The sequence below is a fragment of the Macrosteles quadrilineatus genome, unplaced genomic scaffold (assembly GCF_028750875.1).
Source record: "Macrosteles quadrilineatus isolate MER2022 unplaced genomic scaffold, UCM_ALF_1.0 Scaffold_3__2_contigs__length_128488019, whole genome shotgun sequence".
Lineage (NCBI taxonomy): Eukaryota > Metazoa > Arthropoda > Insecta > Hemiptera > Cicadellidae > Macrosteles > Macrosteles quadrilineatus.
In genome coordinates, this window is record NW_026542596.1 from 35,719,939 (window position 1) to 35,791,269 (window position 71,331).

A 71,331-nucleotide genomic window follows, 5' to 3' on the forward strand; every position below is an offset into this window, starting at 1 on the left:
AAAAAGCTTAAAAATTGTATTGTTCTTATTTTTAACTCTAGTTCCCGATAACCCGGCATTTCACAAACTCGGCACCCTTCCAGTCCACATTACGCCAAGTTTGCGGGACTCTACTGTACAGTACTTGCAAAAAAGTTTTTTTTTGCAGTTTGACTTTCAAGGTGTCCACAAAACCTGTATTAAATTTTATCCACAAACAAACTATATGACCTTTAATTGATACTTTTTCCAGTCTCAAACCATAATTAACTACACAACTCCAATGTCAGCATTCCATCCTAGTACCCATGTTTGCCTTTCCTCACCACAAGAACGATCTTCTGGAATTAATTTATTTTACAAAATGTGAACACTGAACACCTTAGTGTTTTATTGTGTACTTCACTTTTTTGCACAATATGATATTAAAATTCAATAATGGTATTGTATGATCAATCAAAAAGACTAATTAAACTCATTACATAATAATTTTCACCTCACCAACAATCTGTAAGGACTTCTTAAATATTTCCCAAAACATTTCTAGCTGCTCCATTTCTCCAAAACCCTGTCAAATACAATTTCACAGTAAATACTCCAAAAAATATCTCTCTCAAACGGAAACTTAAAACATCTTTTCAAGTAAACATTTTCCAAAAATAAACTTACGACATCACGAGGGATTTTACCAACACCTGGCACCGTCTTCGAAGTAGACTTCTGAAACTTCCACTAGTCTGAGCCTCCGATCCGTCAGTTGAGTATCGTATCACAGTGTGTAGCGTATGTGTACCAGTAGATCTATCAGCTGATATCACGAAGGACTCCCAGCACGCGCCAGCTGAGCTCTCAAGGCCGTCGACTCTTGCTTCATCTGGCGCAGATCTGCAGAAATCCTCTCCAACTTAGACGCTGTATCTTTCGCCCTCTCCACTTCAATCTGTGAGGACGGGTTAACATGTTAAAAATTATTCAAGTAATAATGTTTCTCCGTGAGGCCTACTGCCACACAATGCGACTCGGTTACCATGACTTTTTTATACCAGACCTCGCAAGAAGTTGGCCACAATTAAGTGACTTTTAACTGTTAAGGTTGATTTTTAATGAATAAGGAGGACCTGTTGCTGTTTATTGAATATCTGAAAAGGAAGAGGAAACACAGATTTGGAGCGCATTCCCTGAAACATTGTTATTTCCACACCCTAAAAACATTGTGTAAGTTCGATATTTTAAATGGTATTTTCAACACACAATTTTTTTGTAATGTTTTAGGATGAGGAAACAAGCTAATGCCATCGAAGATGACGTGAATAAACTTGTGAGGTTTCGGATTAGTATAGCACTAAAATGTACTTAATCATGTACATCTCATAGAGATATTTCCACGTTTTTTTTTTGTCGATGATAGTATTTGCGTTCTGTACTAAACACCATGTTTTCCATATTTAATTGCTGTCAGAACAAAACTGAATAAGATACACAGTGAAACGGTGCAGGAACTGGGTGTGTGAGGGAGCAACTAGTGACATAGTGTGGCCGGTGTTGTAAGATGACATGGGGGAGAGTATTTGTCGCAGTGTCCAAAATTACTCCCGGAGAGGTGCATTTTTAATTGAGTCATATGGCGTTTGCATAGCAACTGAAAAATATTTTTTTAGGCAGAGTAATTAATTACATTGAGGGCATTGAGGCTCATTATAGCGAGGTTCAATTGTAATAGGAAGATGTGATCAGCAAGATAGTTATTTCATTCGCTCATTCAAACACTTCGGACGACGTTAGAAAAATAATAGGATATTTTCAGTAACCTAATACAAAGGTAATTAGGTTACACTTCATCCCTAATATTTTTCCTATTATGTTACATAACGCCCACTTCTAGTTGTACACCTCACCTGTTCTTCCAAGTCTCTGATCTCTCTCACTGTGGCGCCCGTCTCTTCGATCATCTCCACCACTTGGCGGCACTCGGAATGTAGCTGCATCAGGAGTTTGTAGATTTTACGAGACGCGTTGTCTTGTTTACAGTCCTGGAATTAAAATACGATTAGGAGCCTGGTACGAGTAATACTGATTAGTGATTATAATCCAAGAAACAGAGGTAGCAGGGTAGTAAAACTATTCCCAACCGTTTAGCACTTAGTAGTTTAAGCAAAAGATATCCAGATGTGGATTCTGTTGGTGTCTGTCTATGTATTTTTTCCAGCTGAACGCAAAAACTATCAAACCAACTGCACTGAAATTCTACACAAAGGTTAATCAAGAACCCACTTAAGATAGGCCTACAGTGTTCATAGCAAATTGAAAGTCTTTGCAAAGCACAAATAAAACAACCAGTTTCTAATAACAGGTGATGATAACCAAAACCTGACACCTTCGAAGGTTTCAGAAACTGGAATTCCACATTGAAAAACATTTGGGGATTACCACCGTGTGCTTAAACACCAATTTGAACTGTCAAGGAAAGGTCCAATGTTATAAAACTTTGTTTTGACTAAAATTTCTTCCATCTTAACACTTCTCCTCATTAGCCGAGGAAAATAGAGAGACATGATTCATTTTAGTAGTATTTAAGGAGTTTGAGTAATAGTCACAGTAGTGCACAAAACAAACTACTGTACACCACTTATACATCTTTACAAAAAGCATAAATTATATTTCAATCAATTTTCTAACAACGAATCTTAATTGTACTAAAGTTAAAACTAATGATACACTTCCTCACCCTGAATATAAGTTCATCTGCGTAAGTGAAGGATCTATCTACTCGGTCTGAGACAATATTAATATCTCTCTGCAACTGCTTGGTGTCTTCCACAATCTTATCTATCTCTTCTCTCTGCTTCTTTATGTTGCCGATGATTTCCAGGATTCTTCTTGTGTAAGCAGTTCTGAAAAAAAATCCCCTGACATTGCATCATGGTTTCACGGCTTCGCCATAATTTACACTAAAAGTTATTGCTTTAGATCCCTAAAATGGTAGTTGCTACAGTTTTTTTGGAGAGAAATATCAAATTGTGATCTTTTTGGGAATGCCTAAAACTCTTTATGTTGGTGGTAAAAACTCACTGTACTATACACAACAGCAACCCCTTTTTCATCGAATATGGCCAACTGCTTCGACCCAGGGGCATATGCTCGCAAAATCCCAGGTTAACACAAAGTGAACGTTGGGTTCTCCTTGTAAAAAACATTACATACACATCTTACATCCACACACATTTAATGATAGTATAACAATTGTTGATACTTTTATTCTCTAACCTCACTTTACGCATTATCCAAACAAAGAGTTTCAGGCTGTTGACGGTACATAAAAAATTCAAAACGCAATAAATTTGATATTTCACCCCTAGAAGGGGGCTTCCTTCTTGAGATGAAGGGGAGGAAGCCACATTGTAGTGGTAAAATATCTAATTAATCATATTGTGGATTTTTGTGTACTGATAACAGCCTTATGGTTTATCTAATGGAATTAATTTTTGGGTCAAGTTCGGGTTGGGTCCGACTGAGCCAAGCTTTTATTTTGGCGATCAAAGGAACCTTCTGCAAAGCTGGTGATCGAAAATTGACAATTTATGGCAATGGTAGATGTTGTTCACGGTTTTGGCACGATCATGGGAGACAATGTTGAGGCTGTAACCATGAAAGACATTCACAATTTCACCGTCTCCACAGAAAATGTTGACGATATCTACCTGTTCGTAGATTCGGTTCCCTCAAATCGTAGTGAATCAAGAACATCTTCTGTGGTTAGGGAAAAATCGTTTATGTCTTCTGCAGTCTCAGCCAAATTTAGACCATCATGCATTGTCACGGCAAAATCCGGAACCTCTTTTGCAGTTACGGCAAAATCGTGAACGTCTTCTGTGGTCACAGCAAAATTATGATCTTCTGTGATTCAATATCATGAACTCACAGGAACCCTAGGGCCAAAATTTGTTTACCTGACCCGGCCTGAAGTAAAAACTTCTGCAGACTCCTAGTAGATTTACCCACCTGGTGACTTGAGTGTTGGACAGCTTATCATAGTCTTGCTGCAGTCTGGCTTGTAACGCCTCCTTGACTGCCAACTCTTCCTTCATCTCCCTCAGTCTCTCTCTCGTCTGTCTGGCTGTCTCCAGTTGTCTGGCACTCTCTGACTGTAACATATTGATAAACTTGGTATTTCAGGTAAAATATAAGGGCATGTGTTTTAACTGTTGTATTCCATTTGAAGTGGCTAATCTGTGTTATAAATTTTAAACAGTTATAGCTCACCATTACACTGTATTTCCTTCAATACATTTTAAAATCAGACAGTAAATAAAATATACAATCTTTTAAAGAGATAAAATTTGTTGTTACCAAGCATAAATCGTGTGTTGGAAAAAAAAAATCAGTCTATAAACAAAACACACTTTTTATCGTGGCAGTAGCTAACCTAACATTTGAACATTTTTGCAGCGTTCAATGTGAATTTATCTGGTTCTTTTGTGTTCTACCATATGTGAGGCTTACTATGTTTCCCAATAATAATTTGTGAATGACTATAATCAAATGGCTAAAAATGGTGTAAGTGACGTGCATTACGATGCACTATTAAACTAGATACACGGGGTTTCCTTATTTTATTAAAGTCTCCAATCACAAGTGACATCCGAGTGTAGTGGTACAAATTTTAAACCAGTAGCAGTGGCATACTCCGAGCTAAACATTCTGTTGTCTCAAAGCTCTCTCCCCATTCACGTTATTTTAACAGTTAATTTGAAAATACTCTGATAACTCACGGCCTTGTCACTGAGCCGTCCTCGCGCCTCCCTATACCGCGCCACTAGAGGCGCTCGATGTTTCTCCCACTGAGTGCCCAGTCTCAGTAGAGTCCTCGCCTGCTCCTCCACCAGTTCCTGCAGCTTGCTCGTGTTGGCAGCACTGTCGGGTAGCAAGTCTAGCGTCGTCTGTCTTAGGTCAGCCTCACGCTTGCGCTTCGACAGCACTGCCTCTTGCTTCTGTCTCTCTGTGGCCACCTGAAATAGGAAACAACAGTGTTTTAAATTACTGGAAATCAAACTAACGAGTATAAACTTTAAGCTACCTTATAAGCGCTTGGCTTGACCTTGCGTGAGTGATTAAATTGGCTTGTTTTTTCATGGTGAAATAGTCTCTGGATAACTGAAGCTTTAATGATTTTATTACCATAGTTCATCAAATAACCATGGGTTAAACAAAGTACACTACTATGGTGCATGAGTCAGTAGACATTGAAGTGGTATGGCGAAAAATATCCTAAGTCTTTCGTCCAAAATGTGTATGTTTACAGTACTTGTATGGTAAAGCCGCACTAAACTTTATCTCAGCAAGTGAACAACCATACTCGTCTGGTTAACACTAATTTCCAGACTAGTAACACATAACGTACTATTGCAACCAACCCTTGACCAGTAGATCCTGGGACTTATCACACTACTACCATGTGACAATTGCCTTGTTTCAGAGGTTTACAGCCATTTATTTTGACATTAAAACAACAAATCGATTACCTGAGTAAGTTTGCTGGTTACAGTCTTAATGTCTACGGTAAGCTGGTCCATTCTCTCCCTCAATCTCTCTAGTTCTTCTTGCTCGTTAACTTCATTCTTCTCTTGTTCCTCTACCTCTGGTTCTTTATCCTCCTTCTCTGGAATCTTTTCCCATTTTTTACTTGGCTCCTGTAAATCAAAACTTTATTTAGTTTTATTCTGTTTGAATTTCAGAATAGGAATTTAAATAATACATTGTACTGTTCAAATCTCTCTAAGTAATGAAATCTCTTGTGCCACAGCGCACAACAGTTAGATGTGTAAAAAACAGGAGACAATAATTGTCCGACAATTATAGTCAGTGCAAGCGTTGACGTAATCTTTCAATTTCATTTTCATCAAAGGAACTGTGGTGTTTCAAAAACAACAATGAGGGGGATTTGTTGTATCGAGGAAAAGACACTAATCATTTGTTTAGAAGAGCTTAAATTTGCTATATAGAGGTTATAATAATGATAAATTCTTTATCTTGAGGTGACTTATTCTAGGTAGTGTTTGCAGGGGTGTCCAGAAAATTCAGTTATTTGATTTAGTCATTTAGTCATCAAGCCTCATTGCGATTTTCACCTACAATTTTAAATTGAAACAAATTTTGTGAGGAGATAATTTTGGTGTGATTAAAATTATATTGTTCCATGTGGAGGGAAGTAAAAAGAACAATGTCATGGTATGTCTTTTTTTTTAAAAAAAACTTGCATTTGCATTTTATGCAAATTCAGGGGGTTTTAACCTGGGGTTTCTATTAGATTTGAGAAAGGAATTTTAAATAATACATTGTACTGTGTAAATTTCCATCTTGAAACAGATTCCAATATATAAGGCTAAGTTAAATACAAGGGCAAAATGAAATTCAAGTTTTGAAATTTATTCTGAGAATATTTACCGCTATGGAAGGTAAAAAGAGACGGGGGGAACTAAAAATAAAGATAATGCTTTAAACTGAGCATTTCTTGGTACAAAAACTGCTTTAAACTTGAGGTCCTTGTTCTAAGAACTAACTAGGCTACTGGGTCTTTAAAAATATGATAAAAACATTAACAATCATTCATTCAAACACACATTTCTATTGACTCAAACATAAAACACATAAATTATGAAAATTAGGGGTGATATATGAAAAACACGAAGTTACATTTCCAAACCTACTGAGTAGGCTACTAAGCTAATTTTTTAATAGATTGACACTTGAGATTGGCAACCTAAATTGGAATGAACATGTGGACAAAATCATATCAAAAATTAATTCAGGTTTATGTGCCTTGAGAAAAATGGCAGATTTATGTAGTCAATCAACACTAAAACTAATATGCCATTCCTATATACATTCCCATATATCATTTGGCATCTGTCTTAATGGCTCCACCAAACAAGAAAATCTTGATAAAATTCAAAAATTACAAAAAAAAAGCAATTCGGATCATTAAAAATCTTCATCAAGAAGTATCCTGTAGAGAACATTTCAAAAATCTTCAAATTATTACAGTTTATGGACAATATATTGTTGATACAATTAATTATGGTTTACAAAACTTTGAATTCAAGCAAGCCATTAATAAACAATCCAATTCACCCATACAATACCAGAAATAAATCGGAAATCATACCCACTCATCACAGATTGCAACTCTACACAAAACAACCATCAAATGCAGGAGCAAAGTTTTTTTAGAACTTTACCTAAAGAAATAAAAAAAGAAAATAATGTTAATAAATTTGAAATTAAGTTAAAAAATTATATTACATCAAATCCTATTTATTCAATTGAGGAGTATAACCAGTTGTAAATATGTATTATACGCTATAAGCCCTGTTAGCTATAAGGAAATGACACTATTCCGTTGTATGATTACTCATGTACACATTATGAATAAAGATTGATTTTATTTGATTTGGCCCAGCTGGTCTTGGTCATTAATAAAGCTACAAGGCATCTCATTCCATTCAAGAATCATCTTCCATCCTAATAGGATGAATTCGCCCATCTTAACTTGTATTATAAATCTTTGCTCTTAGTTAGGCTATATAAAACAATCTGATAAAATTAGTTCAGACTTGGCTTACCTTGGTGTACAGAAGAGACGAGGCAATCTGCATCCATGAGTTGACTGGTGGAGAGGAAGAAGAGGCTGCATCGAGGGGAGTGGAGGGGGTAGCAGAGGAGACAGGAAGTCCGAGACAGGTCTGCGCGTGATGTGAGATGATGGAGGGGAGTAATAGGCTGGTGTGCGGAACTTGTTCGTGGAGGAACGGCAACCGGTGAACACAATATTCTCGCCATTCTGTAATCAAACGTACATTTCAAAACTCATTATTGAACATACAAATTCAAATATGTTCTTTTTCAATTAACCACAATTGAGTGATTATAATTAACAATGAAATAATTTACTAAAACATAAAACTTTCACAAATAGCCTATAACAAAAGATTTGTCTATGTGAACCGATTTCTTGTCAACAATTAAAAAAAATATTATTTACATGTATACTATAGGTACTATAGGCTATATTATATTTATATAGGCTATATAAAACCAGTGCTTGAATTGTGGCGGAATTGCATTCCGGTAGGTACCTCTCTTTTGGAAGGATAAACATATTAGCATAATTAGGTATGTAGGTACTAATCACAGTAAATAGGTTACAGTTCCGGAACCTCATCTTTTTACAAGCACTGTATATAAATATCACTAACAAACAAGTAGCCACACATTGAAAATTCTTAATAAATATCTATATATTCTACATTCAGGTTATCATATATGAATTCAGAAACCCTGTAGGGCCTATTAAGGTTTGTAAATTTTTATAAATCTTTTAAAACTGTGCATTTCTGTTTAAAAAACAAGCAATCAGCTTGTTGAAAACTTAATCGCTAGGCCTAAAGGGGACTTTTACGTAAGGTCAAAGAATAAATTGGGTATTGGAATTTTATCTTTAAATCAAGTATTGTAGTGTTTATGATGGACTGTGTACTTTAACTTCTAAGATCATGCATAAAAATTAAAGAAACTATAAATGTGCAAAGATTTGTCAATATCTCCAGTTCTATACAATGTTTAACCTCTATGAGAATCATAAAAAAGCATTTAAGGCATTTTTACAGTTATAAGGATAGCCTAGCAGAAATATCCGTACACAACAACAATTTTGAATTCTCTAATGTGCTGGTGAAAAACCAAGCATAACACTGAAATCCTTGTTTTAACATCCACCAATTCTCTCAATATATTACATTTAATGGCATGATGACCTCAATTAAGTTATTCAATATTTCCACATGTGGTTTCCAAGACAGACTCCAAGTACATTGATAAACTTGTATTCAGTAAATGTTCAAATTTCATAAAGAAAACATACCTTGAGGCGTACAGTCCCTCTTCTGGCCGGGGAGAGAGATTCCAGTCTCGAGAGGCACGGAGACGAAGGATGTTGAAGCCGAGGTAGACTCCGAGGGACAGTGAGGTATTGTCAGCTGCTGTCTCAAGGCTATGGAAAACCTCTGGCGCAAACTGGACGATGATTCTAAAAACACTCTTCAAGTTGAACAGTCAATTATAATATGCTTAGCCTTATTTAATTGTTAACTAACGCTAATTAATGCCTCCTTTGATATTTTTGAGGATAGCAGGCTTACCGGAATGGGAAAGAGTCCAGACAACAAACATAAAACTTAACACTATAGTCTATAGGCTACACAAAACATAAGAAATATTTCACTGTCACTAGACCTAAAGAAAACTTGCTTTTTCTTAGTTGTGGATGCTGTCAGTGACGGTGAAATATTCTTTTGTATATGTAGTGTAAAGGTTGTGTTTCTTCTGCCAGTGTGAACTCTCTCCCATTCAGGTAAGTCTGCTGTTCGTACAAAAATCCTAAAATCATAGGTCTGTGTAATTTATGTTACATCCTTTATAATTATAGATTTAAATTAAAATTTGTTTATTGTTTATTGAATCCAGGATTAAGGATATTAAGTAAAAAATGTGGTAGGGCTACAGTTCCGCAGAGAACCTACAATATATTATCGGAAGAAATGTTAGTTCGATATAAATATCGATTAAAATATTTAAATCAACATAAATATTGATTATCTGTTATAGGTGGCCCGATATTATTTTACAGTGTGCTTCTTGCGGCGTTTAGGTTAGATTAGTTTATTTCATGAATCTCATGGTAAAAGAAGATAGGTAGTAGTAGGCCTACGAATACAAATTGATGTAAAAGTAAATTTATCTCTTTAACAAATTACACATTATAGATTTTTTAAATGTTTATTTTATAAATTCTACCTTGTTTGTTATTACCATGACCTAAACTAAAGGGGGAAATCCTAAAAGTGTTAGGTACCCTACATTTATTGTGTCTTAAGAAAGGAAAAATGTGTAGGGAAAGAAAACTCTTATCAGGTAAGGAACTATCTATCAAGGAAGTAACCGCCTGTCAGAGAAAGAATAATCTGTAGGAAAAAGGACTAATAATCGAAAAAGGAAGTTAACCCACAATCTTTTAATAAGAGAATGCTTATGGATTGTTTTCTCAGTTCCAATAGTATTCAAAGTAGGATGATTTTTTATCCGTAACTGACTTATGCCTATCGTTTTTTTTTTTTTTTAGAATTACCTTCAGGTTGTGAAGACGTTTTGTCTGATTCTTTCGGCAACTTCTCAACCAGAAACATAAACACTTTTCTAACATCAGCTTCAGACGCATACAGAAATGTCTGATAACCAATCTCTCCAGTATATCCCAATTCCTGTTGAACAGTAAAAGAACGATAAGACAATAGTAGTGGGGAGATTAGTACCTATACAGAATTTAGTCTACTAAAAATAGCTTGAAAAGTGTTTACCTGGTTTAGTTAATCAATCATAGGCCTAATACATTTTGTCTTATCTCCTAAAAAATAATTTAAAATGTATATATTAACACAGATGCTGGTACATGCTAAATTTTAAAAGCATTGACAACTAACAAGCCAAAACATCAAAACAAATAAATAAACACTTTTAAGTGACACCATATGATGCAAATAAAAATGTTATAATAAACAAAACTATGTTAACATCTGTTTTGGGATAGATTTTGAAAAAAGTTCAAAAAATATAATTAGAAATTTTTTTTTAACAAGTATTTATTTACAATTTATTCTATACTAGAACAATAAGTAAATTTAATAACCATTTTAACATGGGTTAGTTACACTCCATCAAGTGCACTAACATACAAAAACTTTTATAAAGTTTTACTAAAAACGATTTGGAAGGTCTATTGGATTAACTCGTTTGAGCCTATATGTAGCTTCACTATTATCGAGGAGGTTAACTGCCAGGAAATTTGGATGGCTTTATAATTTTCTTTGATATTTTTCACTTCGTTTTTTTATTTCTTCTCTAACATATGGTAATTTTGTATCTTGATGAATTACATTATTTGTGACAAACCAAGGTGCTTGTAAAATCTTTCTCAGTGTTTTTGATTGAAATCTTTGAACTATTTCTGTGTTTGAGTTGGAAGTGGTTCCCCAGAGTTGGATACCGTAGGTCCAAATAGGTTTCAATATAATTTTGTATAAAAGTAATTTATTTTCAACAGATAATTTTGAATTTCGACCAATGAGCCAATTTAGTTTGTTTGTTTTTAAAATTAAATGAAGTCGTTTGTTCCAAAATGTGTGAATGCCATGTAAGCCGTCTGTCGAGATGCATACCAAGGTACTTAACTTCGTTGGATTGTGGAAGCATGACTTTATTCAATGTTACTGGGGGACAAGTTCTTGTAGACATAGTAAATGTAACTTGAACGGATTTTTTTTTCATTTACTTTAATTTTTCAATTCTGTAGCCACTGAGACAAATCGTCTAATGCAGCCTGAAGGTTTGATGATGCCAGAATAGAATCCTGATTTGATGATAAAAAAGCAGTGTCGTCTGCAAATGTTGCAACCGTAATACCCTGAGGTCATAAGTGAACAAAATATACAAAATAGGTCCAAGAACACTGCCTTGTGGTACACCTGATTCAATTTCATGCACATCTGTAACTATATCTTGATATTTAATTTGAAAAAAGCGTTTGGACAAATACGATTTCAACACTCCATAGTATGTATGGGGCAGCAAAGTTTTAATTTTGAACAATAATCCTGGGTGCCAGACTTTATCAAACGCCTGGGCTACGTCCAAAAAAGCAGATGAACAAAAACGTTTATTTTCAAGATCTTCCTTGATTACATTCACTATTCTATGCACTTGCTCAATGGTGGAATGCCTTCGGCGGAATCCAAACTGATGGGAAGGCAACAATTCTTTTTCATCAATTATAATTTGGAGTCTTTAAAAAAAAAGTTTTTCAAAAACTTTAGAAACCACGGGAAGAAGAGATATAGGCCGATACGAGGATGCTTGATTTAAAAGTTTACCAGGTTTCAGAATAACAACAATTTGTGAAACCTTCCACTGTATTGGTAAGTATTCAAGGCGTAAAACTGCATTGAAAAGTACTGTAAGGAAAACTATTCCTTTTCTAGGAAGCTCTTTCAACACTTTACCTGTTATCAGATCATAATCGGGGGCTTTTTTGCCATTTAAATCGTCTTTTATTACTTTAGCTACTTCAGATGGTGTGAACAATTTTATTGGTAAATCAAGTTGATTTGGAGAATCGAGGAATTCCAAAATTTCTTGTTCAACATTTGAATTAATATTATATGGCTTGAACACATCCTTGAAGTATGAAGCAAATACATCTGCTTTCTCGATATTGTTTTTTGCCCAAGAACCGTCTTCTTTTAGAATAGGTGGAATGCAAATTTGTGGACGTTTTAAGTTTTTTGTAACTTTCCAAAAGGAGTAGCCACTAGCTTCAGATGGAGAAAGGTTTGATGTGAAATCTTGAAATCTGTCATTGTTTAATTTAAACAGTAACCATTTTAGTTGTTGAGTGGTCCTGTTTAGATTTCTTTTATCCGTCTGGTCTCTAGAGTTTTGCCATATTCTACGGAGTCGGCGATTTTCGGCAATTTTCCTATTAATTTCAATTGGATAGCTTATTCCTGATTTTATATTAAGTTTATTCTGGTCTGGAGTTGCTCTCCAAGCGGAGTCTTGAACTGTTTTGTTGAAATATTCAACAGCAAGATTCAAATCTTCTTCGCTCTTCAAGACACAGAAATCTTTAAATTTTGATCCATTTATTCACGAAAATAATTCCAATCTGTATTTTTGTTGCATAAATGTGGTGGAATAGGTGTGAATATAACATTTGAAGCGATTGTTCAAATTACAGGTGAGTGGTCTGAGGAAAGGTCCAGAGATTGCTCGATTGTCACAAAATCTCGGGATACACCTTTTGTAACAAAAAAATCAAGAAGGTCTGGTATTTTTTGACGATCAGAGGGCCAATATGTCGGTTCACCTGTCGATAGAGTATCAAGGGTCCGTTCTTGGATTGACTGCAATAGTTGTCGACCCCTGGGAGTTGCCAGACGGGAGCCCCATGTAGGATGTTTGGCATTGTAGTCTCCTCCTGACAAAAATTTACAGCCTAAAGTGCAGAAGAAATCATTAAACTGTTGGCGTGTAATGTTGTGTCTAGGTGGGCAGTAAATAGAACTTATAGTAAGTGGGCCTGTCTCAAACTCCACTACAACAGATGAACTTTGGATGAAATCGAACTGATATTTTGGCAATTCGTGGTGCTTGATATGACTTTTAATCAAGATAGCACAAAATCCATGAGCTCTATTGCTAGGATGGTTAGTGTTGTAAAGACTGAAATTTGGAATTTTACAAAAGTTTAAATCAGTAAAGTGAGTTTCAGAAATAAGAATAATGTCCAACTTATGTTTTAAATCAAAACATGGCAGCTGGTTATCCTGTATACCATTGAAGAAATTAAATTTAGACATGTCACTCCAAGAATTTAAGGATTCCCTGGCACTGAGATACGGTCGGATACCAATCAATTTACCAACCAAATGTGATGGCTGTGGAAAAGAATTTAATACAGACCATGCCCTTATATGTCCTGTAGGTGGCCTAATTACAAAAAGACACAATGAAATTAGAGATACTTTAGGAAACATTATGGAACAGGCATGGGGGAATTGTATCAAAGAGCCCCTTTTAGCAGAGAATGGAAATGCAAACAGGCCTGCAATTAAAGCTGACTTGGCATGTAGAGGGGTGTGGGAGACACAGAGGAAAGCTTGATATCCGTGTCGTAGACACCGATGGTCCCTCATATGTCTCCAAACCTCATGACAATGTCATAAAAAATGCAGAAGAAGAAAAGAAAAGAAAGTATAAGCCTGTGAGAGCCCTAATGCCTCTTTCACTCCTTTGATAACATCAGTTTGCGGAATCCTAGGCAATGATTTTCAAACACTAATAAGAGCATTTTAAAAATAATTTTAAATTTCCAAGACATCGCCTCTGTCTGTATGAAAGATCTCCATTCTATATGAGTCTCAGACTTTACAACAGTCTACCTGCCAAATTCAGAGAAATTACCAATATTTCAAAATTCAATAGCGAGTTTAAGATGTATCTTTTACAAAAACAGTTTGAGTCTATTTCTGAATATTTGAATAACAGTTAAACATTTTTTTTATTACAGTAGGCCTACATTTATTTAGTTTATAGGAATGTTTTGTAAATCTAGTTTTAATAATGGACAATGTCACCTGTTTCATCAGCATTGCTGAAACTTGAAATGTATTGTGACAATAAAGGAATATTTCATTTCATTTCATTTAATTTCATTGGCTGAAAGATTGTCAGAAAAATGGGTTAAGCCTTACAGCCTAGTAGTTAATTGGATAAGAACGAGACTGACTTGCTCAATTTTAAGGGCAACAAGCATGTGTCTGAGAAGATCTCGAAAAAAATAGAGATCTGCTCGAGAATTCGAAGATGGAGCAGGCATCCAACATATATATTGAAAGAATCAAAATTTTTGTAATATCTGTAATTTAGATTTATTTGTCTTGTAATATTTTAAGTTATAATAAACATTTTATTGTTAGTTCCGTCCGGTGCACTGTAGAGTTTGTGTTTTGTTTACAATTATTTGTTTCTTGTTATTTCAGTCATTTAAAACCATGGTGTAAATAAATACTTGTTAAAAAAAACAAAAACTTTATATTTTTTAATTAACGTTTGATTACTTAAACATGTTTAAAACCCATAATAAAAATAAATAGAATTTCAGCAAAGCAAAATATGAAGTTGTTAGATCATATAATTCAATTAAAAAAACCCAACAACGTAAACATTGAATCATGTCTATAATTAGTCGATTTTATTGATATTATTTTTATGAGCTGACATTACATTTACAGTAGACTCCCTCTTATCCGGACACCTTTTAACCGGACTACACTCGGCAGAAATTACAACTCTTTAACCGGACAATTTGTATCAGCACATCGATTTAACCAAACTAGATCGGAAGGAAGTGGGCAGTACTGAAGCTACTGTTCTCGTGGGAAAGATTTGAGACCAGTGATCATGTCTCTAAATAAGATGCTCTCCTAAAATTAAGTCAAATACTGTATTACAGTATGCATTTAAACGGTCCGTTTAAACGAGTTTTTGGAGATCGGTTTAACCGGAAAACCCGTTATCCGGACTGGCCTCGGTCCCGAGAAGTGCAGATAAGAGGGAGTCTACTGTACACTCAGTTTAATTTAACATACAATTTAGGAAACTGTTCCACTTTTACCTTCTCAAAGATTTAAATGCAAATTCCTCAGCTCTATCATTGAAAATCTGTAATAAAACATGTTCTCAGTATTTTTTTGGTTAGTTAATACTTACGATGCAAGCTTCCGCTATCACAGTCCCCAGTTTATACCTCGAGGACATGGAAGGAGGCAGTTTTGAGGGAATGTCGAGTCCTGGTTGTATGACATTAATACACCGAGCTGCTGCTGCTACAACCATTTCAGCTGTGAACTGCCGTAGGCTTACCACGTCTTCTTCAAAGGTGCTGTGGGAGAGAAAATATGATTAATTTTACATAAGCTGTGTTTATATCGGAGTTATTATTTTTATTTATTTATTTATTTTTTTAAGAGGTTGGCGGCCTCTTTTAACCTTGCATTTGCCCATCCACATAGACTAGAGATCTGTGCGTGGAACGTATCCAGCAAAGCAAAGGGGTGAGCCGGTACAGTACAAAGGTGAACTGTACTGATAAAAGTTTTATGGCAGTGACCAGGATCTGAACCCACGACACTTCTGCCTTGGGCCCAAAGTCTGTGACGCTACCAACTGAGCCTCCAACTCACCTATAAGTTACACTACCGTAGTCTTTGTTTGACATAATGTCAATTATTTTAACAGTTTTTTTGGCTTTTACAACAGAAATTTTGTTTTCCACAAGAAATAGAAAAGATATGTTTACAAAAATATTGTTTCAAAAAAAACCTTTGAACTTGTAAAAAGGGTTTTAACTGAACCGCTTGAACATTTATTGCCTAAAAAGAATACAAATGAGCTGGAATATAAGTTAACACGTTCGCGGCGGCACGTCAAATGGCGGGCGTATCCCCAGTACGGCACAGCCCTCAGCGCCAAACAAACCCAATTGCCGCGTGTGATTGGCTTTCCAAATTCGGTCTGACGAATAGCAAATAACGTGCGAGGATGTCCTGCTTTACAACGAGAGTGGACGTAGTTTGCTGAACACCCACAGATAGCAGCACTGCTTGGAACGTAGCCGGTCCCATTGGAATTGTAGGCCTATTGCCAAATGGAGGGAAAAAGACAGGACAAAAAGTAGATTTTAAAATTGCCAAACGGGGATTTTACGGGAAAATTTACTACCAACCTACAGCACAACAAAATACAGTATACTATTGAGCAGTACTGTGCGAGGTTTCAAGTTTCTAGCTCTAATCCTGGCTTAAAAATAAAATCATTTCGTACCGCATTGCAGCTTGGGAGCGATCGCACCCACCAGGATGGCATTAGGGTTCCGTATGGGAGCGATCGCTCCCATGCCGCCGCGAACGTGTTAAGGAAGTTTGTTGTGGCATGCTATCCCCATTATTTTAGAAATAGCTTAACCCATTCCTGACTTTTGAGGAGTTATTTGTCAAGTATCATGCACTTGGCTTAAAATACCTACTTTGTATGGTCGCCATTTTGTAGAACAGTATTAACAGTTGTTAGAACTGAGTAGCTAAATAAGGGCCAATGTACAATGTTTTAGTAAAAAAACTCATTAAAAATGTAATGAAATAAATACCTAGCCTAACACTCTTTTGCTTAAATTGATAATAAAATTTCCTTTCATATAACAATAATTTTAAATAAAAACATATTTTATAGCAATTTTCAATACGTATATATGCATTTTATATAGGCCTAGGCCTATATATATAAAATTTCTTTTGAAAGTAACCTTGAAAAATAAAAAATAAAATTATCTATTTCTTGGTAGTTAAAATGTATAAATGGTAGGCCTATTCAATTTGTTACACAAAAAACTAAATTTGGTTTGTTTAGCCTATAAAATCCTTCATTTTATAGCTGTTTTTGTAAAACTACCGTAGGCAAAACGACAAAATAGGCCTAGGCCTAATACAATTGTTGCACCAAAATTTCACGTGTTGGCTACTAAGTTAAAATGTTGGGAGTATTTAAATAAATGTAAAATAATATTCTAAGCATAATTATTACCCTACTTTACATTGGGAAAAATTAGGTTAATCAATAATAATGCATAATAAGCTAATAATAACGCATAATAATGCATTAAGCGTGAGGCCCGTCCTTAATCTTTCGTAACCTGACATGCTAACCTACTTTTAACTTACATAATCTAACCTACCTTCAAAGGACTTAAGCTTATGTAGTCACAAATACACATAAAGCATGGCCTGCCCTCACCACATGTCTTTTCTCTGATAAAACCAATTTATAGAATCATACAGCAAGTTTGGTTAGTTTAGAAGAGTTCCATTTTTTACTTAACGCTTAAATTGTTTTGCTAGAGGTTTGAGGCAGCCCTCAAACCTCTAGTTTACTGCCGGACTCTATAAAAGCCACTGTCAAACACAACACATTTATTTACAAGCTTAAACAATATTTAATCAATAGGCCCTACTACACCACAGCAGAGTATATCGAGGAACACACTTTTCAACACCTTAGATAACGGGGCTCACTTCGAGAACCAAACAGATGAATCTTGACGATTCCCCAATCACCCGATTGCGGAGAAGACTTCAGAAGTAAGAAGTAAGTAAGTAAGGGTTCATAATAGCATCATGGTTGAATCTAAAGTGTAATAACTTGCTACTAATGTATTTTGAAGTTTGAAAATGGACTAATGCCCGAAACATGTCACTTCTTTTTATAAAATATACAGTAGAACCCCTCATATACGGCCTTGGTTTTACCGGTCCTCTGTTTATCCGGCCCCTTCCAGGAAGCCAATATCAAAATTTTTTTCTCACACCTTACAGACGTTTAGATACAAGCACTAGTCTTTGTGACTGCTTAAGTCATAAAATAAGTTGTTCTCATTATTTATCTGTTTGTTTATACATTTATTTGCTGAGTCACTATACTCAGTTGAGCTAGTAGGCCTAACCTCTGATCAGTTGGCTGATTATTTCCAAAGTGGGTTTAGTACAGTACAGTACTAGTACATTAATTTTTGTATTTCACAAAATGGTTAAGAATGTTGAGTAGAAATGCAAGTACCATTTAAGTCCTAATGATCTTTAAGTACAATTTATTGTCATTTTTACCTCCATTTAATATGTTTTGTTACCTGGAATCATAATATTTACGTAGCCTACATTCATTACTTACAGTAATGACTTTAACCAACAAATATTTTTTTCCTTTTTACAAACATGTTTATTTTTCTAAAAATGATCCCAGAACAGAATTAAATGATACTTTATATTGCATATATTGATTACCTATTATTATTAGGTACGAATTGTCATTTTCATAGTAAGTTGGTTTATCCGGCCAAATCGTTATCCGGCCAGGGGCTTGGTCCCGTGGTGGCCGGATATGAGGGGTTCTACTGTAATATTCAGGGTGCTCAGTTGTACTTATTTACTTAAATATTTAACTTGCTACTAAATACCGGTTAAGTTGATGGTGGGATGGACAGGGGAGTAAACTTATTCGGGGTATTTGTAAATCGAGTAACACATTTCCTTGAATATCTCGCTCATCAGATCGTCATTCCGGTTAGTTTGAGTAGCCTACCGGTACATGACGTATTTTGTTTGAGTAGCCTACCGGTACATACATAACATGTTTTGAATAAGTTAAAGGGCTGCACTTTACTTTAGGTCCTACACAAACAACCAAATGAAAATATCAATTATTCTATTGTTTCATTCGATATATCGTTTGGTTAGTTAGGTTAGGTTAACCTTACCTAACTAACCAAACGATATATCGATCAATATTTTCATTTGAATGAGTGTAGAACCTAAAGTAAAGTGCAGCCAGTTACGGTTGTTTATCATTTTTTTTCAGGATTTTTGGCGTGAAAGGAATACCATTTTCTGTATCAGCATTGAATTTAAAGTAGAAAGGGGAAAAAATTCAAAAATCAGATGCAGACCCTAAAATGCATATTTAACCTCAAAAACCTAACATAAGCATCGGCCTTCCAATTACTGTACTACCAATATTTAACTTATACAGCCTTTGTCTAATTGCAAAGTGAGGTTATGTTATGTAATCCAGTTGTCAGTTGTTGTAACAGTTTAGTCTTTTGTCAAAATGACTTCAAATACTAAGTTAACAAAATAACAAACCTACAGTTTGTGATCTTTCCATAAAAACTCCTCTTGGCAGTATGGTAAAGTGACAAAATAATGTCTAGCGTTATATTCAGAAATATTCTTTAACTTACCTTCTAAGTTACATACATGGATAGCCTACAAGTTACTAGGCTACTATTATATTTAATTAATACATTAATAGGTCTAATAGTACCACACTAGATGCTAATGAGTTTTAGAATAAATAAAGTGGATAATTAATTATTTGTAATTAAACTAGCAGCTGTAGTGTTTTTACTATTAGCTTGACAAGTCAAAATTAAGACAAATTAAAATGTTCCTGATCAGGGGCAGGGTAATGTTAACTTATAAATGTAAAGTTTTAATAAAATGCACTCACCAACCGATTTCCTTGAACGATTGAAGAATTATTTTATCGACTTCTTCCATTTTATGACAAAAGTGTGCTACTGCAATAACCCGTTTACATAACAAGTAATAAAGAATCAAATAAATATAAATAATTTAATCCCTATTCCCTAAAGTGACAGGACACTACCAACTAGTACCACTACTAGTACAGACAGACAGCCGGACAGTGTTTCCACACGACCAAAAAAATAATCCCGCTTACTGGGTCGAAAAATCCCGTTTTATCCCGCTTTTAAATTGTGAAAAATCCCGTTTTATCCCGCATGATTTTTTTGGTACAATACCTAGTATTATACTTGACGTATCATGTTTATAAAGTTGTTTAAACATCACTATTATATTTTGATACAGTTTTTAATCAATTTGAGTTAGTTTTTCTCTAAAATTAAGTAGAAAAAAATAAAAATAGTCGTCACAGCCGAAAATCCCGTTTCATCCCGCATCCCGTTTTAATCCCGCTCAAGGTCTAAAAATCCCGTTTTCGGGATAATAATCCCGCGAATGGAAACACTGAGCCGGAACGGTGACGACAGGGACAGACTAGACTAGACAGTAGACCAGACCTAGACCGACACCGACCAGACCAGAGTGACCAAGACGAGACAACTCGATTCGGATTCGATTACAAGGGGTTTTCTGTACATTTGGCACAATTTCGGCTATGTCAATCTGGGTAAATGTTTTTAACATGGGCCCTACCAAATAGTGATTATGCTGTTGCTGTCATAGTGTCCATAAATAAACGGTATCAGCATTCTGACACATACTTTCTCCCATAAGATTGTCAACAACCTTTCTCATGAGTAAGCGGTGAGAGTAAATATACGGAAATGGGATTTGTACAATTTTCTTCAGAATTTAAAGGACTATAACATACTAAATTTTTATCAAAATCGTTCTAGCCAATTTTGGGAAAATCCGATTTTCCGTTATTTTATGGTGATTTTTATGGGAAAATAACATAATTTACCATAACTTTTGAACCGTAATTTTTACAGAAATGGGATTCGTATCATTTTGTTTAGAATATAAAGGACTATAACATACTAAATTTTTATCAAAATCGTTCGGGCCATTTTTGAGAAAATCCTATTTTTCCAGTTTTTTATGGGGGTTTTATGGGAAAATAACATAATTTACCATAACTTTTGAACCGTAATTTTTACAGAAATGGGATTTGTACCATTTTGTTCAGAATTTTATCAAAATCGTTATTCGGGCCATTTTTGAGAAAATCCGAAAAAAATGAAAAAAACGCCTGGAGATACCACGGATTAGAACCTACATACCAAATTTCATTGAAATCGGACCACAGGTGTAGTCCCTAGCTCTGTACACATCCAGACACACAGACACACACACACACACACACACACACACACACACACACACACACAGACATCACTTCAAAAACCACTTTTTTGGGTCCAGGGGGACCCAAAACGAATATATCCACTCAAACTCCAAAATTTTGACGAAAACAATACTTTCTCCATATACTATGGTATAGGGGGAGAAAGTAAAAATGGATTGAACCATAGATAAAACCTATTTTTACCCCATAAAACATATGTTTTATCTATGATTGAACCTATATACTTAAATTAACATAACAATTTATCGATAATAAGATAAAACAATACACCCACCGCAGCAAACCTGCAGACTGAGACAATTTCCATTTGCCTTATTGGATTTATACTATAATGTCAACTTAAAAATATAACATTAATTCCCTATTTAAATATAATTAGTTTAATCAACAAGTACTTAGGTTTGCTGCATCAGGGAGGGTAAAAGCGCATCAGGTCCCGCGTCCAGGTCTTACCATGAGTACTACGGGAATAGGTAGCTTATTCCCTATATAGGAAATTCGTTAAAAACCACGAAAAACACATCATTAAAACTGTATTTTACCCGGTAATTGATTTCTAAGAATTTTACGTTTCTAAAATGTAAAATTCATGTAATTTAATGTTTGTGAATAATTAGTCGAATTTGACTCGGATAATGCAATTCTGTTGTCCATTTGTCAAAATAAATGCGTTATTGGGCATCAATTAAATTTTTGTAAAAATATGACATGGCAGCATGAATGGGATTATCACAAAAGTGGAAAACTCTGTTTGGTATTGGCAGTTTGGGAAAATATAATTTTAAGTTTTCTTTTTCACTAAACCATTTTTTTTTACTATTAATAATTATCAACTAGTTTACATGTTGCTCAAATTCGAGCAATTGCAAAATATTACCTAGAAGTTATTTTAAAACGAATAACAGTCATATTTACAAGGAGTTTAAAAGAGTCAACTCAAAGATTACCGGTGTGTAACTCAGACCATGTTAACTTCGTTATTGATAAACCTAAAGCATTCCGGCCGGTTTTCTCCTTCTCGAAATGCCTCGCTCTACAGGCAACACAGGTCATTGATAGAGGGTCAATTGAGAACGAAAAGTCGTTTTGGGGTAGTGTTACCCAAGTAGCAAAAATCGTTGGCAAATCGTTGGCCCAACGTTTCTGTCGATCGTGTTTTGGCACTCAGTCTTACGGTTGGCCAACCAACCAATTTTTGCGGAAGGGCCAACCATCCCATTGGGCATAAACATAAAAAACACACAATAATAAAGATTTTGTATGAAAAGAATAATAATTATGAGTTGAGTAAATTGATTAAATCGTTCATAAAAACTTATTTTGGAAATAAAATGACATAAAATTTTTTTTGGCCGAGACGGGTCTTGAACCCGGTACCTTCGACATGTGAGCCTCACGCCTTACCTCTGAGCTAACTGTGCTTGTTGATTAAGAGTGTTTTCAAGTGGTAAAAGAGTAGCCGACAGGTGCAATGGTCACAATTAATACTTGAAATATTTTTGATGCTACAGTATAATATGATTCTGTTAATCTGTTTAGGCCTCAAGTAGTTGAATTGTTTTTCTGGTAGTTGGAGAGGATACTAGTATTTGAATATAGATTATTTAATTACCATTAGATTAGTAGGCTACTGTTATAATTGATTGTTATATAACTAATTAATCTTTTCTCTATAACTATTAAAAACTTGCTTGAATAAGTTAAAGAATATTTAAAAAAAATGAATGATAATAATTATTATATGTTAAGCAGGTGTTCCCCACTGTATCTAGTATCACAACATCATCTGACTACATTCATTATTGATCCAAATGTTTACAATATTTGTCTTATATTCTGCTGCCATAACATTTATGTACTTTTAAATAAATCAATTTGATAAAATTCGTTTTAGAATGTTTTATACTTAAACCCAACGAATGCCCAACGAAGGCCCAACGATTCTTTCCTTTGTAGGGCCAACGAATACCAGTTTCCGTTGGGCCAACGTTGGCAAATCGTTAAAATTTCTGCCAACCATTTCCCAACCGTGCCGACCATTTCCCAACGTTGGGCCAACGATGTGTGCTACTTGGGTAGGGCGCATTTGTAATCTAATAGTTGAGATTGTCCAGGGTCAGGTGCTGACTGTGATGATTACGCCTCTTGTCTATGTTTCGTTGTCGTCGCGTCGGAGGCATTTAAAAGAAAAATAAAACAACAAATAAACAAATTATAGCTACACAAAACAACTATAAATGCACAAATTTCAGTTACAATCATGCTAACTCGATCCGTCATAGCGACACAAAACAACGATAAATACAAATTTAATATAAATTTAAGATACAACCATACTAACACACCGTCTTGGGGGTTATGTTTACACAAACTCAAACAGTAAATATAAATGTACTCAGTGCGTTTCATTGAATTGAAATAGTTATTTTCCTACAGTTACCTAACAATGTACATGTTCTCTCACTGATTTGAGAAAGCAAAGTGGCCAATTCACTCATCAGTGAGACAATGTTAACATTGTCTCACTCTAATTACTTTGTCTCACTCCAGATTTGCAGCGTGAAGGCACGAAATAGTCTTGACTTTACATCTCGCGAGTATAGAAGCATGTACGGTTATGCATATAAGAATTTATTACTTATAGTAGGGCCTACTATAGCTCCGAAAGTGAAGTATTATTTCAATTTGTTCTAATTATCTAACTTTTAAGCAATTCTACATTTTGTAAAAATGAAGATGTTATGTAATAGTTATTTGTGCAACTAGTGAGAAAAGTGAGCAATTGACTCACTCGAGAGGAATGGTTTCTCGAGTGAGGCAATTGTACTTTGAACTCGAGTTGCACATATTATACTTTTCCTACAGTTACCATAAAACAAATAAATTTGTGAAGAAACATAACCTAGTTTTACACGGAAGTGAATTTTTAATGTAACATTTAATGTGAAGTGACAAATACAACAGTACAACTCTGAACTCAGCTGACCAGCTGATTTACAGCCAGTGCTGCCAACGTACTTCGCGCGCATACGACGTTGCCTGCATGTTACGCGCTCACTATTTCGTGCCCTCACGTTGCAAATCTGGAGTGAGACAAAGTAATTAGAGTGAGACAACATTGTCTCACTGATGAGCGAATTGGCCACTTTGCTTTCTCAAATCAGTGAGAGAACATGTACATTGTTAGGTAACTGTAGGAAAAATAAATAACAGCAATTAAATTATACAGCTGATCAAAATGTAAACAATTATGTTCTTCATAAGGATAACATGGGAACTTTCAAAGCCACTGGGGCAGAGCCCAAGGGGCTTTTTCGAAAATGTAAGGCCAGTTTGCAAATCTACGCGACACGCTCTTTCCAATGAGACGTCAATGGATAAAATCGGTTAAGAAATGGCGAAGGAGTTCAACCGACAAAGTTTCATGTAGCGTATTAATTATATAGATTGAGATGGGGATGCCACCTATGCGCGACGCGCGTATTCTAACCCAAATATGAGTGAAGGATGAGTATAGAATGGAGTGTGTTACTTATGTAGCTTTGTTACTGATTAAGATTAGCTGTTTTATTAGTCAGAACCATCTATTTAAGCCCCGATAATAAAGGACTGCAGGGTCCATCCATCAATTTAATCAACAAATATTCTTCGTTGAAATAGCTAAAGTATCAAGTCATATGCAAACAAAGCAGCAAACACAGCGAATGAAAGTAGCGAATAACATTGTCTCACTCTCACTCTAATTACTTTGTCTCACTCCAGATTTGCATCGTGAAGGCACGAAATAGTGAGCGCGTAACATGCAGTCAACGTCGTATGCGCGCGAAATACGTTGGCAGCACTGGCTGTAAATCAGCTGGTCAGCTGTTGTACTGTTGTATTTGTCACTTCGCATTAAATGTTATGTTAAAAGTTCACTTCTGTGTAAAAATAGGTTATGTTTCTTCACCAATTTATTTGTTTTATGGTAACTGTAGGAAAAGTATAATGTGCAACTCGAGTTCAAAGTACAATTGCCTCACTCGAGAAACCATTCCTCACTCGCCTACGGCTCGTGAGTAAGGATTTCTCTCGAGTGAGTCAATTGCTCACTTTTCTCACTAGTTGCACAAATAACTATTACATAACATCTTCATTTTTACAAAATGTAGAATTGCTTAAAAGTTAGATAATTAGAACAAATTGAAATAATACTTCACTTTCGGAGCTATAGTAGGCCCTACTATAAGTAATAAATTCTTATAATATGCATAACCGTACATGCTTCTATACTCGCGAGATGTAAAGTCAATCAGCCACATATACGTTATTTTACTAATAATTTTACTTTATTTAAACTGTAAAAACTTTCTGTATTATAAAGTTGATCCATTTTCATGGAATTCCAACATTTTATTATCAATGCTATTTTGAAATTATAGCGTTTATTTGGTATAAATAGTACCATAGTACTGTTCAAAATAAACACAAAACCACTTTATTCTACGCTCGTCGCTCGTCCAACGTCAACGTGTCAAAACGAAAACACTCAAGCACTAACAGCAGTCAGCTGTGCCGGTATTTATCTATTTAGTAGCAGCAGCTGTTGTATTATAGTAAATTAACAACAGAAAAAGCAAAGTTTTTGAGGTTGAGTTTTTGATGTTTTGTCTTGTCAAGTTGTATGGTTATCAACAATATTCTCTTATTTCCGATGACAACAACATAACCTTTGGTAGTCACTAGTCAGTCAGCCCTACGTGGCTACTAACTTGTTTATCCTTTCTGAGATTCAAGAAAACTGGTCCATCTTAAAGATTTCAACCAATTTAAGTGTTCAGAACTATAAACAATGGAATACATATACTTTTTGCTCGTGTATTGTATAGCATTTATTGGGGTTTTGTTTGCAGCTGTAAGTATAATAAAACCAACACAACCTTATTATTTTTATGGATATTTATTAGCCTATACCTGGGATGCATAAATTTTATATCCTAGCCTAAGTTAGGCCTAGTCCTATTAGCTACAAACGATGTTCCAAATAAAAAACATGCCTGATGCTTCAACATATTTCTCTAGAAATCATAGTTTTCATAATCTCTCTCAAAAACACTCATAATGTTTTTTCCTCTACTCTATAATGAAATACCCCCGCCGCAGCAAACCTGCCGACTAAGCGAATTTCCATTTGTCTGAATTGATTTTCAGTTAAATATATTTTAATAACATTAGGTTTAACGAGTACCTAGGTTTGCTGCTACAAGGAAACTAATAAAGTGTGTTTTTGAGTAAAATATTGATAGCTTAGTACAAAATAAATAAATTTGCCAAGTTTGATCAAAATATATCCATAAACAAGCAAACTACAACATTTGACTATATTCTCCATAAGAATAACATGGGAATTTTAAATTTACAATTTTTTTAATTTTCTCCGTTACTAATAATCGAACAAAAATACTTTTATATACTAAAAAATTTGTTTTTTTAAGCTCTTTAAAAAGGTCTAAAGAGAAATCGGGAAATTTTGTGTTTTGAGGGTCAAAAGTGAGAAAAACCAATTTTTACCCCATAAAACCCCCCGTAAAGCCCCGTTCCCATGGTCCGATCGTGCTGGTTCGCGAACTCATTCAAGTTTATCCCGCTTTACACCTTTAAACCAAATTTAATCAAAATCGGACAAAAATTACCCAAGTTATCGCGTTCACGGACGTATATATATATATATCTATATATATATATATATATAAGTCTATATATATATACATATATAAAAATTTGAACGAATGGTGTTTTTGGCCTCTGGGGACATCAAAATGAAAAAGTAAATCGGTCCCGGGTCTAGGTCTTACCGTGCCACCTACGGTAATAGCTACTTCCCTATAGGGAAATTCGCTAAAAGTTCAGAAAACCTTAGAAATCCTTGCCATGGGGTTTTGCTCACGTTGATGCCATTTTGTAGGCTACATTAATGTACAGTGTAATGGAATAACGTTTTTAGCGATAGTGGTACAAACCCATATAGTGCTCCCCTAGTAATCTAAATGTCGCCGGTTCGATCTTGAGGAAAGTTTGTAGCTTTTTGAGGATTCGAAACTGGGCCCAGTTGTCCTTGATCATTAGACTTTTAATAAATGGTTCTGACTAATGAAACAGCTGGCCATAGTAAGTAAGTAACAAAGCTACACAAGACATCACACTCCAGTCTACACTCATCCTTCACTCATATTTTGGTGGCGTCCTCATCTCAAATGATAACTTAGTCACCGATTTGAGTATTTATGTTGCAGCTCTGTGTAGTCCTAATGAAGACTACCACACCACACCCAGTTGTAAAGCGAACGGAAAAAGAAAAGTCATTCCTAAACACCAAAGAAGGTTTGAGGATATTATTCCCATCACTGGACGAGCCTTTTTCAGTCCTCTTATCTGTTATTGTTCCGGCATATGATGAGGAAAAAAGATGTAAGTGATTGTTAATTGAAACCAAGTCTTCCAATCTAAGAAAGTATTTTTTAAGAGCCTAGGCCTACTGGTGTTTTGAATCATAACTGCATCAAACATACTTAGGCCTGACTAAGCCTATTTCATATTATTATCAAATTTCCACAAAATAAATTTTTATAACTTATATCTTGGTTTTACTATACATTTGTTACAATATAACCTAGGAAATACTATTCCGGATATAGAATAATCCATAGGATCATCAAACATTCCGATTTGATAACAATTTAAAATGGTAAATTAAATACAGCTGATAAAAGTAACTATCATCATTTATTTATAGATAACACCAGTTAGGGTACCTATATAAGTTTGTTGGGTTGTTATTAAAAACACTTGTATGTTGGATTATCGTTTAAAACACACGTATGTTGATTGCTTATAGGCTGTAGTAGTACTCAAAATCATCCATGATGATGGCCTTTGCACATATTTTTCAGTACCACCGATGTTAGATGAATGTTTTGAGTTTCTTGAAACAAGAAAAAAGACCTTGCCAAGATTCACTTACGAGGTGATTGTTGTAAGTGATGGCAGTCGGGACAAGACAGTAGAAGTTGCGCAGGAGTACACTCGGAAGTATGGAGCAAACCAGTGTCGTGTCTTGAACCTCCAGACGAACCGGGGCAAAGGTGGAGCAGTAAGACTGGTATGTTACGTCTGGCTTAATTTACGATATGCTATGTGTTTCTCAGCATTGAAGTGAATGTGACGAATTCATGTATGATGATGCTATATAGGCCTATATAAATTATAAATTGTTTTGATCTTGCAGCTTACTGATAAATAATAGCCCATTTGGGTTTAGGCCTACTCTTCTATTGAAAAAAATGTAGATCTCAGGCCTACCTGCTATTATTAGGCAGTTCATTCAATTGCAGAAGCAACTAGTTTCAGCTCCTATATGGAGCCATCATCAGGCGCAAGTGAGACCAGTGAGTCTGGACTAACTTTGCCGGGATCTAGTGTTGTCAGTTATGAACTGATCAGTAACCATAAATATATTGGGAACTTCTGTGTCTTGTTTTCAAATGTTTACTTTTGTGTGTTTTAAATTTGACGATGTTCAAGTGAAGATAACAAAAATGTCCTTGTACCACCTGATGATAGCTCCATGTACGAGCCAAAACTAGTTGCCCCTGCAATTGAATGAACTGCCTAATAGCAGGTATTTAAACTTTGTTTAGTATTACTTGGTAATCTAGAGGCTAACATCTACAATTTTTGTTCTAGATTGATTAGGTACTTATTAAGCTTAAAAAGTAGGCCTACCTATTAAGCTTAATAAGTAACATATTAAGCCTAAGTTAAAATGTGGTGTCACCCAAAATAGTTAAAATAACAAAATATCAGATTAATTAATATTTAGTAAGGGCTAGGTATTGTACAGCTATACAATACAAGTTATTCCAGGGTATGCAGTCAGCCAGGGGTGCGATGCTTCTGTTTGCCGATGCTGACGGAGCTACGAAGTTCTCTGATCTCGTCAAACTGGAAGACAGCCTCAAAAGTCTTGTAAAAGGTAAAATCATAGATAAAACATACTCCCTTAGTAGATTTGTCATCCTAATGGAACAGCTGAAGCCAGTTTTATTGTTATTTCTGTACGTCCAACTGTAGAGGTTGTGTTTTGTTTCCAATTTGTTTCTTGTTATTTCAGTCATTTAAACCTAATTTAACCAAATAAAACGACATAATCATAAACAATAATTGGTCTCCTAGTTATATAACCAAATAGTAAAGCACAAATCATGAAAATAACCCTAAAATGATAGTAACAAAATTTTGTCTACCCCAGCGATCAGTGTGGACCAGGGTTGCCACCAGCCATGAAAACCTTGAAAAGCTTGAATTATGCATGAATTCTTGTGACCATGAAAAAAGGCATGGATTATGCATGGATTTCTCCAATGGACCATGAATTTTTAAAATCAGGAACAATTATTCAACCAGTACCATTAAATTGTCCAAATAAAAAATATTTCATATTTAAAAACAGTCCATAGAAACAAACACTATGAAAATACTGTGTGGAGATGATTATTTAACTCCACGATCAGAAACAATTGCTTAGTTCATTTCAAGTCATCCAAAGATGCCAATGTCAGCTGAGACTTCCCGAGGACTGTATATGGTTCGAAAAATTATTTGTAGGCCTCCCCGCGTATGAAAAAGAGGTATGGGGACTTGAAACACAAAAACAGAAGTTTAATACCATGCACTGAATTAAAACGGGGTACGCAATAAAACCGAATTTCCTACTCTGACGCCTGATTTGTATAGCTTTTTGGATAAAATCATCATATCTTAGTATGTTGTGGAATAAATAGACCAGAATGTACATTTTATGACAATTATGTAGGGGGATAAAACAGGACTTTTTTGGCTGGGTGAGTGGGATTTTTGTTTTATTCTGGTGGAAAGACTGAATTAGACCTAGACTTGATATATTTTACAATTCTTCACCAATATATCATATAGAATATAGCTGGACCTGTTTTGTTTTAAACTTTGTTTTGAATGTTTATAAATCACTCTAAAAAAGTTGTATATTAGGTATGAAAGGTTATTCAAAAGTGACACACAAAGAAACTGCCTCTTTAACACCAGTTTATGAAATCAGCAAAACTCAATTGTGTTGAAATTGTATAAGCGCATCGACCATGATTTTTTTTAAACTACCAATGAAAACCATGAATTCTGCATGAATTTTATCATCCCACTATGGTGGCAACCCTGTGGACGTACATGAACTAGACATAAAAAACTAGCTTCAAAATTTACAATGGGATGAGGCGTATACTTGTGTTGCTTAGTCTATGGTAAAACCAACAATTTTCTTATGGTTTTATCAAACTACGTACCGTACCATTACCGCTGGATTACAACCAAATCATGCTAGGCCTAGTATTTCAAATCACCCAATACGAAATGCATGTAGTTAATACCCATGATCAGATTTGTCTCATATATTTTTATTTGGTCATACCTAATGCCCTATACCAAATTTTATAAAATAAGGGGTGGAGGTGGGACTATAGTATTATTGAGCACAGAGTACAGCAGAACCTCTTAAATCCAAACTAATTGGGACCGGGGGTAGCTTGGACTATTGAATAGTTCAGATTACATAACTTGTTGTTGTTTTTTTATATAACAATAGCTCAAATGTGGCTAAAATGGATCATAATTGTTACAGGAAAAGTAAAAAATGATTTATAAAGTAAAATACAGTGTTGGTTTTATACAGTAGTAAACATAGTAAATAAACAGTACTGTACATTACAATAGAAACAATTACGGTGCATATATCAATAAATACAGTATACAATAAAGAACTACTGTACTGTGTATAGATTACACCAATGAGACGTTCGGTTCTGATTAGTGGACGTTCGGATTATGGGGGTTCGTATTAAAGAGGTTATACTGTAATGTGTTATCACTGTACCATTGTTGGGTTTAGGAGATTACCTGACGGAGGCTGAGAGGATATCCAACACACTGGCCGTGGTGTGCGGCTCACGAGCTCATCTCGAGAAAGACGCAATTGCCTCACGTTCGTTGATCCGCACCATTCTAATGCACGGGTATGACATTCTTTTTTTTGTAGCCTATGTACTATACATTTTTTAACATCTTATTTGTACTACATTTTGTTGGGTAAAAATAATCAAATTAAATCTCTTCAATCATTATGGAATATATATCCGGAGGTAAAAGGTATAGCTAGTGTCTTGGATTGAAAATACAAATTAATTAATGTATAACTTTTACCATGGTTCTCTTTGTGTTTTAAAAAAGTGCAATCAGAAAATTAAAATGGAGCTATGAATTTCAGTTGAAAATAGGAATTATTTCCACTCTAAACAAAATACATTGACCTAAAGTAAAACCCTCCCCTTGTAGCATAAAATTAGCTCAGGAAAACTGACTGATCGGAATATCTGACTCCACTTTTCAAATACGTAATGTGAATAGTTTATTGTTTTCAACATTCTATTTAATAAACATTGTCAAGTAAATTTTATTCTAGAAGATCAATTCAGACACTTTAATTTGGTCAAATAGGGAGTCGCTAATTCCTGATATTTTTGGGTCAGGGACTGGCCAACAGTAGGCCAGAGAGATCGGTTCGGCAAGAAATAATTTTTTAAGCTTGGGTCGGTTTATTTATATTAGAATTATGTTAGCGGCTGGACTTTTGAGCTGAGTTGAGCTTTCATTTTCACGATCGCAGAAAGCATCTGTGAAGATGGGTGATTGAAAATTTTCAATTTCGTTGTGATCGCTTGTGATTTTCACAATTTTTCTATGAGTTAATCAGGATTTCCCACTTAACACATATCTTCACGATTAAACCGTTACTGCTGAAGATGTGTCACTGTTCTGCAGGGAACATTCACTATTTACCAGCGAATAAGGGAGATACAATAATATTCAATATTGTCAATCAGTTTTGGCCAAAAGTGTTAATTTACAATGATTAAATCTTATTAATTATGTTTAAAAATATTATTGTAATCTCATCCTGAAAAAAATGTAATGACCTTGTCACTTAGAAAATTTATAAACACTAAAACACAATTTTAGTTAATTAAAAATTATGTAATTTTCTGAGGGTAACAAAGATTTAAGTAGCTAAATATTGTATCTTGTTTTCTTTAACCAGTAAATTTGTAGGCCTATCTAATTATTTTAAATTGCCTTCTACGGCAAAATTTCACATTTCACCCCACCAATCACCGTGCTAAAACTAACATTGGCGACATACATAAACAGTGTATCTGATGTACGTACCTGAAGTAGTGACTTAAGGAACTACTTAGCTCATCCCAAGAGTTCCCTCGCGCCCAAACAGCCTTAAATCTGTTTTTCAGCCGTATGACAGAACATGATTTACAGGTTTCACCTGCTGGTGTGGACGCTGGCAGTTCGTAGTGTACATGATACGCAGTGCGGGTTCAAGCTACTCACCAGAGAGGCAGCTAGAGTCCTGTTCTCGAACTTGCATGTGGAGCGATGGTAAGTACCATAACATGTCTTTCATCAGTAGTCATACTATCTTGATGATCAGCTGTAGCATATTTTTTATTAATAATGAACATAGGTGAATGACCTGTTTATAGGGTTTGCTAGTCTGAAATTCAATTTTCTCCCTTAATCTGAGTCATTGTGATATGATAGATATTGTAGGCTATAATTAAAAAAACAAGTTGTCCTTTCTGTTTGACGTGGTTAAAAACATTGCCAGATTTAAGGTACTTGTGACCTAGGCCAAATTAATTGAGAGGCCCTCAACCCTGTGGTGGAATTTCCTCTGAAAGTGGTGGAAACATAAAAATCTCCCACAGTCTCATCATCGTCACCAGCGATCGTGGATGAAATTTTGAACATCTCCCGTGGGCCACAATCACGGGTAAATCATCATTGTCCACCACGATCGTGGAATAGTCGTGAACATTTTCCACGTGCCGCAATCAGGGGGACATCATCATCGACACTTGCGACCGCAGCGAAATTATGAACATCTCCTGTGGGCCGCAATCACGGTGATATCATCATCAACAACCGCAGCTGCGGCAAAATTGTGAACATCTCTCGCGAGCCGCAATCACGGGGACATCATCATCGACACCCGTGACCGCAATGAAATCATAAACATCCCTTTGGGCCGCAAACGCGGGGACATAATCATTGACTCTTGCGACTACGGCAATCGGGGATATCTCCCACAGGCCACAATTGCGGGACATAATCATTGTCACTCATGATCGCGGAGAAATCCCAAACATTTACCTTAAATCAAGGGAATATCGTCACTGACACCCACCACTGCGGCAAAATCATGAACATCTCCCACGGGCCACAATCATGGGGCATCATTATCGAAATTCCAGATGTGCTTTTGGACGGCTTGAGTGAGTTGTACCATGGATAAAACATACTCCCTTAGTAGATTTCTCATCCTTATGGAACAGCTGAAGACAATTTTATTGTTAGTTCTGTACGCAGAAGTTGTGTTTTGTTAACAATTATTATTGTTTCTTACTATTTCAGTCATTTGAAACCTCGTTTAGCCAAATAATAGGATCTAATCATAAACAATAACTTGTCCCCTAATTATATAACCAAACAGTTAAGCACAAATCAAGAAATTAGCCCTAAAATAATTTAAACAAAATTTTGTCGACACTAGCGCCCAGTGTCACCGTTCATGAACTAGACACAAAAAACTACCTTCAAAATTTACAATGGGATGAGAAGTCTACTTGTGTTGGTTAGTCTATGGACAAATTAACTTATTTAAATAATAGTAACCACAAATACTAGTGACTCAGTGACTGTGTGTAATTTTGTATTGGGAAATTGTATTAATAAGCTCAATATTTTTCTATGGAATGATTAATTGTTAGCACAGCAGTTTAATTTGAGCTATTCCAGACAGCTGATTTATAAAAAAAAACTTATAGGGCATTTGATGTTGAACTTCTCTACTTGGCAGAAGAACTGAGTATACCTGTCAGCGAAGTTTGTGTCAACTGGACAGAAATTGATGGTATGTTTTAGCATTGAATATACACAGATAGTATACTATCTTCTTTGTAGTCAATAGTAATATGTAAGTTGCAATTTTCATCAGTTAAGTTTTTTTTTTAGTTTGCGGGTTTTCAAAAATTATAATTTTACTAATAAATAGCTGATGGTAAACATATACAATATAATCCTTTAAATAGCAATTAATATTAATAATTTATTCCTAAACATCCATTATAACTATCTATAATGTTTTATCACGTCTTGTATGGTTGCCAGTAGAAAAGCAGTATTAGCTTTGAGTCATAAATTTAGGTTAGTGAGCATTTATCATTAGGCCATCCTGACTATGATCAAATTTGTAACCTCTTCTGCGATGGCAAAGACATCATCATCGTCTCTCACAATCGTGAAGTTTTCAACATTTTCTAATTTTTATTGTTAACTTATCGTCTTTCCTTGTCTATTTTGTTATTTTTGTTATTGCTATTGTTATTGTTATTCAAGATTGTTATTATATAGTATCTATTACTTGTTACTTGTTAATTGTTGTTCATTAATTAGGTTCTTGCTGTTACCACTTACTGTTGCATGTTTTTTGCCATCTTTCAATATTGTATACATTCTTGTAAACTGGTGTAAACCGTTGGGAAATAAATAAATAAACATTGTCCCCCATGATCGCAGAAAATTTGAGCGCATCTCAAGCTATTGGGAAAACATTATCAATGTCTTTCAAAATCTCGGCAAAATTAAGAGCATTTCTTGCAATCGCTAAGGCTTCATCAACTCCCGCGATTATAGCAAAATGAATCAATAAATCAAAACCAACATTTTCCATCAATTTTCAGTTTTGGTTTTTACTAAAAACTGGTAAAACTAACCATATTTACCAGATGTAGCTAAATCCTACGGGTTTGTGAATTTGCATTGTTTGAAAATTCAAATTCAATTTATTCATCATAAACATTCACTATACAGTGGCTGAGGATCAGGAATGAATATGTTACATTTCAATATAAATCATGCATTAACAAAATGAAAATGAATAAATGAATTAAAAAAAATATATATATATATATATATAGAACTAGGAATGCCTGACGACTGCTGCCTGTCTACAGCCTAAGAAAATTTTAACCATCCGTTTCATTTCCAGGGTCCAAAATAGTTCCTGTCTGGAGTTGGCTGCAGATGGGACAAGATTTGTTCCTCATCTGGCTCAGATATACGATCGGAGCGTGGAAAATCCACAGGCACAAATGATCATCAGTTGGTGGCGAGATCTCAGCTGTGATCCACAAACTGCGTAGCTAGTGATGGCGATATTGACTATTCGTCTCCACTCGTCAACTTGGGGTAAAAATGATTACGGAAGGGTGACAAAGTTTCAATAAAATAGTATGTTAAAAAAAGACAGGTCATGACATCGGAATAAGTCAGGCTTTAAAATCGAACCGGTTCTTCCAAAGAAATTTTGCAGAAAGCAGGCAAAACTGTAGTGGGTGTAGATATATACTTAATCTACTGAGTTATCGATGGTTTATTTAAATGATAATCATTCAACTTAGAGGGTATCATTAAAATTCTAGAACTTAGTTTCAATTTAAAATTATAAGCTATGATTGAGTAAAAATATATTTGCATGGCAATTGTTCCCAATTGTTTAAGACAAGTTCTGGTAGAATTGGACATAATGAGGTTAATATTTACTTTCATTATGTCAAATTATTTGTACTATTCTTCTTTCCCAAAAATTGCTTCAGTCTATATTTAGAAAATTACATAAGATAACATATTTTGTACGAATATGTTTTAATAGACTTTTATTAGTTAATTTAGGGTAAAATCAAATGAACATTGAATATGCTTTAAAATTTGGGTATGGTTGCTTGGTTTACATAACATTTTGCAGGGTTTTAAAAAAATTTAATTTGATTTTGAGTTAAATAAAAATATAAATTAAATTTGTAGGCTAAGAACTTATCTAACATTAATATAATAGAGCTTTTACTGTAATCTTAAAGAATTAATCTTATTGGGTTTTTTTCTAAAATAACTTATCCCATTATTTTATGTTGTATGAACCATGCTTTATTTTGTAGTTTTTATGGAACGTTTCTCCTTTGAAAGTTCCATGTTTATTTATTTAGTTGCCAAAATGGGTAGTGTTCTCTTATCATGACGCAAAAATCAATGAATCATATTAGGTTGATTCTGCGATAAATAAGCATCAAGTGCTTTGATTGATTATGGAACTTAAAAAAAATTGATCAACCGATTGAAGTGAAAGGAAAATGTATTTCAGTTTAAAACTAAGAGTAACCTTATCTTCATGAACTACACACACAAAGAACATTTTTTTATGTTCTCACTTTGTTGATCAAATTTGGACTTAGATTCTGCTTTTAGAGGGATAAGCTTTGTTGTCCTATTTATCTTGTTCATTTTGTTATTTTTAACTTGGTATCAGTATAACTTTAGCCAAAGAGAAGTAAGATACAAAGGATACATGCATATGGGAGAGCCAATATATTTTGGGGCTGGTATTTTGGGGCTGAAATGTACTTTTAACTAGCTAGGAGGAGCCCAAAAGGTGATAGCGATATAGCATTGTTGTACAGCAGTTGTAACGCGCAGGGTCTTACACCCCCAAGGGGGGTTTAATACGTGAAGGGGAGGGGGGAAAGGAGAGCGGGAGGGGTCGAATATAAATCTCTCTAGACACCAGTGACTGGTGATAGGTACCACTTAAGTGTACTATTGAATGTATCCTCTGTTTCTTACTTCTCTGTGCTCATCAAACAAATAAAAAAAGTGTGATTGGATACCAGGTTTTTCAAAATAAAAAAGTTCATTCATATATTAGATAATTAAAATCGTTAGACTAAAGGGTATAGAATGAAAACTTACTATTTAATGGTAATTAATTCTATTTCACCCTGAAAGTAGGACAATTATTATTGTTGCTGTACAAATAATAAAAAAAGAATAGTGCAACCAAGATGAATAATTAATTGTGTTAGGATAAATTACAAGAACAAATTGTCAATTGAACCTCAGTATTCAATGAAGAAATTTGTACAGCTTTTTTAGCTTTAATGTCTTATTTAACAAAATAATATATTTTATCTTAGATTAAAAGTGATTTAAAACATAGATTTCACAAGATGCATTCCAATTTGTTTACAAGGCTATAAAGAAAGTAGATTATTTTTTGCATAAATGTTTCTACAGCCTCAAAGACTGAATTTTTTAAATTTAATTAGCATCTGCTTTCTGGTTTGCCCCTGTATTGTACTTGGTAGTTAATTTTAATTATATTTTGTCATTCAAAATGAGTTTAATTGTTTGAAGGTTAGTTATACTATGTATTTATGGTTTTCTTACTGATATCAATTACATTTTGTTTCAAGGATTGGTTATTTTACTTTTTACCCTCCAGGATGTTTTATTTACGGTTAAAACCTGTAATCATCGGTTAAACTTGTCAAATGTTCATTCAACTAATCTTTAAATAATATAAATATTCTTAGGCTAAAGTTTAATTTTTTATCAAGGACATTGTTTATAGTTATTGTTTGTATGTTAGTCCAGTTTCAGAAAACTGACCCATAATTTTCCCATTAGCTTTTTAGCATTGGGTGAGAGTAACTATGATATTACATTGGGAAAATCACAAAAATTGCAGTATCTTTTGAAGTATAATTTTTTACAGCGTCACTTCCGGTACGGCCATCTGTGTCTGCCATTTGTCGTCTACAACAATGTGTACCATACAAGTACTGCTCCCCTGTGTACAAAATAAATTTAGGGCTATCATCATTTTGTTAATCATTCCAATTTGAAGTTCAGATAACAGCATTTTTGGTGAACTCTACGTAGTTTAACAAATTAACCCTGTATTTCGTTTTGAAATAACGTCCCTAATACTTTCCAATTGCTCGAATTCCACCAAAAGGTGCACTAGTACTTTATAAATTGTGTATTATATTCTTCAATTAGATTTGTATTGACTCGACCTTTGAAGGGCTGTAGGTCGTAGGATGGTTTGTGTGAAGTTTGGTGCAGATCCGTCAAAAGGGCTCCGCCCCAGTGGCTCTGGAGTTTCCCATGTTAACCTTATGAGTACCCTTATTTAAATGGAATTAAAGAATCTTAAAAGCTGTTTCAACTAAACAATTTGATTTTGTGATGATCAATAGCATTAAAAGGTTACAAAATGAACCAACAGGGTGCAGCACTATTAATTGTCTAAATTTACGACAACAGTTGCTAATTTCAACCAAGCAGCTGTGATACAAAATTAGAACCGTCAAAGTAGGGTTGTTTACAGTTATGTTAATGTTTTTAATTTAATAAATAATTTTTGATAGTGTGTGAATAAGGAGTTTTATTTTTTAATTGCGTAATTCATTAACTTATCGACTTTCTTTTTTCCAAAATGTTTATAAAAACCTATTAAATTTGTATGGTTTATTTTTCCAAAAATTAATGTCTGGGAAACGAAAGTAGCCAGTTAATATTTTAAGTTAATACTTTTTACTAAAAGTTTATCTACATACAGTAGATCTATAGAATGGTGGCTAGTAATATATATAAGAGATACTGCAGTGAAATCAATTTGTTGACTAACCTTGACTGAATATTTGTTCGGTAATGATTTGTTTGCAAAACACTTCAAAGTGTAAAATCAATATGCTTTAGTAAGTCACTCTTTTAAGTGGTTCCTTGTGCTTCTGAAAATTTGAGGATTATCTTCAATAATAAGTATTGGTTTAGCAATGTTTTTTTTTTTACTTGTAAGCTGATGAATCATATTACTGATCTCATCTTTTTAAAATAACTGGATACAGTGATTCAAAATATAGAAGCATCCTCAAAGTAATGTTTGAATTCATTAATCTTATACACTTTTAGTACAAGTTAGGGGTTGTGAAGCGAGCTGGTCTAGTGATAGAGCTCAGGGCTTCGGAGCCCGAGGTCCCATTTTCAAATCCCGCCAATACCCAATGGATTCTATGTGATAATTCCGTGATCTTCTAGGCCTATTCTAAAGTAATGTGTAAAACAGTTCCTCACTAGAATCTAGCGCCCTAGGATTTGAAGATGGCACATAAAAAAAGTAAAGTTATTGATAAAAATGAACGTGATTTGTTGTATATCTCTATCAAATTGATGTTTTTTAATTTGTTTTCTATCTTTTTTTTTTAAAGAGGTTGGCGGCCTCTTTTAACCTTGCATTTACCCGTCCACATAGACTAAGCGCCCGTGCGTGGAACGTTTACAGCAAAGAAAGGAGTGAGCCGGTACAGTACAAAGGTGAACTGTACTGATAAATATTAGTGGCAGTGACCAGGATCCGAACCCACGACATCGCTGCCTTGGGCCCGAAGTCCGCGACGCTGCCGACTGAGCCACCGACTCACATCTAACTTGCTATTTCATCTCCTTTGTCGAGTTAGAAGGTAAAAGCATTGACTTGGATACTCAAGAAGACTTTTCTGAAGCTGGTTTTGATGTGTCTTTCATGTCTGTAATGCGAGAGTGGATTTAAGTCAAATTAATGTTTCTTCGTTACTTTAGGTTATATTTTACAGTGTGCTTATTCTTTGCAGTTCCAGGAGTGTAGCAGAAGTTCATAAATAGATAGGTAGTTGTGTTTGATAGAATAAAAATTAAAGCTATTACATATGACAGTGGCAGTCAGTAAACTATTTCATTGAGGAGAAGAGCATTATGTGAGCTTTTTAACACTGTAATGACCTTGGGGAACGAGCTCCTCTAGTGGTAGAGTAGGGTTAATTAGAAACTAAAGTAGTTTTAATTTTACTGAGGTCTGTTATTCTGTATGTGAGTGTTTTTAGGATGATCAAAAGTATCCTTCATAACTTGTATTGATTGAAAGTGATTTTCCGGTACTTGATCCAATTATTCCCTTCCTCGGCTTTGCCTCGCACATGAAATTTTCTGTTCAACTTTGCCTCACACATGAAACTTGAGCACGCACTGGAAACTTCAACATTTTGTATTTAAGATTAAATTAGTAGATACTATCTACTCTAGTCTCTTTATATATCTACTCTTTTAATTTATGGTACTAGTAATGAAGTATACAATTTAGTCAAAAATAGGAAATAAACAGAAAAAGGATAGATAATGTGATTTATTTTTCATGGATACAAAAAATAACAATACTGTAATAGCACTTACGGAATGATCAACAACATTTCATGCAAGAGTCTAACAACTTAACATTACAAACTGTAAGTAAAAATATTAATTCATTCTTTGATTGAGGCTTACATATCACAATATGTCATTGTCAAAATACATTGTTTAATTGTTCCACAGTACTAAAGGTGGCTTATTTTCACCCTTAGATTACTGTCAATGATTACATATTCATAAATTACTACAGTTTTTTTAGTAATTTCATTCTTTTTTTTAAGTACATGAACGACTTTTATAATTCAATCAATTGTAAGTATAAGAGCTACCGTAAAATGGTAACATCAACATGCATCAAATCAATAAATGCTTATCAAAATAATTAGTGTTTAAGTAAAACCATTGAAAAACTTCATTGCAGCTCTAAAATCATGCAATGGTTTGAATGTTTGTTACCGTATATCAATTAAATGAAATATTGACTAGAAAACTAAATTTGTACCTTTTTTACAGTTTTAGGGGCTTTTTATCCATATTTTAAGTTTCATAGTTCTTGATGCAGAGTACAAGAGAACATTAAACTTTTACCCTAATTATCTCAATGAACTTAATGTTGACACATACTGTTATACTGTTATAAACAGTATGTAAACGCTGAGTATACATTCAATAACCTTAGAAAATGGTTACTTCTAGCTGAAGGTAAGTTGAACACGTAGCAAATTGGCATGAATACACTTGCCCAGTGAAATATGAATACAATATGATAATGTGTCAATGTTGGCTCCACTGCTAATTGTCGTAGGATCCGAGGAAGGCTCCGCAACTTGGACAGTAGTGGTTGGTAGCCTTGCAAGTGTCTGTACAGTAGGGGATGATTGCACACGGGCAGAATCTGCAACAAGTGAAAATAAAAATTACAACTGTTTTAGTGTTCCTTGGCTAAGTCATAATTTTTGTGGAAGAGTGTAATGTTATGCCATAGAGAAGTACGGTACAAAGGAAACATGCTTATGGGACAAACGTGAGCGTGTATGTTGTGCCGGAATTATACTTGTGACGAACAAGGAAGAGCCCAAGAGGCGAGCACTGTGCGGAAATTCCTATCATACAGGACACAGAGTCTTCCTCCGCCATGAGCGTTGTAGTACATGATAGGGTGGGGGTGGTGTTTGGGTTTGCCCTAGACACCAACAACTAGTGCTAGACACCACTAAATTTAAATTAAGTTAAATTTTTCCTATGTACCTTACTTGTTTATGGTTATGCCAAACAGTATTTGCAAATGTGCCAAAGCACAGTAAATAATAGAGTACAAAAATTTCAGTCACAAGAAGTTTTTGATAGACAAAAAACTCTAAAAAAAACTATTAATTTTTAGAAAAATCTTTGTACATTTTCACCCCAAATTATGAGAGTTGTCCTAAACTGAGGTATCCAATGAGCTCAAGTCGCAGCCAAAAGAGATAGATCAAATTTAAAATCAGTGTCATGTTCTTTACTTTCCTGTATATTCTACCAACCCGATTTATTTATTTATTTCATACGGCCTACACAGTTTTTACAAATATCGTCATACAAATCCAAGATGGCCTATATCTACAATAACATTAGTTCCGATTCAAACTCCTATGCGATTATTCGTCTCGTATAGTAATGCATAACAATGAACAGGAAAATCTCAATGTATGAATTTTGTTATTGTAATGTATGTTACTGTATATAGTAATAACAATATAATAATAATACTACTTATAATATACTTCTATAATCATAGTGGCTGTGACCGCTAAGTGCCTTGTGCAGAATCGCTCTCTCCCCTTCTCTCGAAAATGGCTTCCGATGTAAAAACGTGTTGAAATTACTTACTTACTTACTGCTGTGGCCACTGGTACCCTAGATGGTACTTGGCCTCCCCAACACACTGCCTCCATAGGCCTCTGCTTCTTGACTCTTTCGTTGAAATTACAGAAAATAAAGTGAATTCTATTAACTAAATGAAATCCTTATCATTGCTACCTCGTCGTCCAAGATAGTATAGTTATGTTAAAATATATCTTTATGGTCTAAATGTGACAACCAGTATTAAAATCCATTGCCAGTGTGACAGGTTGCTGAATGAAACTACAAAATTCGCAACGAATAAATAATTTATTATAATAAAAATAGTGTAGCCTCGACTTGCTGAATGAACAAATAATTTATAAACACAAAGTACTAGCTGGTGAGAAAGAGAAAATACAATTCCGAATTAAGTTAAGTTATAGATTACAATGCTAAAGATGAAGATTGTCATGATTAATTTTATTTTAGAAAAGGGGGGACATAGCCTCCCTATGGGGAGAGGCAACGCGCAAATTTAGGCGACCGATCAAAACGAATTTAGAATTTAGACTAACTTCAACTGAGTGTTCTCCGTCCGTAGCCAAGTTGGCCGTGGAGGGACACCGGCCAATCAACGTTGCGGTTATGACTTGTGATGTCAGTTCAACACTGGATAGTGCTGCTGCCTAACGATCACTCAGGGCGTTAGACAAACTGTAGTTGCGCAGTTACTGAGTTCAGCGAGGGATTTGCTGAGCCGAGCTCAGCAGATCATTCCAGCCATGTATGTGACACTTCTGGGAACGTTGGCCTGGCCTAGTGGCCTGGCGTTGAGTCATGGTCCCCGTAATATTCCATGGTGAGGCAACTGGGCTGACGCAGAAGTTTGGAGGTTAAAACAGTTCAATATTACAGACTCTCCTTTTGTATTTGAAATACCGGTAAAGCAAAGCTTTTGTGACAGTATTGATAGGGTTTCTTGAGGGTATAGCAAAAACCTCCCCAGCTGATATGTAACGGGTCTGGGAATTTTTGGGGCCGTCACACCAGTAAAAGTATTAATGAATGTAGATAAGTGGATGTAAAAATGTACATAAGTGGCTTAGGGGGTTCTTCTAACCGGGATTTGAACTTAGTACTAATTCATCCCAACAATGTTTTTTAGAAAAAGTTCACAGTATAGTACCTATTTGATTAACTGTGTATTTGGATACTTACACAAGGCACAATATAAGAGCGAAGAGATGTGTTTTTGTAGTGGCTTCTTTCTCCACACGGGACGAGACAGTTGCATGGCACGAAGGGCAAGTCACCGTGCCACTCTGGGGTCCCATAGGCATCACCATGACAGCTAAAACATGTACAATTCACATTCAAAATCATTGTCTTTAACCCTTTGACTGCAGTACAGGGTCTTTTTAATCACTTAATTCCATGTGACTTTGATTTTTGACATTTCTGATGGACTAAGTGGACACAAATACAGTAAAACTGATACAATGCAGGGAAGTGTTCAATATATTATGCGCAAGTCAATACAATCCATCCATACTTTCCACATTTTATTGTTGTTTTTGGTTGTTTGTAGAACCTTATCAAGTTAGATGAAAGCAATCTTTCATGATAGGTGAATAAAGTTAACTACCAACAATGCCCAGAAGTGAATACTAAAGTAGAATTAGATAGTTTCTATACTGCTGAAAAAACAGCTGTTTTCAATACGGTATGCATTAATTGTGGGTCTAAGCAAGGCCCCCACTGGTCTAAGTAGCTCTTTTCTTCCTAGGGAGTAAAATCTTTTTTAAGCTGGGTTTTCCTAGGCGCGGAAGCGGAGAGAGGAACGCCGAGAGAGGAAAAAAGATTAACATGGTGTTCCGCTCCGCTTCTAGGAAAACAGTAACATTAAATTACCTAATACAAGTGAAATCCGCTCTCCACTTCTGCGCCTAGGAAAACCCGGCTTAACTCCCTAGACAATAAAGATCTATTTTACTCCCTAGAGAGTAAATACCCCCGCCGCAGCAAACCTGCAGACTAAGCGAATTTCCATTTGACTGATTGGATTTACACTGAAATGTCTACTTACAAATATAACATTTATTCTTGATTTAAATAGAATTAGTTTAACAAGTACTTAGGTTTGCTGCATCAGGGAGGGTAAAACAGTTTTTTTTTTTGTAAAATGTGAATAGTTAGTAAGAAATAAAAACATTTTCCAAATTTGATCAAGATATGTTCACAAACAAGCAAACTACAACAGTTTACTTATTCTCCATAAGAATAACATGGGAATTTTAAATTTACAATTTATTGGAATTTTCTCCATAACCATTAGGCGCATAATAACGCTTCAATATACTAAATTATTTGTTTTTTTAAGCTCTACAAAATGGTTTGGAAAGAAATTGCTAAATTTTATGTTTTTTGGGTCAAAAATGGGAAAAACCTATTTTTACCCCATAAAACCCCCCGTAAACCCCCGTTCCCATGGTCCGATCATGCTGGATCGCGAACTCGTTCGAATAAACGTACGTTTACACGTTTGTACCAAATTTCATCAAAATCGGATCATTTTTGTTCGAGTTATCGTGCTGACGGACACATATATATATATATATATATATATATATAAATATATATATATATATATATGAATTTGAACGGATGGTGTTTTTGGCCTCTAGGGACCTCAAAACGAAAAAAAAAATCGGTCCCGCGTCCAGGTCTTACCATGAGTACTACGGTAATAGCTTATTCCCTATATGGGAAATTCGCTAAAATCAGCTGGAGTTGAGAACTCCAATAGGTAGTACTTTATAACTTAAATTTTGTAAATAAGTGACTTCCAATTCATACTCTATTTCACCACAACCATTCGTAAGAAGATTGTCCATTCACCAACTTAACATGTTTTGTAAGTAATGCTAACAAAAAAATACTGGTGAAACCAACTAAAGTATACCGTAAAATTATGGAAAACAAGCAAAATATAACTGTGCAAGCAGAATACATACTTGGTTGAGTGGAGTACACAATATTTGTCCCTTGTGGGCTGAAACCATAGGGAGGAGGTGCGTTTTTGTTTGCCATCTTTCTGAACATGCACAATCAATTGGTTAACATTAAACATGCATAAGTACTATTACATCACCAAAACCTGTAGCATGTTAATGCACAAATAATTAAAAATGATACAACAACCCAGAATATCAGGTTTACAACACGTACAAGTGCTTGTTTAATATTTAAATACTGATACAGTATTCTTAACAAACTTTCTAATGATGGCACTTATTATATTCTGATACAACCAATGGTAGTACTGTACAAGAAAACTTGCACTAAATATTGATGGAATGTTTTTTTTTGTTATGATAAATATTTGTTCTTCCTTATAACTTTTAAGCTTTTGTGAAATGGAACCACCTGAAGGTACTGAACTATGTTCTAAGATGCAATAATATTTCATCAACATCAAGGTTTAAATCTAACCAATCACGACTAAAATATGGTGTATGTATATTTAAAATATGGCTGAACTTTACACATTTTAACATTTAATTAACTTAAAATATGTTTACATAGACAACAAACTTATTTTGTTAATTAATTTTCTATAGAAATAAAGTCCCAGGAACCAAAATATACTTTATTATTCAGGGAAATATTCATTATATCTCATGAAGGACTTTTTAAATGGTTTATAATAATTATCCATTTCTTATAAAGAGGCAACACCTCTTAACAAATCCATAGCTATTTTTTTAATAGTATAAAGTATAATTAAGTTCTAAAATGCGTTTCTTTATAATGTGTGATATTTATTAGATTAACTACATTTTAACCCCATAGGGTCATTCACTAGTAGAAAGTAGGTCAGACAAACAATGATGGTTGTTTGGCCTTGGTGAGGCAACAGCCCTGATCACATTTTTACTACTAACTAGCATAGATAAAAAGGAGTGCTGCAGCCGAGGCATCAAAGTGAGGCGGGGACATTAAAACTGACATTAGGGGTTTTAACTAATTTTATGTTGCATTTTTAATGAAGATAATTTGTTTAACTAAATCTGGAAAGGTGAATATATTGTTCCAAGATAAGTGAAGAATCAAAGGATGAGTGATTGAATGTCAGAAGCCTTATACCGGTACTGAACAAATCAGCTGATTCTAGTCGAAATCAGCTGATCCGAATCCGAACTTAGTCAGAATTACTTTAATTTGTAATAGTGTAAACATTTTCATTTTATAACTAAGAAATGATGTCCAGACTAAGAAATTTACATCTCATTTTTTTTAATGCAAAAACGACCATTCAATCATGACACTCAATGTACATTTTATTTATTGTTCATCAGTAATGTGTAATCAAAGGACAAGTTTAAGAAAATACAGGGTTTAAAATAGTTTTGTTAAACTACAGTTCACAAAAAATGCTGTTATCTGCACTTCAAATTGGAATAAATAATTAACAAAATGATGATAGTCCTAAATTTACTTTGTACACAGGGGAGCAGTATTTTGTATAGTACACATTGTTGTAGACGACAAATGGCAGACACAGATGGCCGTGCCGGAAGTGACGTAAGCACAAATGGTCAAATTAAACTGCGAAGGCGTGACAGAAATCAGCAACCATGTGTGGTGGAATAAATACAACAGTTGCATGAAAGAAAGACGCTTGGGTAGCGTCTGGGAGGGACGGGTTCGGTCCCCAGCGTGTCCACGAACATGTATGTGTTCTGTGTTTGTTCTTAGAATGATTATAAAAATTCAACAGTGTTAAAACAAAAATAAAAGGTTTTTTGTTCAAAAACTTTATGAACATGTAGTATATGTACCTTTTTATATTTGACAGTACCAGTAATAACATAAATTAGGTATTGCTGTTTATAAACCTATATACTTTGAAGGCAAATTATAGATTTTATACATACAAGTAGCAATATATGAACATGTATACAGCGTTCAGGAGCACTTCCATATTGCTAAGGTTAAAAAAATAAAGTACTGTGATAGTTATGCTAAATTATGAGGTATAATTTTATTCGGTTTCCAGAACTGGATCACATATCTCTGGTACTACGAACACAACTTGTAATTGTAACTAACTTGTAATCTCTTCGCCACTTTCCAACGAAATTGCTAAATTTATTGAGAACTCGATGACTCACTAAAATGGTTTGCTTCTTGATGTAGCATTGAATACTTAATGTTTATTTAAATAACGCGAAAAAGGCACATTGGTGTCAAACGACGAATCTAAGCCTTGAGTTTTATTTCTCTATGGTCCGCAGACAGCACAATTTTTATTTCAGCTTCCCAGCCAATATCCAGTGCCGCCTAGATAATTTTGGCTTAGGCCAGTGACGTAATCACTTGGAACGTGTCACGAGATCAAGGTCTTAGTGGTAGTTTGAGTTTGGAAGGTTTCGTCATCATCTGCTATGTATTCTCTGCAACTCTCGTGCTTTTTACAAGCATTCATTAAGTTTAAAACTAAAACCCTACTTAATAGTAGTTTTACTCAACATTGAATCAAACATTTTAATTATGATGTTTATTTAGTATTGAGTTTATTTTGAATCAACCTTGAAAAATCAAGACAATTTTCAGTTTAGATTTATCGTTTTTTTTATTTTGACATTTTAACAATGACTGTTTCAAGGAGTTGTAGTTGCAATTGCAATATTACTGTTTCCTAAGTAACTCTCCCAAGTCTTCAGAATATTTTTTTAGCTTTCTGAAGTAAAAGAAAAACAGCTTCTTACGGTAGACTAAGTGCTATATGTATTTATTGTTCTTGATAGCGATAGCTAATTATCAACTATCTACAGTTTACTATAATTATGACATATAGACATACGATAGTAATCTGAAAGAGTAAATAACTGCTCATCAAAAACTAAAAAGTCTTTGCTCATTATATTTCATTTATATTCAACAATCAATTTGTGTTTAACTATTCGCCCAGGGATTTGAATCAACGATATTACAAAAATATTCACTGACAATCTTGTTTGTAAACCATTATTGTTAATGACGTTTCGTCAGCAGCAAACAATACTAAATGTCGTTCGTCTCAAATAATACAAACCCTTTTTAGCGAATTTCCCTACTACATTACCGTAGGTGGCACGGTAAGACCTAGGCCCGGGACCGATTTATTTTTTTAATTTTGATTTCCCTAGAGGCCATAAAAACACCATTAGTTAAAATTTGTATACATGTATGTATATATTACACTAATCTATTATATTTTACTAAAACGTGTTTTTTACCCTCCCTATAGCAGCAAACCTAGGTACACTCATTAAACCTAATGTTATTTTTTTATTTAAGTGAAAATCAAATCAGGCAATTGGAAATGCGCTTAGTCTGCAGGTTTGCTGCAGCGGGGGTATTTTATTCATTGTTCGTCTTTTCGAGTCGGGGCCGTCATTTGAGTTTTGTCGTACGTTACCCGTACATTGGTGGCAAGACGGGTTTATTTAGGTTATGTTTACAAACTACGTCAACGCCACGTGCTTGCATAGAAACACTCGCCAGTCGCGACTATAAAAATAACTCTTTTACAACACACAAACACACACACGCACTTCGATATCAGAAAACTTAACATTGTGATAGAAACACTGAAAGATGTCAACAATAAACAAAACAATCAAATTGATAATGTGTTGTTAGATAATTGTTTTAATTTTAAATCCATACTAAAACGATTAAACACGCCTATAAAATTTTATTAGTGGTTTTGAGGGTTTGTCTAATCTTTATCTCCAGAAGAGAGCACACTTTGTACACTTACCAAAAGGGAGACTACAATCAATTTGGGGAAAGGATCGAAAAAGTAATCAAATAAGTCGATTCGGTCAATTTGATACATTATATTTGTTCACCTTCACCTATGCGTTACTCCATTCAAAGTGCAGTGCCTGTCATTTTATTCGTTTGCCCTGTAAATGTTTGGTATCAATAGACGCCAGAAGTACAGTCGGTTTGATCCTAAAAATTTCAGTACAGTTCACCACACTACGATGTTTTTAGCCGTTTTACAAACGTTTATTGGAGGCCGAAAGCTACGTATTGCTGTCTATGCCAGCTGTCATCGCCATTTGGGGACCGAGCAGGGTTTTACATCCCTAAGGCCGAAAATCAGCTGCCCGCTTACTTTCTTATAACATTAATGCACACAATCAGTATCCATTGCATTGCAATAGACTTGTTTTATTGTCACCGCTGCCTAGCAACTTATTACTACTTGTGCTGGTTCCTCAAATTATTTTTTTCACATAACCTTATTATTGTGGTCAAATAGTGGTATAGTGTGGTGAAAAATAGCGTTCGTACCACGGACCGATATGGTTTAACAGCTCTTGATAGATTTTTATCTGTTCGCCTTTAAACACTAAAATACCTTCTAATTCTAGGCTAAAGAGCACATAATAGAAAACTTTTTTAAAATATGCATATTTCTATTCTGTGATCTCCGACTTAAGACTGCTCGTTCTTAAATGCTTGAATGCACCAAGCGCATTTATTCGTGGAACCCCCCCCCCTTTCATACTCTTATCAGTACTGACAAAGATAGGTGAGCATTGAGCAAACATAGAAAATATTTGCTATGAGGTCCCTTAGGTTGAACATTCAATTACAATTTATACTAGCTTCAAATACAGATATTGAAACGAGCAATGGTCAACGTCAGCCTTAACGAAGGTCACAGGTTCGATTCCAAGGGAAGGTGATTTTTCGGATCTTAAAGTAATTGCAATAATGCAATGCCAAGAGAATGTTATAAAATGTGAATTATCATTGAAATAAAAATCGTTAAATAGTAACAAGACCATGATTTTGACCGTTAAAAACTCAAACAGTAGACTAACAAAGGCGGTTAAGCCTTGAAAAAAAGGAGAAACTAATACAATGAATAGTCTATGTGTATTGTATTGTGGCACTCTTGGATATTAAACGTTTGAACGAGTGAAATAAACGCGAGTAATCCGCGACCTCTGGCACAATTGCGGAGAAACACGAAAACGCCAATACACGACACGCGACATCTCAAGTATAACGACGCTAAAACACGACTGCACGAGTGTAACTGGTGGACAATGTTACCTATATACCGTGTGTTTTGGGTATAAACCAAGTCAAATTTATTTATTTTATACTAAGCTATTAATATTTTACTTAAAACCACACTTAATTAGTTTCCTTGTAGCAGCAAACTCGTTAGGCATAATGTTATTTAAATAGATTTAATTGAAAATCAATTCAGACAAATGGAAATTCACTTAGTCGGAAGGTTTGTAGTGGCGGGGGTATTTTAATTAACTACCTTCTGTGCAAAATGTGTTGATCATAATATCTTTTTAAATAGAATTTATTAATTATTATTTATTATTATTATTTATTATTATTTATTGGCTTATTAAAAATCCTTTTTATAGCTTAAGTGAATATATCAACTGCAATTTTGATGTTAAATTTTAATTAAAATAAATTATTATGCTTACGGTACTTGTATTTTATGTAATGTGTCCTATTCCTTTGTAAAAAGGCCAATGGAATATATTATTCTTATTTAAAAACTACAGTATTAAAACAACCAAATTAGATTTTTCATTTTGGTTACTCTTAACACGAATTACTTGTTTACATACAACGGATACAACGATGTTGAAACATTACTCAACTAAACATTTTCAATCGAATTAAGTTAAGTAATTCAAGTTCATGAGTGTTAGTAATAAGTGTTAGTATTAAGTAACTAGTAACATGAGTGTTAGTTAATAATAAGTTAGTGAGTGTTAGTAGTCATGAGTTTATTATTTAAAATATATATTCTAAATGAAGCAGTCATTTGTTATAATTTCTTTTATTACGCTCAAGCTAAAAATAAACCGACTGTAGTCATCCGAGAGTCGTGGTTGAGCGAGTACAGTAATAACGTTTGAGTTATTGTACGATAAAAACACTTATCAGAATCAGCTGATCGATTGTTGTCCAATCAGCTGTTGCTTGGAAACCTGTCAACGCCGAAACTCCGCTTTTAGACACGGCTTAAACATATTTTGTAATTTATTGTTTTAAAGTTGAGTATGAACAAGACTTGGATATTCCATTTTCTTGTTGGTGTTGTATGCAGGTTTAGAATTAAAATGTAGTTGGATTAAGCCGGCAGAGCACGCTGGTGTACATTACTCCAAAAAGGCTATAGTATTTTTTATGTCAACTATATTATAACAAAACACTAATTATGAGTGAACAGATTTTTGAAACTGGATTGTGTAAATAGGATTATTTATTTGTTTATACCCTGTCAATGATTTTCACAAATGATGATACAGCATAGCCTAAAGACAATTTTATTATGCATGTGGATCTGGGTACTTTCGTATTATAGAGACCACACCTAAATTGGTAAAATAAAACCCTTAGGTTATGTTAGGAATATTTAGTTATTTAAAGTTTATTTAAAGTCGACTTAAATCTTATTTGGAAGTCGATTTATCTGTATGGTTGCTATAATACGAAAGTACCTGTATCTGTGATCAGTTAATATCATAAAATTGTAAAACACTACATTATAAACGTAGTCGTTACCATCATTCTTGTGTGGATTGAACTTGTATGGTGATGACATGAGTTTTGTGCAGACAATTGGTGCTGTACAGCGAAATCGTCCGCAGTTGCATGTAAATTGTTTACCAAGTATTTTAATTCTTAGTATTCTACTTGACCGCTTGACGACGACGAAGCTGACTCAGTCATGGTTGTCAACCTACACCGCAGAAATGTAGACGCGTCGACATTCACCGGTGTTATCCAGAAATGGACAGATATAGATTATTATTATCAGACCTGAACGTTACATTACCTTTTGTAAATCTAAAATCATTGACTGTATGTGCTGCAAGTAACTTAGACCGAATCCCACTGAAACCTAAACCCTGTTCCCATGAGGTGGCTGTGTTTTATCTCCTGTCACCACACATAGGTGCATTGATTACTCATTGACTGTATGTGCTGCAAGTAACTTAGACCGAATCCTACTGAAACCTAAACCCTGTTCCCATGAGGTGGCTGTGTTTTATACCTCCTGTAACCACACATAGGTGCATTGATTACACAGTTGGTTGCGTTATCTTGTGTTGACTATTATTATGTGTCTTTAGTGTTCTATTTTTAGGTAGAACTTGCATGGTATCTTTTGCTCTTTCGTTCCATTACCACTACCAGTGGGCGAGCAGTCGTTAGCAAATACTGTATTCAGTGTTATAGTAGGTCAATTTTAAAGTTAGAAAACTACCTATGAAAAGAAGTTTGCTAAAACTAAAAGATAGGCAAATACCTTTATCAAACAAAACTAATTTTAGCTACTTATGTCGGACTTGATAGCGGGCAATAAGGAAATTAAATTCGGAACAACACAAGAACCCTTTAGAATATAGACCGGATTGAGTTAGTGGGTTTTTGTCAAACCGAACTGTGAAAAAGATATCAAACATTGTTGCGGCGCATGATGCTTTCGATGTTGGGGGAAATAGGCCAGAGTAACTCAAACAATTAAATTTTAACAAAAAAAAAAATTAATCCAAACTGAAAATGGATCCGATAAAGTGGACTGTATGAATAAAAATGATTAAATTCATGGTGGAAGGAAAAACAATTAAATTGCTACTACCAATGAACGATTTATTGATTTTCACTCATTTCTCTAAGCTCGAAACAAAACACTATTGAACGTGGGGGGAGCTGATTCTCGTGTCCTATAGTGAATTATGCGACTCAACAGTATACTGCCAATGACACCATTGACAACCCCAAGTCAAGGGTTGAGAGGAGAATTCCTGGGACGGTTCGGGAGGGCTGTTTTTATTGTTGTATTGTTCCTTCGCACAAGGTTGTTTAAAAAGGTTTTGCCCTTGGTCCTTTTATAACTGTTGAAAGAATGTGAAACTCTCTGTTACAAGACAACGCTAAAACTAGACCAAATGCTATTTGAACATGGTACAGTAATAACTTTTCAACAAGATTAATTTTTAGAGATCACGTATACAAAATATGTAGGCCTACAATCATTACTCCGAATAATTTATTTAATCCAATCGTTCAATCTCGGCTCTTGAGTATTTTATTACAAATCCGTGTACAAAACAATTTAAAAACAATCAAATATTAACTCCCAGTTGATAAGTTAAGAGATAATGATTCACATTGAAGTAGACTGTACAGGTGCGCCTAATGGCGTTAGCTGATTAGTCATAACGCCATAAACAGATTAAGAATGCAGTTACCGCCGCCTATGACGTCATTCAGCCGTGACGTTAGTTTGACTGATAATGATAACATCACACCCTGTCTAATCACGTACAACTAATTGAATGACAGGTGAAAACATTCTTTGTAAACGTGTTGCACAATACATAAACGTTTTGTTATTTGCATTTTCTGGTGTAACCCTCGTCATATAGAATGTTTAGGTTAGGTTAATGTAACAGGTCGGTGTTGGTGTAGTATTGGTTAGATCTGGGAGTTATCGCAATTACAACTTGAAATCTCAAACCGCACAAAAATGTGTGTTTCAACTTGTATTTGACAAGACAGTCAGTGGTCATTGACGACCGACCGGAAGGGACTGACAATTAACGCTCCGAAACCGTAGAGATAAGAAGATATCATGGACACATTGATGTATTGCCGCTTTTCAGAAGATAGTTTTAGAACAAATGAGCTAAACGTTGACAAGTGGTCCTAGCTGGAAGAACTGTGTTGTTAAAGACAAGGATAAGTAAAATGTGACACCGTTGTACAATTTACTTTCAACATTAAGTTTGGAAACAAAACATGAAAGAAATACTCAATCATAACATTAAACACTACAAACCATTATCTTAAAATACCTACATCTTAGGATTCGCCAAACTAAATACTTTTTGGTGTACTATCTTAATAGAATTCGTTTTTACTATCTTACAACTAGAAGTGAAATTGGGATTTTTACATTGCAATCCCAACACAAAAATAACAGTCAGATCGGTGAGATTTAACTATATTTTTTGTCGATCAACATGTTGCTCTTTCAACACAATCCATGCATGTAATTTTAGGACTATATTAGGCATAATATTATTAAGTTTAGTAACATGAGTTAGCGCAAAACAAGCCAATTGGGTACTTGAAGTCCCTTAAAACGTTTTTAAAGGTTTTATAGCTAAAATGTTATGATAAAGCCTGTCTCATTACCTGTTATCGACAATGTCTGGATCCGTTCACTACGACCTACTACACTACCACTGACGGACTGTGGGCACTAGGCACTAGCACAGTTTTCTGTGACACTAGGCAGCACTGTGCTCTCGCTCTGTAGTAGGACTTGTTTAGGTACACTAGGTACAGTTGGTTCGCTGTTTGGTTGGGCGTTGGGCGGAAGGTGGGGCACATCCCCTCCATAGTGTTTGGGTCTTTTTACGTGATTTGAAACTAAACCAAAGATTTCCTCATATCTACATCAACTATACCAGGAAATAACCTGTTTTGTTTAACAGTTTAGGTAGTCACTGAGTTGCTTTAGAATTTAGATTAGTATTTTGGATTTGGTTTAAAACTGCGCACAGAAAACACGACTATCTCAGCAACCCTGCTAAGGCGCCCCTTAGCATGTAATGTAAGAAGGGAATTTTTTTGCTAACTGAAATAATTTTTAAAATGTTTTCCTATATTAAGGTCCCCCGTGCGAGGCCAGACACCTTTTTGGGTTATAAGTTTTTATAAACAACTTGGGAGTAGATCTTTCACGACCTTCATGAAAAATCCACCTTCAAATTTCTGAGGTCCTTACAATGTTCCTGTGGCTTTCTTGTTGGAACAACTTAAGCCGAATGCTTCTCCAAGATCTGAACAAATCCTAAAAAAATTCAACTTTGTAAAAATTTATTTCAAAGGGTGTCTTAGGATTGATCCAATGATGTTATCCTAAGTATTTTTTGTTAAAAATTCTGTGAAATCATTCTAGTTTTTATTTGTTTGATCACCAAGTCATGCAGATACAATGGGCACATTGGGCGATTTCTTAAGGGACAATACAACAGTAATTGAAAATCATTCAAAAATTTAAATATTTATTTGTTGCAATTTTGAACGTGATATTTAGGTAATTATTTGTTTCCTAACAGCTCCAAGATGTATGGAGTAACACTTTTAACTCCATACATCTTGTAATATCTACGCCAGTCCAGCACTTAAACTACCATTATAAAAAAAAATCTGCTTGTTTGCAGTAACACGCCTTAATAACGTTATTTGCAATTAATAAGCAATAGCAGCATCTAAAATAAAGTAATTTTCCAAAAATACATTGAATATAAAATGAAACTAGCATTTTCTGGTAAGTGAACATTTAAATTTTAATACTGATTTTAAAAGCAATCTAGTAGGAAAGCAATCTTTCCAATACATCAATTGACAACTGGAAATTGAGAAAAAGTAGAAAAGTATAGAAAAAAGGTAGAAAAGTGAGAGCACATAATCAAGAAATAATGGAAACTCCTTGAATGATAATTAGCTAAATATGAGTACGTACCCTGGTACCCACTATTTAAACAATATTTTACGTCAATTCGTCTACGATATTGCAACATAAATAATTATTAGTAGAAATAAAAAGCTTACGAATTTAATAAATGACCAAGTTAGGCGATTGAAATTGAAGCACAATTCCATTCCATAACGAATTCGGTCGAAACTGGACCTTCACAGCACTCAGCAGTGAATCTACTTACTTTCGGGCTTCTAGTCCAACATGGAAATATAAATTAAGTCCACTTATTTATCCTGCAAGTTTTGTGTAGATTATCTATCTAATTATACCACAAATCTGTTCCATTGCAAACTCTTTTCTGAAGACTCCAGAAACTATGTTCCAGCTATACACGCAGTACTCTTTAGTTTAGAAGTTGCGTTTTATAATCAGAAGGCTCGTACAGTCGGTACTGATCAAACTACAGTATTTGATTTGCGGTTTTGATTTAAAATAGAGATTAATTGCAATTACAATAGACCTCCACTACCAAAATCCCGGTGTAGATGTTTATTTCTAGTGCTCTTTTAATCAAACAAATTGTGAATATCTTTTAAATTTTGAAAGTAACTAAGTTCTGTATAGTAATTGAGCGGAGCGAGCGAAGCGAGCGAAGCTCTTATACGTCGACTTTTATGCATTTCGTAATACGCAAACTCCTCCTAGACGGCTGAATCAATCGTTTTCAAATTTTGGATGGTGATAAAGACCATATCGGTGAGTGCCAACATCTATATGGCGTTAAAAATAACTCTCAGGAATCCGCCCCACTGGGTCTCAAAGTTTCAATGTAATCCTTATGGAAGCAGTATTTGACACATAAACAAAGACATATAATCAGCTGTTGACTTTTGAATGCAGTAGATAAATAAATAGCTGATAGCATTATTCCCACAGATATTAGAACATAAACGGTGGTATTAATCATAAAACTAGGTGGCGTTTGCAGAGGCATCCACAAAATTGAGCGGAGCCATCAGGAGTTTATATTATATTGTTTTGGTCATACTACAGTAATACCAGTTGTTTTTAAAGCATGCGTTGCGGGTCTAAAGTAGCATTTTTACTCTTTAGGAAGTAAAAATAGATTGTATCCTCTATGGAGTAAAACTCAGCTGTTGTCAACTCAGTTGTATCTATATATATAAAATCCAATGTATGTTTGTATATTTGTATGTTTGTATATTTGTATGTTTGTCCTTTATGGACTCCGAAACCGCTCGACAGATTGTAATGAAACCTTCAGGCATTATTAAGCATTATTCAAGGATGGTTTGTGTGAAGTTTGGTGCAGATCCGTCAAAAGGGCTCCGCCCCAGTGGCTCTGGAGTTTCCCATGTTAACCTTATGAGTACTCATATTTAAATGGAATTAAAGAATCTTAACAGCTGGTTCAACTAAACTATCTGATTCTGTGATGTTCAATAGCATTAAAAAGTTAATAGGTTTACCAACAGGGTGCAGCACTATATTTTTTAATTTATGATAACAGCTAACTTGCAACCAAAAGGTGAGTGAGCGTAGCGAACGAACTTCAACCTGGAGGCGAGTTAGCGTAGCGAACGAGCTAACCTGAAGGCAAGTGAGCGCAGCGAACGAGCTCCAACCTAAAGGTGAGTGAGCGTAGCGAACGAACTTCAACAGCTAATTAGCAACCAAATGGTGAGTGAGCGTAGCGAACGAACTTTAACCAGGACATGATTGAACCATGCGAACGAACTCATCTTGAAAATGAACGAGCATTTTACATAAATCCACACTAGGACAGGACGACGTCTGTCGGGCCAGCTAGTATTTCTATATTGTAAACGATTGCATGAATCGAAATATGTATCGATTCGTGCTTTGTAGTTATTTTAACCTACAGTCTACAGTCTCTTCCCATAGCCTTTTCGCATTGCAGATACATTAATCCATTCCCACACTCAACACGCTCACCTTTACTACTTCCTTCACCACCCTCAACGTCGTGGACCTGTTTCCCTCTCTTCCCATAGCATTTTAGGATTGCAGATACATGAATGTAATTGCCAAAGATAGTTTCCACACTCTGCACTGCAAGCCTTACTACTTCCTTCACCATTTCCTAAGTCAGATACTTGTTTCCTTCCCTTCTCATAGCATTTTTGGATTAAATATACATCAATCTAACTACCACAGACAGTTTTCACACTATGCTCATACTTTACTACTTTCTAAGCCATTTCCTACATCGTGGACCTGTTTTCACCACTTTCCATAGCAATTTAGTATTTTAGATACGTTAATCTAATTGCCACAAACATTCCCCACACTCCGCACTGCTAGCCTTTACTACTTCTTTCACCATTTTCTATGTCGTGGGGATGCTTCCATCCCTTCTCATAGCATTTCAGCATTGCAGATACATTAATCTAACTGCTACAAACGGTTTCCAGTTCCCACACTCCACACTGCTCACCTTACTACTTCCTTCACCTCTTCTTACGTCGCGGACCTGTTTCCCTCTCTTCCCATAGAATTTTAGGATTGTAGATACCTTAATCTGATCGTTATAAACAGATCCCACACTCCGGACAGCTCACCTTGACGACTGCCTTCACCACTTCATACGTCTCGGACCTTTTCTCTCCCTTCCCATAGCATTTTAGGATTGCAGATCCCTTAATCTAATCGTCATAAACAGTTCCCACACTCCGGACTGCTCGCATTTACTACTTCCTTCACCACTTCCCACGTCACAGACCTGTTTACCTCCCTTCCCATAGCATTTTAGGATTGCAGATACCTTAATCTAATCGTCATAACCAGTTCCCACACTCCGGACTGCTCGCCTTTACTACTTCCTTCACCACTTCTGACGTCGCGGACCTGTTTCCCTCCCTTCCCATAGCATCATAGGATTGTAAATACCTTAATCTAATGGTCATAAACAGTTCCAACACTCCGGACAGCTTGCCTTGACTACTTACTTCACCACTTCCTACATCGTGGACCTGTTTTCCTCCCTTCCCATGGCATTTTATGATTGCAGATACCTCAATCTAATCGTCATAACCAGTTCCCACACTCCGGACAGCTCGCCTTGACTACTTCCTTCATCACTTCCTACGTCGCGGACCCGTTTTCCTCCCTTCCAATAGCATTTTATGATTGCAGATACCTTAATCTAATCGTCATAACCAGTTTTCACACTCCGGGCTGCTCGCCTTTACTACTTCCTTCACCACTTCTGACGTCGCGGACCTGTTTCCCTCCCTACCAATAGCACCATAGGATTGTAAATACCTTAATCTAATGGTCATAAACAGTTCCCACTCTCCAGACTACTCGTATTTACTACTTCCTTCACCACTTCCTACGTCACGGACCTGTTTACCTCCCTTCCCTTATAATTTTTAGAATGCAGATACCTAAATCTAATCGTGATAAACGGTTCACACACTCCGGACTGCTCGCCTTTACTACTTCCTCCACCACTTCCTACGTAGCAGACCTGTTTCCCTCCCTTCCCATAGCATCATAGGATTGCAATGCCTTAATCTAATGGTCATAAACAGTTCCCACACTCCGGACTGCTCAAATTTACTACTTCCTTCACCACTTCCTACGTCACAGACCTGTTTACCTTCCTTCCCATAGCATTTTATGATTGCAAATGCCTTAATCTAATGGTCATAAACAGTTCCCACACTCCGGACAGCTCGTATTTACTACTTCCTTTACCACTTCCTACGTAGCGAACCTGTTTCCCTCCCTTCCCATAGCATCATAGGATTGCAAATGCCTTAATCTAATGGTCATAAACAGTTCCAACACTCCCGACCTCTCACCTTTACTACTTCCTTCGCCACTTTTAACGCCACGGACCTGTTTCCCTCTCTTTCCATAACATGTTATGATTGCAAATGCCTTAATCTAATGGTCATAAACAGTTCCCACATTCCAGACTGCTCACCTTTCGTAATTCCTTCACCACTTCCTACGTCGTGGACCCGTTTTCCTCCCTTCCCATAGAATTTTAGGAATGCAGATACCTAAATCTAATCGTCATAAACAGTTCCCACACTCCGGACTGCTCGTATTTACTACTTCCTTTACCACTTCCTACGTAGCGGACCTGTTTCCCTCCCGTCCCATAGCATCATAGGATTGCAAATGCCTTAATCTAATGGTCATAAACAGTTCCAACACTCCCGACCGCTCACCTTTACTACTTCCTTCGCCACTTTTAACGCCACGGACCTGTTTCCCTCACTTTCCATAACATTTTATGATTGCAAATGCCTTAATCTAATGGTCATAAACAGTTCCCACACTCCAGACTGCTCACCTTTACTACTTCCTTCACCACTTCCTACGTCGTGGACCCGTTTTCCTCCCTTCCAATAGCATTTTATGATTGCAGATACCTTAATCTAATCGTCATAACCAGTTTTCACACTCCGGGCTGCTCGCCTTTACTACTTCCTTCACCACTTCTGACGTCGCGGACCTGTTTCCCTCCCTACCAATAGCACCATAGGATTGTAAATACCTTAATCTAATGGTCATAAACAGTTCCCACTCTCCAGACTACTCGTATTTACTACTTCCTTCACCACTTCCTACGTCACGGACCTGTTTACCTCCCTTCCCACAGCATTTTATGATTGCAGATACCTTAATCTAATCGTCATAAACAGTTCCAACACTCCGGACTGCTCGCCTTTACTACTTCTTTCGCTACTTCTTACGCCACAACCCTGTTTACCTCCCTTCCCTTATAATTTTTAGAATGCAGATACCTAAATCTAATCGTGATAAACGGTTCACACACTCCGGACTGCTCGCCTTTACTACTTCCTCCACCACTTCCTACGTAGCAGACCTGTTTCCCTCCCTTCCCATAGCATCATAGGATTGCAATGCCTTAATCTAATGGTCATAAACAGTTCCCACACTCCGGACTGCTCGCATTTACTACTTCCTTCACCACTTCCTACGTCACAGACCTGTTTACCTTCCTTCCCATAGCATTTTATGATTGCGAATGCCTTAATCTAATGGTCATAAACAGTTCCCACACTCCGGACAGCTCGTATTTACTACTTCCTTTACCACTTCCTACGTAGCGAACCTGTTTCCCTCCCTTCCCATAGCATCATAGGATTGCAAATGCCTTAATCTAATGGTCATAAACAGTTCCAACACTCCCGACCGCTCACCTTTACTACTTCCTTCGCCACTTTTAACGCCACGGACCTGTTTCCCTCACTTTCCATAACATGTTATGATTGCAAATGCCTTAATCTAATGGTCATAAACAGTTCCCACATTCCAGACTGCTCACCTTTCGTAATTCCTTCACCACTTCCTACGTCGTGGACCCGTTTTCCTCCCTTCCTATAGAATTTTAGGAATGCAGATACCTAAATCTAATCGTCATAAACAGTTCCCACACTCCGGACTGCTCGTATTTACTACTTCCTTTACCACTTCCTACGTAGCGGACCTGTTTCCCTCCCTTCCCATAGCATCATAGGATTGCAAATGCCTTAATCTAATGGTCATAAACAGTTCCAACACTCCCGACCGCTCACCTTTACTACTTCCTTCGCCACTTTTAACGCCACGGACCTGTTTCCCTCACTTTCCATAACATTTTATGATTGCAAATGCCTTAATCTAATGGTCATAAACAGTTCCCACACTCCAGACTGCTCACCTTTCGTACTTCCTTCACCACTTCCTACGTCGTGGACCCGTTTTCCTCCCTTCCCATAGAATTTTAGGAATGCAGATACCTAAATCTAATCGTCATAAACAGTTTCCACACTCCAGTCTGCTCACCTTTAGTACTTCCTTTAGCACTTTCTAGTTCACGGACCTCAAGCTAGTGTCGTCATTTGATTATATTTATGATTCATGTCGTTTCTGTTCTAATATCTGTGGAATTATGCTATCAGCTATTTCTTCATCTGCTGCATTCAAAAGTCAACAGCTGATCATATGTCTTTGTTTATGTGTCAAATACTGCTTCCATAAGGATTACATCGACACTTTGAGACCCAGTGGGGCGGATTCCTGAGAGTTATTTTTAACGCCATATAGATGTTGGCACTCACCGATATGGTATTTATCACCATCCAAAATTTGAAAAAGATTGATTTAGCCGTCTAGGAGGAGTTTGCGTATTACGAAATGCATAAAAGTCGACGTATAAGAGCTTCGCTCGCTTCGCTCGCTCCGCTCAATAATCAAATGACGACACTAGCTTGAGGTCCGCGACGTAGGAAGTGTTAAAGGAAGTACTAAAGGTGAACAGTCTGGGGTGTGGAAACTGTTTATGACGATTAGATTTAGGTATCTGCATTCCAAAAATTATAAGAGAAGGGAGGAAAACGGGTCCGCGACGTAGGAAGTGATGAAGGAAGTAGTCAAGGCAAGCTGTCCGGAGTGTGGGAACTGCTTATGACCATTATATTAAGGTATCTGCAATCATAAAATGCTATGGAAGGGAGAGAAACAGGTCCGTGGCGTAGGAAGTGGCAATGGAAGTAGTAAGGCGAGCAGTCCGGAGTGTTGGAACTGTTTATGACGATTAGATTAAGGTATCTGTAATCATAAATTGCTATGGGAAGGGAGCAAAACAGGCCCGCGACGTAGGAAGTGATGAAGGAAGTAGTCAAGGCAAGCTGTCCAGAGTATGGGAGCTGCTTATGACCATTATATTAAGGTATTAGCAATCCTATGATGCTATGGGAAGAGAGGGAAACATGTCCACGATGTAGGGAGGAAAACGGGTCCGCGACGTAGGAAGTGATGAAGGAAGTAGTCAAGGCAAGCTGTCTGGAGTGTGGGAACTGCTTATGACCATTATATTACGGTATTTGCAATCCTATGATGCTATGGGAATGGAGGGAAACATGTCCGTTACATAGGAAGTGGTAAAGGAAGTAGTAAAGGCGAGCAGTCCGGAGTGTGGGAACTGTTAGTGACAATTAGATTAAGGTATCTGCAATCATAAAATTCTATGGAAAGGGAGGAAAACAGTTCCGTGGCGTAGGAAGTGGCGAAGGAAGTAGTAAAGGCAAGCAGTCCGGAGTGTTGGAACTGTTTATGACGATTAGATTGAGGTATCTGCAATCATAAAATGCTATGGGAAGGGAGGAAAACGGGTCCGCGACGTAGGAAGTGATGAAGGAAGTAGTCAAGGCAAGCTGTTCGGAGTGTGGGAACTGTTTATGACGATTAGATGAAGATATCTGCAATCATAAAATGCTATGGGAAGGAAGGATAACGGGTCCGTGACGTAGGAAGTGATGAAGGAAGTAGTCAAGGCAAGCTGTCCGGAGTGTGGGAACTGCTTATGACCATTATATTAGGGTATTTGCAATCCTAATCCTATGATGCTATGGGAAGGGAGGGAAACATGTCCGTCACGTAGGAAGTAGTAAAGGTGAGCAGTCCGGAGTGTGGGAACTGTTTATGACGAATAGATGAAGATATCTGCAATCATAAAATGCTATGGGAAGGAAGGATAACGGGTCCGTGACGTGGGAAGTGATGAAGGAAGTAGTCAAGGCAAGCTGTCCGGAGTGTAGGAACTGTTAGTGACAATTAGATTAAGGTATCTGCAATCATAAAATTCTATGGAAAGGGAGGAAAACATTTCCGTGGCGTAGGAAGTGGCGAAGGAAGTAGTAAAGGCAAGCAGTCCGGAGTGTTGGAACTGTTTATGACGATTAGATTGAGGTATCTGCAATCATAAAATGCTATGGGAAGGGAGGAAAACGGGTCCGCGACGTAGGAAGTGATGAAGGAAGTAGTCAAGGCAAGCTGTTCGGAGTGTGGGAACCGCTTATGACCATTATATTAAGGTATTTGCAATCCTATGATGCTATGGGAAGGGAGGGAAACATGTCCACGATGTAAGGAGGAAAACGGGTCCGCGACGTAGGAAGTGATGAAGGAAGTAGTCAAGGCAAGCTGTCCGGAGTGTGGGAACTGCTTATGACCATTATATTAGAGTATTTGCAATCCTATGATGCTATGGGAATGGAGGGAAACATGTCCGTCACGTAGGAAGTGGTAAAGGAAGTAGTAAAGGCGAGCAGTCCGGAGTGTGGGAACTGTTTATGACGATTAGATGAAGATATCTGCAATCATAAAATGCTATGGGAAGGAAGGATAACGGGTCCGTGACGTAGGAAGTGATGAAGGAAGTAGTCAAGGCAAGCTGTCCGGAGTGTGGGAACTGCTTATGACCATTATATTAGGGTATTTGCAATCCTAATCCTATGATGCTATGGGAAGGGAGGGAAACATGTCCGTCACGTAGGAAGTAGTAAAGGTGAGCAGTCCGGAGTGTGGGAACTGTTTATGACGAATAGATGAAGATATCTGCAATCATAAAATGCTATGGGAAGGAAGGATAACGGGTCCGTGACGTAGGAAGTGGCGAAGGAAGTAGTAAAGGCAAGCAGTCCGGAGTGTTGGAACTGTTTATGACGATTAGATTGAGGTATCTGCAATCATAAAATGCAATGGGAAGGGAGGAAAACGGGCCCACGACGTAGGAAGTGATGAAGGAAGTAGTCAAGGCAAGCTGTTCGGAGTGTTGGAACCGCTTATGACCATTATATTAAGGTATTTGCAATCCTATGATGCTATGGGAAGGGAGGGAAACATGTCCGTCACGTAGGAACATACGTTTGCCGTGAGTTGTATGGCCATACTTTATTCGTTAAAATGTGTGTTCGTGTTCGTTTTTGTTATTTGTTCGTCTCGTAATGTGTTTTTGAAGACTTTATGACGACCTCCTAGGAGCGAAAAACCACGTCTAGGCTTGACAATGACACCATAATTGTGTCGAAACCGGTAGCCATTAAGTCTACCCAGGCTTACGTTGGCAGCAAGGTATTTTACCTCTAGATTAGCGTTTGTAGCAGTTAAATTAATGTATCTGCAATGCTGAAATGCTATGAGAAGGGATGGAAGCATCCCCACGACATAGAAAATGGTGGAAGGAGTAGTAAAGGCTAGCAGTGCGGAGTGTGGGGAATATTTGTGGCAATTAGATTAACGTATCTAAAATACTAAATTGCTATGGAAAGTGATGAAAACAGGTCCACGATGTAGAAAAAGACTTAGAAAGTAGTAAAGTATGAGCATAGTGTGAAAACCGTCTGTGGCAGTTAGATTTAATCCAAAAATGCTATGAGAAGGGAAGGAAACAAGTCTATGACGTAGGAAATGGTGAAGGAAGTGGTAAGGCTTACAGTGCAGAGTGTGGGAACTGTCTTTGGCAATTACATTAATATATCTGCAATCCTAAAATGTTATGGGAAGAGAGGGAAATAGGCCCACGACGTAGAACTGATATAACTGACGTAACATATTGGGGTGGTGAAGGAAGTAGTAAAGGTGAGCGTGTTGAGTGTGGGAATAGATTAATGTATCTGCAAAGCTAAAACGCTTTAGGAAGAGACTGTAGACTGTAGGCACAGAAAACTTATAGTACTGTAGTATGTTTTCTGTGCTGTAGGTTAAAATAATTTCGAAGCACGAATCGATACATATTTCGATACATGCAATCGTTTATAATAGAAATTTACAACTGAGTTGACAACAGCTGATTTTTACTCCATAGAGGATAAAAACTACTTTTACTCCATAGAGGATAAATTTTTTTTACTTCCTAAAGAGTAAAATTGCTACTTTAGACCCGCAACGCATGCATTAAAAACGACTGGTATTACTGCAGTATGACCAAAACAATATAATATAAACCCTTGATGACTCCGCTCAATTTTGTGGATGCCTCTGCGAACGCCACCTAGTTATTTTATTCTTTTATTGAGCGGAGCGAGCGAAGCTCTTATACGTCGACTCTTATGCATTTCGTAATACGCAAACTCCTCATAGACGGCTGAATCAATCGTTTTCAAATTTTGCATGGCGATAAAGACAATATCGGTGAGTGCCAACATCTATATGGCGTTAAAAAAGTCTCTCAGGAATCCGCCCCACTGGGTCTCAAAGTTTCAATGTTATCCTTATGGAAGCAGTATTTGACACATAAACGAAGACATATGATCAGCTGAAATCATTCTAGTTTTTATTTGTTTGACCACCAAGTCATGCAGATACAATAGGCACGTTTGGCCATGTCTTGGATTGCAGTGTTATCATTTGTTTCTGTTTGACATTAAGCGCAATATTTTAAATAATTAAATTGCTTATTTGCACATTTTATGAATATTTTACAGATATCTTTGTGTTTAAACTTTATAACGATAAAGGAAATTTGCTTGATTTGTCAAACAAATATTTCAAGCTTAAATAACCGTGTAGTCGAAGGTGGATAACCGGGTGATGGGTAGGGGAGGGCTTTTACATAGTTGGGGGTGGGTGGGGTCCTCCGTGGATGGAATAGGACTCCTGACGCAGGTAGAGCTGATGATTATAAGGGTTAATCTGGGACCGTGGGCGAACTAGGACTAATTAGGTTACGGGCGAAATAAAACTCGGGCGGAATAGGACTACACGCTAGGGGTTCCTGTTGAGGTGTCACAGATAAGGCTCAATTGGGTTCCAGGAATTGGAACTTTCTCCAATCTAAGAGACGTAGTATTTTCTGAAATGAGATTTTGAAGTTCTTCGTCTGACTCTTGCGACTTGGCTAAGGATTCATGATCTAAAACAGTTGAAATGGCTTCAACACGTGACAAAGCATCAGCAACTATATTTTGTGAGCCACTGATGTGCTTTATGTCCGTCGAAAACTCAGAGATAAATGAAAGTTGGCGTAACTGAGCTGGAGGCAACTTGTCACGGCGCTGTTGAAAGGCATAAATAGGTGGTTTATGATCTGTGATTGTGAATATAATTAAAAAAAGTTGTTTCCAAGAGATGACGGAAATGCTGCACAGCTTCATAAATAGCGAGGAGTTCTCTGTAGTATGCAGGCCAGATGCACTGTTTGGATGATAGTTTCTTGGAGAAAAAAACCTAGAGGTTGCCAAGAGTCATCGACAAACTGTTGGAGGCAAGTACCTACACTTACTCCAGAGGCGTCTGTAAAGAGACTGAGAGGAGCATCAGGTTTAGGATGAAACAATAGTGTTGCTGATGATAAGCTAGCCTTGCATGCTTGGAAAGCTTCTTCTGTCTCTGGAGTCCAGGGCACAGGGAGGAAACCTTTTGAATCAGCGTCACTAAGTAGGGAGTGCAGAGGTGCTTGAAATTCAGCGGCCTTAGGCAGAAACCTACGATAAAAGTTCATAATTCCCAAGAATCTGCGAAGACCACGCATTGTCTGAGGTAACTGGTAGCATTGACTTTATATCTCTACACGGATCGTGTAGAGATATAAAGTCAATGCTGGTAGTCTTGTAGAGTAGTGACTCTCTCCTGAGGCAATGAATACAATATTCATTGCCTGAGGTGGACGTGTCCCAGCAGATGAGACTAAATAACCTAGAAATTTAACTTCTGGTACACCAATTACACATTTAGACGGATTTACAACTACACCATAGTCATAAAGTCGTTCAAACAACATTCTTAGGTGTTCTTTATGTATTTCTTCAGGCTGGGAAAATACTAAAATGTCGTCAATATATGCATAACAAAAGTTAAGGCCGTGACTAACTTCATCTATGAATCTTTGAAATGTTTGACCCGCGTTGCGCAAGCCAAAAGTCATGAATGGAAATTCAAACAACCCAAATGGAGTGGTGATTGCTGTTTTTTGGAAGTCATCTTCGTGGACGGGAATTTGGTGGTAAGCCTTGGTCAAATCAATGGCAGAGAAATGTGTACAGCCTGCTAAATTGAACGAGAAATCCTGAATATGTGGTACCGGTACAGGGTATCTGTCAGGAACAGTACGAGCATTTAAAGCGCGGTAATCACCGCAAGGACGCCATCCATTTTCGCCTTTAGGCACCATGTGCAAAGGCGAGGACCAGGGGCTTTCAGAGGGTCGAGCAATACCAAGCTTAACCATCTCCTCAAATTCTTTCCGGGCAGCTTTCAATTTTTGAGGATGTAAGCGACGTGGTCGACAGTGAACAGGAGGACCAGGTGTAACATTTATATGATGAACTGTTTTATGTTTCACAGCACGAGGAAAGCCTGGAGGACGAATAATATCAGGGAATTCAGAAAAAAACTTCTGCCAATGGCGAGGAGAAAGATATAACTTTAATACTTAATTACTTGATTGTTGTTAGAAACTATTCCCTCGGCATTCAATCCCGTTTTCTTGTCAACCAAACATTTCATCTTGCAATCGGGTAATAAGTGATAGTGTGAAAGGAAGTCTGGACCTAATATAGGTAGGCTATTGAAACATCCGCTACAACTAGAGTCCAAGGGAAATTACGTCTAAGGCCTAAATTAAGGGTGAGAGGTATGGTACCATAAGTCTTTATTTCACTGTTATTGGCAGCACTTAGTGAATAGCTAGTAGGAAAACGTTTATATTTGATAAGGCATTTAGGATAACACGACACATCAGACCCGGTGTCGATAAGGAACCTATAGTTCGGCCGCTTAGAAAACGACCTGCGCGCTAATGCTAAACCAATGCTGGAGGAGGTCGTTTTCTAAGCGGCCGACCTATAGTTCGTGAATTTCTGTCCATCACAAAGAGACGGCCGCCATCATTTGAACAATCCGTTGCGGCCTCTACGGATTGTTGCTGAGGTTTCCCTAAAAAGAGCATGGAGAAAGACATTTGGTAGCATTGTTTTTGAATTTTCTATGGTACCAGCACCAGTTCTTATAGGGATTAGGCTCGTTTCCTGATCTACAACGAGACTGGGAACGACCCCTAGGTCTCACCTGTGTATCTCGTACTCTGGTTTCTGATAATGCTTAAACTTGTTTAGAGAGGGATTCTATTGTATTTAATAAAGAAGCGTTACCTGAAGAGACTTCACAAATACCAGGTGTTGAAGGAATGTCAGCCACTTCCATGATCTTATCAGCCAGTTCTGCCAGTTTGTCCAAGGAGAGCTCAAGTTGCGTAGTCAATATGGCTTGTGAATGAGGAGGGAGTCGTCTGAGCCACAGTTGACGAAGCATGTTGTCTTGAAGGGGAGTCGAGCCCGCAAGAGACCTAAGATGCCTCAAAAACTGAGAAGACTTGCGGTCTCCAAGGTCCTCTTCACTCAGCAGCCGCCGCACACGTTGCTCTTCGGATGCAGAGAGGCGTTCAATCAGTTTCTTTTTTAGATGTCCGTATTTGTCGCCTGGAGGAAGGTTTGTTATAATGTCTTCGACTTCAGCAGCAATTCCTGTGTCCAATTGCGAGACCACGTAGTGAAACTTGGTGTCGTCGTTGGTAATTCCAGATATAAGAAATTGCGAGTCAACTTGGTACAGAACCACAGACTTGGTCTTTTAGGCCAAAAGGGCGGAAGTTTGACGACTACTCTGTTGACCGACATGTTTTGAGAAGTACTGGGTTGTCCAATCCGTTGACGCAGTTCTTCATTCGCAGTTCTAAGTTCGGCGAGTTGAGTCTGCAGGTCTTCTAATGACATCGTTCGTTGGAGGAAACACAAAAGATTCAAACTCTTCAAAGAAAATAAGTCTTTGGATAACGGTTGTAGTCGGGGTCACCATTTTGGTCGTGGTTGTTTGTGTACATCAAATAAATTACGACCAAATAAGTAATAGAAAAGTATTTGAATAAAAGAGTTAAAATTTTGTGTACAACCCTGTAGAAAAACAAATACCAGACTAAATCATAATGCGTTGCTATGACAACGTCATCAGCTGACGCTACAAGCCCTCCACAAGTATAAAGACTACAATGAATTTGGTAGAACGATCTATACTATTATATAAAAATCTAATGGTGTCTGTCTGTATGTGTATTACTAATAGGCGCAAAAACTACTGAAGCAACTGGGCTTAAATTTTACAAAAATATAGCTACCGTACCAAGGACCATTATAGGACTATTCACAATTTGACACTGACCGTGGGCTTTGCCCCTTTGGCTTTAAAAGTTCTGAGGTGAGGATTTTAAAAGTAAATATTGATTGGTCTCCATGGCTGCCATGAGAACAAATACAATGTTTGCAATTTGCTATGCCACCCAAATGTAAACAAGCTGAACTGTCAAACCACATTAATTCACAAAACCACAGCTGACTTATAAATAGGCATATAATATTGTCTACAATCATGTGACATGTTTATTTATTCTTATATTTGATTGTTCATTGATTATTGATTTTATGAAATAAGTCAGATTGTATAAGCTGTATTTAACCCTAATTAATTATTTAAAATTTTGCTAATGTAAATAATGTATAGCAAGATTTTGGTGTACAAAGTAGTGAAATTATAAAGTTTATATTTACTTCAATCATTTTAACATTTTTCTACAATTAACATGTGTTTAGAGCAGGGCACACACCTTAAAAATTTATTTTTTTTTTCAAGGAGATAATTAATTGTATATTTTCACCATTTTGAGAGAAATATTGTTCACACCATTTCCTTTACACAAATTGTTAAATCATAATTTCATATTACTACCCATAGATTGGTTAGTTATGATATTTTCTAATCCAGAGGTAGCTACTACCTATCTATATTATAACTTTTGACACTTCCTGTAGATTTCACATTCTATTCTAATAATGAATAACTTTTTACGAGCATTTCATGGTAATTGCATGTATATTTTCAACCAAGTTCCTCTTAACTTAACCTACCCTCGACATAAACATTGTTTGAATGACGTTAAATTTCCTAATTCTTAGCTGATATACAAATATTTCAATTTAAAAACAACAATAAAAACACAAGTTGTATATGCACTTGCCTTTGGTGCATGAATAGTAGGAGCTATAAATAGTAGGGCTAAGTATATTTCTGTTTGTTTTAGTAGTAAGAGTGTTGATGTTTTTATTTGTTCACATAGTATACAATGAGATATTTTTATAATCAATGCTTAGTGAGCAATGCTTTTTAGAAACAAGATCACATGTTTCATTTAATTCAAACTGTAATATTAACCAGATGTTGTAAATTATTGTTTGTCAATGTTTATCATTTAGTAAAAGCTTTGAGTTTTTTTATTTGTTTTATTGTTTGAAAATGTTTTTTATGTAATTAGTAAGTTAAAAGTTTTTGATAGGTACATTTATTGAAATTTAATCTTATTTTGCTCTTTTTTTCATGTCAGATTTCATAAAGCACCATTTAAACATACATCAACCCCGGACAAAGGACGGGTCCTCTGCTAGTTTGCAATAAAAGTTATTAAAGTTCCCCTGGTGTAATAGTTTATCTATATAAAAAATATTTTGGGGGGTCACGACGCCGTTGACCCCCCACCATGGGCCGCCCTCGTGTCTCAGTGTTTTGTTATACAGTAGTGCTTCTGCTTGTTTTCGCCGGAATTGGTTTGGTTTAGGTCGCTGTCAAAGTGCCACCACGTCAAACCACCACCTCTTCTTGTGTCTTGCATCAGACCTACAGACCCGGAGTCATTGTTCGTTCTGAAACAAGTGTTCGTCATAACCATAAGGCCCATGACCGTCCTCTGTACCGGTCAAGACTTTGTGTTTGTTATATTTGGTAAAATGTAGGCCTATTCTCCACCATCGTGTAGTATATTTGTT

General features: G+C 36.1%; 3 protein-coding genes across 5 annotated transcripts in view; 1 reads left to right on the forward strand and 2 right to left on the reverse strand.

The window, feature by feature from the left end:
• LOC128990733 (coiled-coil domain-containing protein 22-like) overlaps window positions 1-19,850 on the reverse strand; it is a 20,975-nt gene extending 1,125 nt beyond the window's left edge. The window contains exons 1-11 of one of the 2 annotated variants that reach the window (XM_054413275.1): window positions 19,705-19,850; window positions 15,358-15,529; window positions 10,160-10,292; window positions 8,897-9,061; window positions 7,599-7,816; window positions 5,499-5,666; window positions 4,749-4,985; window positions 3,979-4,121; window positions 2,705-2,870; window positions 1,875-2,009; window positions 1-919 (exon numbers count right to left, since the gene is read on the reverse strand). The exon at window positions 1-919 is cut by the window's left edge and continues 1,125 nt beyond it. In XM_054413275.1, coding sequence (XP_054269250.1) covers window positions 794-919; window positions 1,875-2,009; window positions 2,705-2,870; window positions 3,979-4,121; window positions 4,749-4,985; window positions 5,499-5,666; window positions 7,599-7,816; window positions 8,897-9,061; window positions 10,160-10,292; window positions 15,358-15,529; window positions 19,705-19,754 — 1,713 coding nt within the window. In that variant the 5' untranslated portion in view covers window positions 19,755-19,850 and the 3' untranslated portion in view covers window positions 1-793. Of the gene's footprint in view, window positions 920-1,874; window positions 2,010-2,704; window positions 2,871-3,978; window positions 4,122-4,748; window positions 4,986-5,498; window positions 5,667-7,598; window positions 7,817-8,896; window positions 9,062-10,159; window positions 10,293-10,388; window positions 10,427-15,357; window positions 15,530-19,704 lie in introns of those variants that run through there. The other variant, XM_054413276.1, reaches the window with a different exon arrangement.
• A 5,801-nt stretch (window positions 19,851-25,651) lies between these two features.
• Window positions 25,652-37,547, forward strand: LOC128990528 (dolichyl-phosphate beta-glucosyltransferase-like). The gene is made up of 8 exons (XM_054412926.1): window positions 25,652-25,668; window positions 27,384-27,558; window positions 28,041-28,249; window positions 29,014-29,122; window positions 31,067-31,190; window positions 32,506-32,625; window positions 34,074-34,159; window positions 35,297-37,547. Exons 2-8 carry the CDS (start codon window positions 27,399-27,401, stop codon window positions 35,401-35,403), a joined length of 915 nt encoding a protein of 304 aa, XP_054268901.1. The 5' UTR covers window positions 25,652-25,668; window positions 27,384-27,398; the 3' UTR covers window positions 35,404-37,547.
• A 2,738-nt stretch (window positions 37,548-40,285) lies between these two features.
• LOC128990060 (lipopolysaccharide-induced tumor necrosis factor-alpha factor homolog) lies at window positions 40,286-54,508 on the reverse strand. Of its 2 annotated transcripts, none has more exons than XM_054412290.1 (4): window positions 54,385-54,508; window positions 45,147-45,222; window positions 43,351-43,483; window positions 40,286-41,203 (listed from the first exon to the last, which is right to left on the reverse strand). In XM_054412290.1, exons 2-4 carry the CDS (start codon window positions 45,220-45,222, stop codon window positions 41,101-41,103), a joined length of 312 nt encoding a protein of 103 aa, XP_054268265.1. In that variant the 5' UTR covers window positions 54,385-54,508; the 3' UTR covers window positions 40,286-41,100. The 2 variants fall into 2 exon arrangements, with proteins under 2 accessions (XP_054268265.1, XP_054268264.1); XM_054412289.1 differs by having other exon boundaries at window positions 45,147-45,228; window positions 54,385-54,506.
• Between the last annotated feature and the right edge of the window lie 16,823 nt (window positions 54,509-71,331).

Bases quoted from the DNA above. Each gene is read 5' to 3' on its own strand.
- LOC128990528 (XM_054412926.1), top strand. From the start codon at position 27,399: ATGAAGACTACCACACCACACCCAGTTGTAAAGCGAACGGAAAAAGAA. The intron at 28,250-29,013 runs GTATGTTACGTC...AAGTTATTCCAG, and splicing joins AAGGTGGAGCAGTAAGACTG to GGTATGCAGTCAGCCAGGGG. The intron at 29,123-31,066 runs GTAAAATCATAG...TGTTGGGTTTAG, and splicing joins CCTCAAAAGTCTTGTAAAAG to GAGATTACCTGACGGAGGCT.
- LOC128990060 (XM_054412290.1), bottom strand. From the start codon at position 45,222: ATGGCAAACAAAAACGCACCTCCTCCCTATGGTTTCAGCCCACAAGGG. The intron at 43,484-45,146 runs GTATGTATTCTG...TACATGTTTTAG, and splicing joins TGTGTACTCCACTCAACCAA to CTGTCATGGTGATGCCTATG. The intron at 41,204-43,350 runs GTAAGTATCCAA...CACTTGTTGCAG, and splicing joins GCTCTTATATTGTGCCTTGT to ATTCTGCCCGTGTGCAATCA.